We start from the raw sequence: 72,089 nt of genomic DNA, 5'->3' as shown, positions 1-72,089 counted from the left end.
TGGCTTTTAGACTGAGAGAAAGAAGTGAAGCACATACCTTAAAGATAAGATACTGTTTTTGCAGTGAAGCAAAAGGCTCTGAATACCTTCTAGGACTTGGGTGAGTTGATTAGAATCAAGCCCCTGAGGGGGTATAGGGTGTTCCTTGGGTTTTACTGTTATCTGAAGTGTTCCAGTTACTATGATTGCAAAACAAACTTATCAAATTAAAAGTAACCATGTGAGTTAGGAATTCAGACAGGACACAGCAGGGATGTCATGTTTTGTTCTGTGGTATTTGGAGTCTCATAAAGGTTAGGGGTGACTCAACATCTGAAGGTTGGAATTATCTGAAACCTTCACTCATGTCAGGTACCTGGGCTGGGGTGACTAAAGACTAGGATTGTCAACTGGACCACCTAGCCAGACCTCTCTATTTAACTTGACTTCCTTGCAACACAGCAGAGTCGAATTAATTGTACTTCTCACATGGCAAGGCTGCAAATGCATGTGATCCAATAAACAGGACAGAAGTTTCATTGTCTTTTATGACTAGCCTTGGAAGTCACCCAGTGTCACTTCTGACGTGTATTATTTGTTGAAGAAGTCACAAATCAGCCCAGATTTAAGAAGATGGAATGTTAGATCTCTCTTATAATGGGAGGAGTATCACAGAATTTTGGTCTGTGATTTCAAATTGCCTGCCACAAGATGCAAGAATTTATTTAGTTTATTTGTTCTAAATGTACTTTGCTAATATTTAAGTGAAACGGTCAACTTTATAAAAACCACAGTCTGATAAAGTTTTAATGAAGTTGGCGAGACTTAGTGAAAGAATACACTTTTTTTACTGCTTTGTTTTGTTTTTCATGATTTGGTACATTTCTCAGGACAAGCAGTGGAAAGAGCTCTGTTATCAATGCAATGTTATGGGATAAAGTTCTGCCTAGTGGGATTGGCCATACAACCAATTGCTTTCTGAGTGTTGAAGGAACTGATGGAGATAAAGCCTATCTTATGACAGAAGGATCAGATGAAAAGAAGAGTGTGAAGGTATAATATTTAGCCATTAGCAACATAATGTTCCTGAAACAATGTCCTTGCAATTTAAAAATTTTATAAGATGCCTACGTTGCTGGGGATGGAAGAACTAAAATTTATGTTTTAAAGCCATCACTAATATTTTGAATTTTCTAAAAAATTTTTGCTTCAGAGCTAAATTATTGGAAGAATAAAATCTGTCCCTTGTTTGCTTGTTTTTATGGTGCTTGGGACCAAACCCAGGACCTCATGCATCCTAGGCAAGTACTCTACCACTGAGCTATACCCTTAACCCTGTCCTTAACTTTAAATAAAAAGTAGATTAAGCATTCTAATAAAAACATTATTGAAGTGTGGTGATGCTTGTCTTCCCCTTCACCCCAACTTTAAAATATATATATATATATATATAAAGCTTGATTCTTACATTAAAAAACAAACAAATAAATGTTTATACCTGAAGTAATAGCTTCCTTTCAGGTATAAGTAGACTTTGAGTCTTGTTCTATGATAGTTTACTTATTAGTAAAAGAAACACAAGAGTAGTAGCTAATGCCTCATTGAGCACTTGCTGTCTTCCAGGCATTATTCTAAACACTTCAATATTCTAAACTCAGACCTCACCATAATTCTATCAAATAGGTGTTGTTATTATCTTATAGAACCTGTAGTGAGATTTTAGTACAGATTTACAAATCTATTAAAATGTTTACTTAAAAAAAACCTACCTAACGGTATCACCCTGGAAATTTACTTCAGCCCTCATCAAGACTATTGGACATATTTAAAATAGGTGTTTTCTTTAAAATTTGATACAAAGTCACCAAAGAACTATAGAGGTATTGTGCTGATGCCCTTTCCTTGATTTATTTACTAATTTTGTTTTAAACTCTCTATTGTATATTTAACACATATATGAAGCTATTAACTATACACATTAATTTAATTAAATTAAAGTACCTCAGAAGTTATCGAGAAATAGAAGTATTTTGGGGATTTAAATGGCAAGAAAAGGTATAGTCATTAGTTTTAAGCAGGTTTGTGTTAATAACTACCTGTTGAAGAAAATCTTTATTAAAAGAAATTTTTAATTGTTTGTTACAGGGTTGCACTACATAGCCTGGGCTGACTCATAATCCTCCTGCCACAGCCTCCTCCAGTGCTGGGATTGCAGGAATGTGCCACCATGCGTATCTGACAAATTTGTATTGATCTCTTCTGTTGCCTCCCCTTATTCTTACTGAGTGTTTAAAACTAATTAAATCTACTTTAAATAATATTTCTTTTTTCCCCCATATTACTAAGTAATATGTGTTCATTTCAGAAAATTTGGAAGATACAAATATGAAAGAACAGAGACTCATATTTCAAAAAACTAGTATCACTTTCAGGAGTTGCATAGGGTTCCATTGCTAGAGTGCCATTTCTTGGTCATTTAGAATGTTCCAAATCTTATTTTTTTAGGATTATATGAGTAAACTATTCAGGGGAATCTTTTTTTCCTATTTGATCATTTAAAAACTCAGATTTCTCAAAATTTTTCAGATGGTTTTATTTCAAAGTATTTGAAGTTCTACCATTTGTATACATTTTGCAAAAATGAGTATTTGTGGAGCTGGACATGGTGATGCTGCACACCTATAAATCCCAGCCCTTTAGGGGCTGAGGCAGAAGGATCAGGAGTTTAAGACCAACCTGGGATACACAGCAAGTACAGGCCAGCCTGGGCTCCATAGCAAGAGACCCTGTCTCAAAAAAAAAAAAAAAGAATGCTATGCAAAGTTACGGTATTTTTAGTTTTTATTGAATTTTATTACAAGTATAGTTTTCTTTTTTTTTTTTTTTCATTTTCCTTCCTGTTTTAGACAGTGAATCAGCTGGCCCATGCCCTCCATATGGACAAAGAATTGAAAGCTGGCTGTCTTGTACATGTGTTTTGGCCAAAGGCAAAGTGTGCCCTCTTGCGAGATGACCTGGTATTAGTAGACAGGTAAATTTACACATGAACTGCGTTGTCTCTGAGTGAAGGTTTCCTTAATAGAGTAATACTGCTGACTTTAGTGTATGGTATATAAAAATTTAAAACACTCAATTGCTGCTTTTCTCTTGTTTGAAATTGTTAAGGAACATTCTTTTTTTAATAGTCTAATTTTATTATTAAAAAATTTTATAGATAGCCACTTGTTTTGGTTTCTTTAGTAAAATTTTGTAGTTTGGATAAATGGTTGGTATTCAGAAATTATCCAGATACCGAGATAGATAACCTTTTATGGTACTGCCTTGCACATTCTAGGCTAACACTCTACCACTGAGCTGTATTGCTAGCCCTGGAGATACAACTATGAATAGATATTTTTCTTAACCACTAGTGACTTGGTTCTTGTGACAGAGCTTTCCAAAATAACTTTTTGGAAAGCTCCTATAGCTTTTTGTTTTTCAAGAGTTAATAGAATGTTTTTGGAATTTATTATCTTCACTTTTGATTAATCTGAATTTTTGATGTATTTTAATTTTTAAAATTTATTTTATGGTATTGGGGATTGGACCCATGGTCTGTACATGCTAGGCAAGCACTCTACCACTGAGCTAACCCTGGCCCCTATGATATGTTTTTAAATTATCCTATTATGGAAGAGTGTAGGAGGGTGAATATGGTGGAGATATTATGTACTTATGTATGTAAGTGGAAAGATGAGACCTATTGAAACTATTCCTGGAATATGGGGAGGGGAGGATAAAGGAGAATGATGTAGGGGGTGAATTCAACTATGATATATTACAAAAAAAGAACTTGTAAATGTCACAGTGTACCCCCAAATACAACAATAAAAAACAGTAAAAATAAAAATAAATAAAATCAGTCTATTATACTGGTGCTTAATAAAATATGAGCATTATCACTAATTTAAAAAATATTCTAATGATTTTTATTTTGGCATGTTCTTGCTTCAATTAAAATTTCAGTGCTTTTAAAATGGGCTTTCCTTTTAATGGGAAGAGTGTTTCAAATGATCAATAGGAATAATTCAGATGGGATAGAAGGTGCTTGTGAAATTGAAAGTTTTAAAATATAATGTTAGCTAATTACAGCCAGACTGTATTCACAACCATACTATATTCACAACCCCATCAGTCAAGATTGACAATTGCGAAATCCTTTACTTCATTTTTATCATCTAGATGATATATTTGTCACTATTGGAGGGTACTTTTTAAATTATTATTTGTGCTTATAAGTAGTTAAATCTCTGAGGTGTATTGAACATAGCAACTTACACCCTCATTTTTCATTACTTAAGCTTTTGAAAACAAAGATTTAAAAGATTGACATATTGATCATATTGTTTGCTTTGTTAAAAATTACTAGATTAAAATCTCTTAGCATAATATGGATGACTGATAAAAATACTGCTCCTTAGGCTTCAAATGATATATAAAAGTTTTTAAAAAAATATTTAGCCCAAATTTTCTTTTGAAAAATACCATATTTTTATTTTACTCCTATTAGTCCGGGCACAGATGTCACCACAGAGCTGGATAGCTGGATTGATAAATTTTGCCTAGATGCCGATGTCTTCGTTTTGGTTGCAAACTCTGAATCAACATTAATGAACACGGTAGGATTTAATCATATTAGTGTGTTTGGATTGTAGGAAATCAAATAGTGTCCATTTTAATTCCCTCATTTAATTCCTCATTTTTATGAGGGAAATTAAATCATGGATTAGAAAAAGCCTCTGAATCAGAAGCAAATGAAGCTATTTGAGTACCCATAGGACCAGAGGGCTATTTCTGGTCTTCTGTAGTGTTTCCTGGGTTTCTGTAGCAGTCTAGTGTTTGCTGGCTTTAGCTTCTGGTGAATATGAGTTAAGATGATAGGTAAGTGAATGACATTCACTTCTGGTTATTTGCCTGTCTCAGAAGGAATGGGTACCAAAATTGTAAGGTTGTTTACTTAACATCTCTTTAATTAGGTATAAACCACTCCCACTCCTACCCTCCTGCCATCTCTCAGGCAAAGATTTTTCTATTTTCAGTTTTGTCAGCCTTTTTCCTGCTTTACCTGAATATACTGTAGATTCCAGCTTATCTGTGTACATTCTAAGCTGTTTTCAAACTTATATTATTTTTCCAGAATATCTAGAGCCAGATTCATTCCAAATAAACTTTCTAGAGTTCAGATGTCTAACATGCAAAACTATAACATTTAAAAATTTGTATTCATCAAAAACATGTAAATGGGCTACAGGCATGACTCAAGTGATAGAATGCTTGCCTAGCAAGCGAGAGGTCATGAACTCAATCCTTAGTAGCGCAAAGAAAAAAAAAACATATACCTTATTGAGCAACATTATTACCTGTGTTATCAGCAAGACCTCTGTTTTGTCATTGTGTTATTGGTACCTGTATCACAAAGAGCAGACTACTGTCAGAACATTGATAATTATTTATAACCTGGTTATATGAGAAAAAAAGCATAGTTAAAAATCTGTTAGAATACCTCTGGTTATTAGATGACCAAACTTCTAATTCTAATATATAATTTTGGTGCCTTTGCTTATGCTGTTTTTTTTTTTTTTTTCTCTTTTGATACTGAGAATCAAACTCAGGGCTTCGTGCATGGTAGGCAAGCACTTTGCCACTGAAGCACACCCTCAATCCTGCTTGTGCTATTCTTGTGTGTGTGTGTGTGTGTGTGTGTGTGTGTGTGTGTGTGTGTGTGTGTGTGTTGCTAGGGATTGAACTCAGGAGGACCTTGTATATCCAAGGCAAATGCTCTGCCACTGAGCCACATCCCCATCCATGCCATTCTTTGCCTATTTGTCCGCCTCTGAAATTTTCTTCTTTCAAAAATTCCTGTGAATGGTATTTTCAAGCCCATTGTTATCACTACTTTCCTTTTTTATGGAGCTTTTCCTAATTTCAACTAGATGTGGTATCTCCTTCCTCTGAATAATTGTAGCATTTATCTGAACAATTTATGTAATACACTTTTCTCTATTGTTTGTTATAATTTATGCAGGTATCTTACATTATTAAATTAGATTATTCTTAAAAATATTCAAGAACTTTTTTGAAAACATGAATTATTATATCTAACAGCTTTTCTGTCATACCTGTAGTAGAGACTGATAAATACTAGTTAAATCTTAAAAAAGACTGTCAGGAGCAGGAAAAAAATCTTACCTTTTGCCTTCTTATATGCTAATTTTTTTATCTTTGAAAAGTTTAATGCTTAGAGAAGGTGCTTGAGAATCCTTTATCCATGGTTGCTAAAGTGTGTTTCTTGATGTTTTCCAGGAGAAACATTTTTTTCACAAGGTGAATGAGCGTCTTTCTAAACCTAATATTTTCATTCTGAATAATCGCTGGGATGCCTCTGCATCAGAGCCAGAATATATGGAAGATGTAAGTGATTTTTTTCCCTTTAAATCTTGAAATACAGTACTGTACATTGGTATCTGAGAAAATGATGTATTTGAGAAAAGAGATCATCATAAGATAGTCTTTTACTGTCTTGTGAAAAATACGTTTATAGAAAACCGGAAATGAGTTGTTGATAGGGACTGAAGTAGTAATCCACCTTAAGGGAAATTGTGTTATAAGTACTATTTAATTATTTCAGAACTTAAAACTTCTTTTTGTTTGTTTTAACTTCTTATTAAAGTATAAAATGCATAACAGAAAAATGCATACATAAATCATAAATGTCCAGCTTGGTGAATTTTACTAATTTAACGTGTTAGGATCCAGATCAAAAGCAGAACATTTCCAGCTGGTTGAAATGGTAGTCAGGCCTTTGAGCTCAGCTACTTGGAAGCAGAGGTAGGAGGATCAAGGTCCTGGGCTGGTTGGACAAAAAGTGAGACCCTGTCTGAAAAATAACCTAAAGCAAAAAGATACAGGACTGGAGGTATGGCTCAAGTGGTAGAGTGCCTGCTTGGCAAGCGTGAAGCTCTGAGTTCAAACCCCAGTCCTACCAAAAAAGGAAAAAGAAAAAAAAGGTCCGATGTGGAGGTGTGGCTCAAGTGGTAGAGTTCCTGCCTAGGCCGTACAAGGCCCTGAGTTCAAATTTCAGTACTGGGGGTGGTGGGGGAAACAACATTCTCAACACCCAGAATCTCCCTTCATGGCTCCTTCTAGCCTCTGTCTTCCCTCCTAAGAATAGCAACCTATCATAACCTCTAAAATCATAGATTACTTTTTCTGGTGGTTCATCTTTATGTGGTAGATTCATACAGTATCTGCTTCTGTGTCTGTTTTCTTTTTTTGTTGTGTACATCCATGTTGTGCATAGTTGTAGTTTGTTCTCAATATATAGTATCATATCCTGTCAGTGCACTTTAATTGACTTACTCTGCTAATGATGAACATTTGAGTAAATTTCCAATGTTTACTTACTGTCTCTAACGTTGCTGTGCGTATTTGTGTCTTGTGTGTATGCATGTGCATTTTTGTTGGATATATATTACTGTGTATAACAATGTGTCTCAGTGTGGCGGGTTGGATGATTATGATTTTTAGGACATATTTGAAAACGTTTGAAGCTATTTTTGGTTGCCATAAACTGGGATAGTGTGCTACTGACATCTAGTAGGTAGAGGCTAAAGATGCTGTTTCACACCCTATAATACAGCATAGCCACTAAAATAAAGATTAAGCTGACCCAAGTTATCACAAATGCAAAGATCAGTAAAGCATGGATATACACACACATGTAGAGTTGTTGGATTACCTGTTAAATACATATTCAATTTTAGTACTGCAACCCAAGAGTTCTCTTAAAGTGCTTATACTGTTTTATATTTCCACCAGCAGATTAAGAACTCCAGGTGATTTACATCATCTCCAACACTTGTTTTTTAAATGTGGCATTTGGTCTATGTACCTCTAATACTCTTTTTAGGTTCGCCGACAACACATGGAAAGGTGCCTGCATTTCTTGGTGGAGGAGCTCAAAGTTGTGGGTCCTTTAGAAGCACGGAATCGTATCTTCTTTGTTTCAGCAAAGGAAGTTCTTAGTGCTAGAAAGCACAAAGTACAAGGAATGCCAGAAGGTGGTAAGTATCAATTGAAGGTTTTCTTTTTAGCTATAAGTATTGGTTATAAAAATAACAGTATACCAGAAATCTTACCTTAGTATATGTAGTCATGCTACCCTCCCTCTTTTCTGCAGTTTCAGTAACTCACGATCAACTGTCATTCAAAATTTTTAAATGGAAAGTTTCAGAAATAAACAATTTGTAAGTTTTATATTGCACATTGTTCTGAGTAGTGTGATGAACTCTCTAGCCATCCCAGGTGACGTGAATCATGTTTGCTTTGCACCCATCTCCATTATTATATCAACTGCATGGTTCAAAAGTAACCCTTAGTTTACTTAATGGCTCAGTGAGCAAGAATTGTAACTGATGCTTGAAATTCAGTTATGTCAAAGAGAAGCCATAAGGTGTTTTCTTAAAGTGAGAAGGCAAAGTGCCTGACTTTATAAGGAAAGAAAAAAAACTTGTATGCTGAGGTTGCTAAGACCTATAATAAGAGCAAACATGAAATTGTGAAGAAAAAGAAAATTTGTTAGTTTTGCCATCACAGCTCCAACTTTAAAAAGTCATGGTCACAGTGCATGGTAAATAAAATAAAAAGGGCATTAAATTTGTGTACGTATGTGTAGGAGAAAACATAGTACATATAGGGTTCAATTCTGGCTGTTTTAGGCATGTGCGAGGAGCCTTCGAACATATCCCTTATGAATAAGGAGAGACTACTATACTAGATTTTAAAATCTTGTATTTTACAGGTGGAGCACTTGCTGAAGGATTTCAGGCAAGATTACAGGAGTTTCAGAATTTTGAACAAATTTTTGAGGTAGGAATTTTTGAGGTGACTGTATTGACTAGTATAAAACTCTTACATTGGTTGGAGTGATTGTAATCTTCATTTTCTTTATCTATCTTTGTCAATAACCTCTGCTGTTATTAAGTGTAGTTACTGACACAGCAAGTGAAACAAGGAAAGATTGAAGAAAGGAAGCCCCTGCAAATTGGATGATCTGTAAGAATTGAGAATTAAAGATTGTAATTTCTTCCTTATTCTTTTTCCTTATGTTTATATATAAGTGAGAAACTTTTTCAGCTTGTGTTGTGCAAGGAATGATACTCTTTCTATTCAGTAATTTGGAGCAAGAGCAAACAAATGTAATTGCTGTTGGAACAGATAATAGAGAAAAGTGAAGCTCATTCTTTTTTTTTGTACCATACTATTCATAGAGATAAATAGAACATGGTTAATATCATTTGACCAAATTTTATTACATTTCTAAGCTGCATCGCTACTTTCAGTTTTCCTCATTTTGTGCCAAATATTTGAACAAATGAATAAATACAAAAATAATTATGATTAGCTCCAGCACTTTAGGAATCTGAAGTGCATGAGTGGCTGGTGTGTGCAGCATTGGGACAGGAATATAATTTATCTTGTTGCTGTTTAGGTGTTTAGATGTTAATCTTCTAAACTCTCAAACAGTCCAATTTATCAAGTTCTGCTTAGATTCCATATTACCTTCCCACTTGTGAAAGAACACGAAGACTTCAGAATTAGAAAAACTTCCATCTGTGATTACTGTAAGTAGTAATTGCCTTCATAGGAGTGACATGAACATTGAATATACTTGGCAGGATTTTTAAAATTATAATTTTGTTTATTATTCCCCCATTTTCAATCTGTAAGAGGAAGAAATACCATTAGGCAGATGAAGACAGTGTTTAAGAGAGAAAACTCCTCCTTTGCTACCTTTGTAAGATCTCTCTACTTACTTAGGGATTCCTGGGATATCAGTAGATACCCTCTCAAGCCAAGCCATAGGATACGTGAAGTCTAGTTACTCAAAGACCATTGTTTATCTTCTTTCCCTGTTATGGTCACAAGATAATTGATAATCTATTTCTTCATCCTTGTAGAAAATAGATAGAGAGAGCATCAATTGTTTTTTACTTTGTCTTTCCTTATTTATTGAACTTTTCTTTATACGTATTTTTTGTGGATGTTTATCATTGTTTTTTTTTTTCCTACAAGTCACATACTGTTCTGCTAAACATTTAGGCCGCTTTCATAGTTCATGGTATACCTTTTGCTTTCCCAGAATATCTTTTAGAAGATGCGGGAATGAGAACAATAAAAGATGTGCTGTAGAGTATGTAGAGTGTTGGTTCCGAACCTGGTTGATCATCACAATCATAGGAGGTGCTTTGGAGAACTGCAGGCTCCTGGCCTTCCTGGCTAATCCAGTTGGGCTGGGGTTGGCCTAGAATCTTTATATTGAAAGCTCCTCAAGTGATTGCAATAATCAGACAGGAATCATTTGTTTATTTAAATTTTTTGCAATGCTGGGAATCTAACCCAGGGCCTTGTGCATACTAGGCAAGTGCTCTGTCACCGAGCTACATCTCCACCCCTAAAATGCTTTTAGAAGAAACTTGGCAGTTCATTTTTTTATTGTAATAGTTCATTTGGAAGTCTAAAAGTTATATATGAAAAAAATTGTTTATGAGCAGTGCTAAAGTAATGAAGGGTTTAGAGTTTGGGCATTTTGTTTAAAACTGTGATTATATCTAAGTGAGAATTGGCTAAAAATTATTTGAGGTTTTCTGAAATCAGCTCTGTAAAAATTTTAATCTGGATGCATTATTATGAAGGGCTAAAGAATTTTTTGGTGATTATATTTGTCAGCTTTTTCTAAAAAGCTGAGATTTGTTTCTCCTTCAATCAGTTTTGATAATTGATGATTTCCTAGAAATTGGCACATTTCTGAGAGCTTATAATTTAATAGCATAAAATTATGTTCATGTTTTAAGTCTCTTTTTCCTTCTGTATTTACATGAACTTATGCATACATACTTTTATTGGATTTGTCAATAATTTTAATTGCTTTATTTTATCCTCTAAAAATCTAGCTCCAGCCCTTGGTTACTATATCAATTGGTAAATATTATTTTTGGGGTTTTAGTCATTAAGTTCTGTATTAATCTTTAACATAGTTTCCTGGTTGAATTGATTTTTGACTCTTGTTCTTTACAAAAGGATTTAAGGATTGTGAATTTGTCTATAAATACAGCTTTGGGCATATTCTCGGAATTTTAGTATCTGGTTCAGTTTTCATTGTGTTTTAATTATGACTGATATTTCTTTATTGTTAGAAGAATTTTGAAAATTCATGTTTTTTAGGGTTTTTTTTTTTTTTGAGGGGCCTGGAGTTTGAACTCAGAGCTTTGTACTTGCAAAGCAGGCTCTCTACCACTTGAGCCACACCTCCAGTCCACTTGCTCTTCTTATTTTGGAAATAGGGTCTCTTGAACTATCTGCTTGCACAGGCTTCAAACCTCAGTCATCCCAATTTCAGCCTCCAAATAGCTAGGATTACAGGCATGAGCCACTAGCTACCAGCTAATTCTTTTTAACCAACATTTGGTTCTTAATTTCTTATCTTTTTTTAATGTATTGTGATCATATAATATAGCATCTTCTCTTTATTTTTGGAATTCATTTTTTGTAGTCTTATAAGATGATTTTTGGGGGAAAACCCAACTTTGTATCAAGTTCATCATCTTAATCTAATTTTTGCCATGGACTTCTTCAGATTCCTTTGGTTCAAAAGGGAGCTAAGTATTTTAAACATTTACAGTACCAAGTTAAACAAGGCTTGGAAGCTCAATAGAGTAAAAGCAATCAAGAAATTCAATGTTATCAATACTTTTGGGGGGGAGTAATGGAATCTGAACTCAGGACTTTGTACTTGCTGGGCAGACTTTCTACCACTGAATCACAGTTCCAGCCCTTTTTGGGTTTTGGTTGTTTTTCAGATAGGGTCTTGAACTTTTTGCCCAGGCTAGCCTGGGACTGTGAGCCTCCTATCTCTGCCTCCCAAGTTGTTGGGATTATAGACCTGAGCTACTGCACCTGGCTCTTACATTGTTTTTAACCTGCATTTGAGCAGGCATTATTCCAAAAGCAAGTTAGAAATTCAGATTTCTTTGCCCAATTGTTTCACCATTAGCTTATATATTCACCTATATTCTTAATAGGTTTGGTCATATGAAAGGGGAGCAAGGTGTAGAATAAAGGCTTCTCTAAAATACCAGTGAATTCCTTATAAAGGATACTCCTGGGATTCTTGGTAAAATTTGGACATGCACTGTGTTAGGTAGAAGTGTCCCAATGGTAAATGATCTGACTATAATTGTTTCATGATTGTATATGAAAATGTCCCTTCTTAGAAGATAAGTATTGACATGTTTTGTTTTATTTGGAGTTGGGGTCTCACTGTGATTGTTGAACTGTTAGGCTCAAGTGATCTTCCCACCTTTGCCTCCCAGATAATGGGGACTGTCCTTGCATCACCATGCTGGGTTTGTTCAGTTGATGTGTTTAGTAGTGAGGGCATGATGGTTGCAATAACCCTGAATATATAAGTATGAAGACAGGCACAGCCTTGTAGTCCCAGCTACTTGGGAGCCTGAGACAGCGAGGGTTGCTTGAGCCCATGAGTTCAAGGTTGTCATAGGCAACTTATTAAGATGCTGTTTCTTTAAAAAAAGAAACGGCCAGGCACTGGTGGTTCACGCCTATAATCCTCACTATTCAGGAGGCAGAGATCAAGGAGATTGCAGTTCAAAGCCAACCCAGGCAAATAGTTCATGAGACCCTGTCTCAAAATTACTCAACACCAAAAATGACTGACAGAGTGGCTCAAGTGGTAGAGTACCTGTTTAGCAAGCATGAGGCCCTGAGTTCAAACCCCAGTACCACCAAAAAAAGATACACACATTTTTGTATAAGTATATAAAAATGTATGCATATCTCTATGGGTGTGTGTATGTGTAGTGAGAGAGGAGAGGGAGAGAGGTAAACAAGTGAGACTGAATGTTAAATGGTAGACTGGTGTTCTTTTTTGTACTTGTAAGTTTAAAATATACTGAAATATTAAGTTATGAGTGATGACTAGCATGTTGTATTTTGAACCTTTTGGAAAATAGGAGTTCTTGATACACTGGACACTGCATATGTTCTCAGTGGGAATTCATTAGCATATTAGTGTAATAAGGAGTCTTTTTGATGGTGTCTCAATAACCAGCAGATAAATAGGAATACCAGCATGGGGTACTTTTTAATTAGGAAGATTGTCGTTTCTTCTTTTTGTATTTATTCGTTACTATGTATATATTTGAATCAGAAGGTAACATCTTGTCTAATAACTTGGAGATCTGTTTGTTTCTATCTAGTCTAGCTCTAACACTGTGCTGTTATCTACATGTTTTGATCTTCATTGCTGATACCTAGATCTACTTCATCGAGGAACATAGAAATTTCTTTAACCTTTTTTCTTTTAAAGTTATTTTATGCTTTTATTATAATTTTGTGAAGATTGGCACATTTATGAAGCACAGTTATTTAAAATAAAATCAAAGCTGTGTTTTAATCAAAAAGATAAGTAGTCTATATTTCACATGTTTACTGTTGGGTGATTATTGGAGGTTTTAAAGAATTCATCCTGGCACATGATAAAAGCGAGAGCACACAAGGGAGGGGTGAGGATAGGTAAGACACCTAAAAAATTAGCTAGCATTTGTTGCTCTTAATGCAGAGAAACTAAAGCAGATACCTTAAAAGCAATTGAGGCCAATAGGAAAAGGGGACCAGGAACTGGAGAAAAGGTTAGATCAAAAAGAATTAACCTAGAAGGTAACACACATGCACAGGAAATTAATGTGAGGCAACTCCCTGTTTGGCTATCCGTATCTCAACCAGCAAAAACACTTGTTCCTTATATTCTCTCTTCAACAAAATTAGAGATAAGGGCAAAATAGTTTCTGCTGGGTATTTAGGGGGTTGGGGGGGAGAGGGAGGGGGTGGAGTGGGTGGTAAGGGAAGGGGTGGGGGCAGGGGGGAGAAATGACACAAGCCTTGTATGCACATATGAATAATAAAACAATAAAAAAAAATAAAGAATTCATCCTGGAATATTTTGTCCTTGTTTTGGGCATGTACAAAGCAGGAATACTGTAATTTTCAATCACTAGTCTTTCAAAGATTAGTGAAAATAAGTGATATATAAGTGAGCTTCCCCATGGACAGAGTGAAGCTAGGTGATGCAAGAAAGGAATGAGCTCTGAGTTGTCTTTATGAACTATTAACTAAGTAAATTACCCTCATGTGCCCTATGCCCAAAGAAAGGAATTGTTTTCTTTTTTGTGCCTCAGACAAAATACTGAAGAGAAGAACTAAAACAGCAAAAGATTATAGATTTTCCTAGCTAAGAGAAGTACACAAATAGTTTTAGATAGAAAGTTAAATGTAGGTTATAAATAGTGTGTTTAATGTGAGCAGAAAACATACTAATGATTTCAGGATAACAAACATAGTGCTAGAGTATTAAGTGAATATCTTTTAAAGTTTGAAAGCTATTTATTTTGACAAAGGCAGAACAATAATGAGCTTGAGGAAGCAGTTACCACAATTTGTATTAGCTAAATATAAAGTTGGATTCCTGGCAGTATTGGAAAATAGGGTTATATCCCTAATTTAAAAAATTATCATAGAAAATAAATGAGCTGGGCTTGGTGGTACATGTCTATAATTCCACCTATTCAGGAGCAGATTGAGAAGATCATGGTTCAAGGCCAGCATAGGCTAAAAGTTAGGGAGACCCTTTCTTAACCAAGCTGGGTGTGGTGGTACATATCTGTAATACCAGGTATTTGGGAGGCATAGGTAAGATTGAGGCTCAAGACCTGCCTTTGGCAAAAAATGCTAGACTCTATTGGAAAGACAAAGAAAGCCAAAAATGGCTAGGGGCCTGGCTCAAATGGTAGAGCACCTGCCTAGCAAACTTCAGGCCCTGAGTTCAAACCCCAGTACCACCAAAAAAGCAAACAAAAAATGAAACAGGTCTCCTGTGTGGTTACTGATATTAATGTGACCTGAGCTAGCGTTTCTTAGATTTCTCAAAGACTATATACTGTTTTTTGTAAATGCAGTTTGTTTGCAAATGTTATATTACTGCAGAATTTAACTTTACGAAATAAAATGAAATGAAGCCAGTTGTAATATGAAAATTTTGTAAATTTTTGAGGACAAATTATAGAAAGAGATATTTAGATTATAAGTGTATTTCATATGTTGAAAATTAAAACAAATTTCACAAAATAAATGTTTCCATCATTTATATTTGATGCATTCTGATGTACTCTCTTCTAATAATAGAAGAATGCTTGTGATGAAACACTAATTGATTTGTACAACTATTAATAAGTTGAGAGCTGCAGTTAGCTTGAAGGTCGGACGTCATTCAGCCTTATGTGAACTTTAGTATAGTCTAATGATGGTGGTAGGATTATCTTTGAAATAGCTGCAGATATTTTTCTTAAATGACTTTAAATATTTTAATGGGATGTTTATTAAATATAATTTTTCAGATTATACACATTTTAAGTCATCTTTTGAGCCGTATCATCCAACTAATTTTTTCAATAAGAATCCTAACTCATAAATGAGTTATCCATTGCAAGTATAAGAAAAAGAAGATAAATGAACTAGAATTGGGATACACATGATTCAGATAGGTGATTCTAATGGAGAAACCTTTTGAACATTGAAAATGGTGCCATTTTTGTTTATTTTTTTTAAATGTCATTCAAACCATCTCACATTACTGTGAAATAATACACAAAGATTAACTTGCTGTTAAAGCCCTTTTTTCTTTTGAATCCTTCTATTTTTTTTTAAACTTTGTAATTTTAAGTTGTGTTTATTATGTCTTTTTTTTTTTTTTGTATCCTTATATTTGTTTTTGGTTTAAGTTACAATCAGCAAGTTTTGTGTTTAAATTCCTGAAAACGTTGGGATGGAATTACAGTAATGTGTTATGGCTTGGGCCCCTCGCAGGAGTGTATCTCGCAGTCAGCAGTGAAAACAAAGTTTGAACAGCACACTATCAGAGCTAAACAGATACTAGATACTGTGAAAACCATAATGGATTCAATAAACGTGGCAGCAGCAGAGAAAAGGTATGAGTTCATTTTATTGCAACATAAAAATGTTAGTTTTTTGTGTCATACTTATGATGAGACTGAGGTTTTAAATTGTATTATACTTTCCACACTAAAAATTAACATTGTGGATTTCACTGATGCCTACTTCCGTATTTTTAAGTGCATATTTGAAATTAACTCTGTAACTGTAAGCATATCACTTGCATGCTTGGATCTCAATATCCTTTGTATGAATTGATTTCATAATGTTTCTTCAAGCAGCATTTTTAGGAAGGAATCCAAATCAGGTGATCCTCTTTTGTAGTCAACCCAGGATGCACTCTAACTTGGAAATGAGTATAGGAAAGCACCAATAACATTAATGAAAGGTACACTTCTGCTGGGTATGGTGGTGCATGCCTATAATCTCAGCACTCAGGCGGCTGAGACAGGAGGATCAGGAGTTTGAGGCCAGCCTGAGTTACATACCCAGAACTGCACTCTCAAAAACAAAACAAAACAAAAACACCACAGGAATGTATAGTTTCACGAACTTGGTAAACTTGAATCAAAGATCAGCATGTTATTAAATATGAGAAAAGTAATGATGTAATGATGTTACTGCTCAGTTGGACCTTTAGTGAACTTAAGCCAGTTTAAGGAAACATATAAAGCATCAGAAATTATGTCTAAGATGAGGTAAAATTGGAATTTTAAAAGTATTTATTCTTGTTGGGAATTCCCCCTATCCCCCCCCCCACACCCTGTATTTCCAAGAAGTACACTCCTGGTACTTCTTCAGGAATGTATTGTGTACAAACAAAAGTAGAGAACTGCCAAGATACAGAACACAGCGTGGTGATCTCCAAGTCCAATCTCAGCCCTTGTACAGTACCTTTTTGTACAGCTTTTATATAATGATACTGTGTAAAAGCCCATCCCAACATGATTGCTTTATTATAGTACCCAAAATCTGGTCTACTCAATTGATTTAATTTTTTAAAATTTTAGGACATTGAACCAAATAGGGCATGATGATGTGATTTGAGGATAATTTGTATAATATAATGTCTTGAGAACTCATAGGTATAACAGTTTTCTTAAAAAGATCACCAGTGTTTTGTTTTCCTGTGTCATCAGAGAATCAACAACTTTCTATGAAGGGCTATATAGTAAATGTTCTAGGCTTTGTGGACCATCGGCCTCTTATTTCTGTAGTTTTAGAGCAAGAGCAGTCATATATAGACAGTAGGTAACTGAATGGATTCATAGTTTAACAAAAACTGGCATGTGGCTGAATTTGGCTTGCCAGGATACTTACTGTGTGCTGCCACTTGTTTATTAACTAAAGTCACTATTCAGTTCTGTTTTGACTATTCATATCTATGAAGTGTTTGAAGACTTAGAATCCTTATCAGTCCTTTATAGGATTTAGTTACCAAATGAGCAGAAAGATGGTATTTATATCAAATCATCTATATAAAGCACTTTGTAGGTAAAATACTACTTGAATCATTTCAGATGTTGAAATACAAAATTCCCCTCTCCCCCCTTAGGTCATGCTAATAGAGGGTTTAATACATAAATAAGTGTCCTTGCTTAATTGCTTTAGGACTTTAGTATACCCTGAGTATTGATCAGTCTTTTATAATATAATAGAGTTTATTCAATGGAAGAGAGGGAAGACCAGATTGATAGACTGGACTTTATCCGAAACCAGATGAACCTTTTAACACTGGATGTTAAGAAAAAAATCAAGGAGGTTACTGAAGAAGTAGCAAACAAGGTAAGAGTAGCTTTATGATCACAATATCTGGAAGTGTAACTTTTTTTGATAATACTAAAAATGCTATACTTAAAGGAGTATATTAATTTTTCTCAATTTGATTTTTTGAGTTATTGGTAATCTTTATTCATTTATTTGAGAAAGGGTCTCACTACGTAGCTCAAACTGATCTTGATTTTAATTTTTTTTAACTGATTTTATATTTACAGGTTTCATGTGCAATGACAGATGAAATTTGTCGACTCTCTATTTTGGTTGATGAATTTTGTTCTGAGTTTCATCCTACTCCAAGTGTATTGAAAGTGTATAAAAATGTAAGTTAAAGTGTAGTTAATTTATTCTGAGGCAGTTTCCTCATATGCTATACTCTTATTTAGTGGTTTGGCCATTTCAGTGTCTTCTTGGCAGTCAGTATACACCATTACATCTCATGTGTACTGGTAATCAATGTCAACTGTCTTGTAAATAAAACTGTACAGAGGGACTGGGGTATAGCTTAGTAGTAGGGAATGTGCTTAGCATGTTTGAAGCTCTGGGTTCAATATCCAGCACCAAAAAAATAAGGGTACATGAAAAATTTGTCTTCCAACAATGAGATTAAGATCATATTAGTGTTTGCTACATTTTAAAAGTCTTTATAAAATCTGCATACTTTCTGGAGAAAAAAATAATGTGAATGTTTATCATTAATAACAGGAGTTAAATAAACACATAGAAGATGGTATGGGAAGAAATTTGGCTGATCGCTGTACCAGTGAAGTCAATGCTTCAATGCTTCAGTCCCAGCAAGAGATTATTGGTAATACTATGTCTCCAAGACCATGTGTGGTTTGTTTTCTCCTTCCTTCCTTTCTTCCTCCCTCCTTCCTTTCTTTCTTTCCTTTCTTTCTTTCATTTTAAGTAAAGGGTTATCTTCCCTTGCATATTTCATAGAAGATTAAACATTAATTACTACTATTTTTAAAATAAATGTAATAATTTTGTTCTTTCTAGAAAATTTGAAACCATTACTTCCAGCGGGTATACAGAATAAACTTCATACACTGATCCCCTGCAAGAAATTTGATCTCAGTTATGATTTAAATTGCCACAAGTTATGTTCAGATTTTCAAGAGGATATTGTATTTCGTTTTTCCCTGGGCTGGTCTTCTCTTGTGCATCGATTCTTGGGCCCTACAAATGCTCAGAGGGTGCTGCTCGGATTATCAGAGCCTATCCTTCAGGTATGTATCTTTGACTGTATCAGTTGAGACTCTTCTTACTTACGACAGCAAGTTTTCTCTCGTAAAACTAGCTTTACCAAATCACATATTTGTGACTCAATATCTCTCATAAAACTAACTCCAGAATTTTCACTTAGTGTTATTGTAGATGGTTCTGCATTCCATTTTATAACATTTTCTTAAAAGGTTGTGTTTTCATACTTCAAGTAAGTTAGAATAAATGCAAGGATTTTAAAAGAAAAACTTAAAATTTGTTAGCATAAGTTTGGGGAAAATTTATGGAGCTGTAAAGCCATTGTCATAATCCAGTTTTAGAATATTTCTGTGACTCCAAAAGGATCCCTTTTGCCTACTTGTAAGGCAGTCAGTCCTACCTCTGGCCTTACCACTAATTGCCCTCTGTCAATACGGATTTGCCCTTTCTGGACATTTCCCATAAATAGAATCATTTAAGATATGGTCTTATAATGAATGGCTTATTTCACTTACCATAATCTTTTCAAGGTTTATTGTCATATTTCATTATTTTTTCCTTTTCATGGCCAAGTAATAGTATATTGCAAGTTTAACACATGTATTTATATATTCATCAGTTGATAGACATTAGGGAAGTTCATACATTTGGGCCATTATGAAAAATGCTGTGAACATGTGTATATGCTTTAATGTGGACATGTGTTCACTTCTCAGTTACATACCTAGCAGTAAAATTGCTGGGCCATATGGTCTCATCTTTAACTCGCTTTTCTTTTAAAGACTTTTTGAGACAAGATCTCACTATGTAGCCCAGACCTCCTGCCTCAGCCTCTTGAGTACATGTGCCACCATGTTCAATTTTCATGTTTCAGTTTTTGAAGAATTGCCAAACTGTTTTCCAGAGTGGTTACACCATTTTCATTCCAGTCAGCAATGTGAAGGTTCCTGTTTGTTAGCATATTTGCCAATACTTACTTTTTCTGTCTTTTGTTAAAGTTGTGTGTGAAGTTGTATTTCATGCTAGGTTTAATTTGCATTTCCCTAATGGCTAATGATTTTGAATATCTTTTCATGTACATATTAGCTAGTTACATACCTTCTTGTGTGAAAAAAACTATTCAAATGTTTCACTCATTTTTAAATATTATTTGGGTTTTGTTGAGTTTTAGATATTCTTTATCTAATCAGGATATGTCTCCTTTATCAGATATACGATTTCCACATATGTTTTTCTAGTATATAACTTGTCTAATCGTTTTTGGTATATTTTGAAGTTTAAAAGGTTTTTGTTTTGAAGCCCAACTTTTCTAGGGCATTTTGTTTGTTTTTAAAGATTATGCTTTTGACGTGAGTGTTTCAGTTTTGGTTTTGACGTTTTTGGTGTTGGGAATTGTACCTGTGTCCTTAAGTGTGCTAAGTATACACTTAACACTAATCTCCAGCTATTTTTTCCAAAAGTATGGTTTTGATTCCTAATGAGAGTTACTGTTAGAGGTAGACTCCATTGTATGTTATGAACATTTATTATTATTATTGATAACTGTGGTCCTTGTCATAGAAAATAATTTTTGTGGTGGCATACACCTGTAATTGGGATTGCTTGGGAGGATGAGGGAGGAGGATCATGAGTTTGAAGTCAGCCTGGGTTATGTAGAAAAACCTGTCTCAAAAATTTTTTTTAATCCATTTTTTGTTTTCTTCATATATTTGTGGTATATTTCATTTATAGTTGTTAAATTGTAATACTCTTTCCCTACCTCCCCCAAATTTATCAGCTTCCTAGATCTTTAGCTTCAACTCCCACTGCTCCTACCAATCCTGGAACACCGGATAATGCAGCACAAGAAGAGCTCATGATTACCTTAATAACAGCATTAGCTTCTCTAACATCTAGAACTTCTATGGGCATCATGGTTGTTGGAGGAGTGGTAAGAAACATTATTTTAAAATTGAAATTGTTGCAAAATTGCCTATTATGACCTGACTTCTATTTCCAGAATCTATAATGCAATAAATGTATTTGTAAGCTAAAAGTAGTTAATGAAAAAGAGTTCCACAGGTTTAATCTTAAATTTAATATGTAGGAAGGAAAGACACCAATAATCTGGGTATTTTTTGTTTGTTTATTTATTGGTCTTGGGGTAGTGCTGGGGACTAAACCCAGAGCCTTGCAAATGCTAAGCAGGTACTGTACCACTGTAACATTCCCAGAACTATTTGATTTTTAAAACAGTGCTTCCTGACTGTTTTCACAGCACATGAAGAAGTGATATTTGTACTTTGAAGTACAAATAGCCCCAGTGGGGCTGGGGCTATAGCTCAGTGTCAAAAAACGCTTGCCTAGAATGCATAAGGCCTTGGGTTAGATCCCCAGCTCTGAAAAACAAAAAAAGAATGGTCTGGTGTTCTGACTGGCCTCTCAGTACCAAGATGCTCTATCTTAAAATGTTAAAAGTTGTTTTTAGTATTAGTTCTTGTTAAAAAAAAAAGTTTTATATCCTCAATAGTATGTGTATGTGTGTACAGTATACACACACCCCCTATTTGTTTTGCTTTTGAAAGCTTCCAACTTAAAAAAAGTTTACATCATTTTTTTTGAGATACATTGAATCAATTTAAATCTGGCAAGTTTTGAAAAGGTCATCCTGATTTTTATGTGCTGATCCTTTTCCACCTGGTTGATTTCCAGTAACTTCTGATTTTCTCATGGAGAAGGTATAATTTTTAGAAAATAGGTCAGACTCAAAAGATCTGTAGACAGCCACAATGCTTTTTAATGTACTCTCCCAAGTGGAATTTTTCCTTCTCAGCATAAGCTGTGTCTTTATCTGTGCAGATTTGGAAAACCGTAGGTTGGAAACTCATATCTGTTTCATTGAGCATGTATGGAGCTTTGTATCTTTACGAAAGGCTGACCTGGACCACCCGAGCCAAGGAGAGAGCCTTTAAACAGCAGTTTGTGAACTATGCAACTGAAAAACTGCAGATGATTGTTAGCTTCACAAGTGCAAACTGCAGTCACCAAGTACAGCAGTAAGTTGAAAGATGCATCTTTTTTGTTCATTAAAGTATAACCCATATGCAGAGAGTGGACACATTTTGTATTCTCCACCAAGGTGAAACGTTAGAAAATTCCAAACTTCATTTTGCCCTCTCAATCACTATTCTCCTGAAAGATTAGATTTGAACATTTGGAAACTGGTGTAGAAAAATTTGCAAGAGTTCTGGAGGGCTTTCAAAAGATAGTTCTTCAGAAGATCTATTTTAAGTTTATGTTTCTGTCATCAAGATTATTATGGCTTCTTCATTATGAAGACTGAATAATTTCTTAGCATTTAATAAGAAGGCTTAGTGGCGAGGAAACCCCTGATTTTTATGATGAATGGAATTTGCTTTTACTCTTCACACTCCAAACTTTGTACAAGTCTAAAGGAATTAGTATTTAGATCTCAAAAGAATTTAATTATAATAAATACCTAGACCCATCCACTTTCCACTTTTATACACCTTAAGTACTTGTTTCATTGATTTATTAAAAAATGTATTGAACCTCACTGAAGACACAATAATCTGTATTTGGCTGCAGTTGAGAGCAGAATTAATGGCTCAGGATGATTGCAGTTTAATGAAAATGGTAACAGGCAAATAATAACAGTATGATATAAAAATGACCTGCAGTAAAAAAGATATCTTTTGAAGTGTAGGACATCAGCAGTTACTTAAAGCATGAAAGACAATGGATTAAAAAGGTTTTATACAGGAAAGGTGGCATGAGATTTGAACAAGCAAAATAGGAAGACCACAGAGAATAGTGCAAACCAAATGTCAGGGAAGGAGGAAAGGAATATGTTTAAGAAGATGAGGGGAAAATTTCAGTGTGGGAGATGTGTATGTAAGGGGGATACATTTTAGTATAAACCTAACATTTGGGGGCCCTATTATTATGTATAGATATTAGGGCTTGGAATCTTGCGAGTAATGGCATCAGCGAATTAGCTCTAAATAAATAATTTTGTGTGATGTAGTATATGGGATGATTTAGACTAAAGAGACGGTAATTGCAGAAAGGTTAAACTGTTTTCAGACACAACACCAATTTAAACTGCAAGGAGACACAAAGATTTGAGAAACATTAATAATCAAATACTTTTTGAGTTCCTGTTTTATATAGTAGTTTTATTTTTGTTAAGAAAGATATTTTCTCTAATGAAGATATGTGAACTTCCAGAAGAAATCAACTGAGGTTTATACAAGTAAAAACAAGGTAGCTTTCCATTTTTCTGATCTGCAGACATTAATTGCCTCCCTTGTGATGAATTATGGGAAATAAAAAGCTATTGATAACTTGATCCTCTTTCTTAGAGAACTTTACATTCTCATGGAGGCAACCTCAAGTAATTACTCACTTATACTGTACTAGGTATAATAATTAAAAGAATAAAGAATGCTTTGTCATTATTGGGACTTATTAGAGCAGAGAAATGAAGATTCAAAAAGGTCTGGGAAGGAGGTAGATGCACAGGAGAATAGTTGCAGAGAAAAATGTCTTTTAAGTTCATGTACTGTTTTCTGGAAGTGTACACATACCAGATGTGCTCCTGGTCATAAAAGTACAAACATTATGTTTCCCAAAGCCAATATATTAACTAGCACTCAAATTAGATATAACCCTTTGGTTCTGAAAACATGATTAAATTTTGCTGTGATTTAAAGTAATTTTGTCTACTTCCAAAAGTTCATAGGATGTTTTTTCTTTCCTATTCTTAACAGTTTGTTGCTTTGAGCCAACCTCCAGCCCATTTTCCTCTGGTTATTTTAGAGATGGAGTCTCCTGAACTGTTTGCCAGGACTGGCCTCAAACCACAGTTCTCTTCCAGTCTCAGCTTCCCAATTAGCTAGGATAACAGGTGTGAGCCACCAACTCGGCTCAGTTTTTTATTTTGATCAGGCAAGGGAGAAGAGTTAAGGTTTGTTGTGCTTCTGCCTTTTTATAGGTTATTTGTATTCACAAGCATATAGCAGCGGTAACACTGTCTCTTGCATTTATTTGTCATTAGACTAGATGAAGAATACAGCTATATTAAGTTTACAAGTGCTGTGACTTCCCTCATATCATTCTTAGCAGTGTTCTTTGATTCTTTATGATTTAAACATTTAAAACTTTACTTTTTTTTTTTTAAAACATTTTCTTTTGAGACAGGGTTTTGCAGCTACCTTTGCCTGGATTGCCCTTAAACTTGAGTCCCTCCTGCCTACTCTTCCTGAGGAGCTGTGATTACAGGCATGTGCTGTCACTCCCACCATGCCTGACTAGCTTTTCTCCTTTTTATAAAAGCTTTATATTGAAGCTCATTCATGATTGTTAATCAGGTTTTGTTTTGTTTTGTTTTAAGAGAAATGGCTTCCACTTTTGCCCGCCTGTGCCAACAAGTTGATATTACTCAAAAACATTTGGAAGAAGAAATTGCTAGGTTATCCAAAGAAATAGATCAGTTGGAGAAAATACAAAACAATTCAAAGTTCTTAAGGTATTTAAACCTTTTTTCTCAATAATATGAACATTTACTGGTCTTATAACCAAAATGTAATTATGTAAAATCACTAATGAATTTGTACTAAAACTTTTAGCTATTCATGTTGATTTAAAATAAGATCTTCCATTTAATTCTTTGTTTTACAATTTAACTGAAAGCCAACTTCAACAAGAAAATTAAAAGGATTTGATAGACCTAAACTTAGTTTGTTAGTCTAAATTAGTTTCCTTTCAGAATAGAAGCTCTATAATTAAAAGTGAGTTTTTAGTCTTGTCTGTCAAAAGACCATTGATTAACTTCTGTTCTCATTCTGTCTCATTGAGGACTATTGAGTATACTTAAATTTGAAGCAATAAAAAGAAAGAAGATTTCCTGATAAAATATGGACTTCTAGTTTACTATGATTTATTTTGGATTATTTCAGCTCTAATAAAATTGGTTTTAGGGACAAGACTAGAAATGCCATCCTCAGGTCTATACTTGGCATTTCTTACTTTTAGTTTTCTTACCCAGTAACCAGCTTGCCAGCATATCTGGGAAAATCATTAAGCACCATCTAATCATTACTACTACATAAAATTGTCTGTTAAAGAGAAGCTCAGCAGTCAGTGTTTGCAAATTGGAGCTATCTTTGTAATTTGCAACCTGAATTTTAGGGCCATATATTTGTCATGCGCCACAGAATGTGTTTTGGTCAACAATGAACTGCATCTGTTATGATGATTCCAAAAGATTATAATGAAGTTGAAAAATTCCTATCAGTAATATAGCCATCATAAATCATAGTGTAGTACATTAGTTACATGTTTATTTCAATACACAAATATTCAGCATGGTGTTACAATTGCCTACAGTATTCAGTACAATAACAGGCTATACAGGTGTTTAATGTAGGAGCAATAGGGTATGTCACATAGCCTAGGTGTGCAGTAAGCTGTAACCTCAAGGTTTATGTAAGTACATTCCATTATGTTCACACAATGGTGAGATCAACTAATGACACATGGTACACTTCTTAGCAAGGTGCAACTGTGTTTGGAATCTCCACTGTTACTAGATTAAGCTCAGCCACTTGGGTAGAGTTTTAACTTTTCTAATTCTTCAGGAGCATTGCCTGAAGAAATATATACAGTGGAGTTCATAGCATCAGTACATTTAACATACAACCTCAACCATATAATGTTCAGAAACAAAACGGGACCCTCTTTCCACTCTCCAAACAGAACAAGAGAGAGCAAGTGAGCCCTGCCTGGCTATAGTATGAGAATGGGAGACAACACATCTGTGTCTGTGATATTTAGTTCATGCTTTTGTTTTTCCAAATTGTAGGCAATTTGACTACATCAAATAGGACTTGTTGAACAGTAATTTTGGTATACAATGACCCTTTAACATCTACCAGCTTCTTTGTGTATACACAAAACAATTTATTCAGTATTTTATGTTTTAAAGGTGTTTTTCAAAGACAGTTATGACTGTTTGCAACCTAAGATATAATTCCCATGTAAGATGACATTACTCCACTGTCTATTATGCTTTAATTCTTTTTTTATCATTATTAAGGTTTTTGTCTTTTATCTTAGTATAATTGCTTTAAGGTCCTTAACACTGAGGTCTGTTTACTGCATAGCTGTAGTGACACGTACAGTGAATGCTCTGGAAGGATTGGTGATAGTCACATGTACTCATATTTGTTCGAAGGAAAGTAGCAGCAGCTGGCTAGCAAGTTTTTATTTTTTAAGACTAGATAGAATGCATTTTTCTTATTGTCCTTTATGATAATTAGATTGGTGTTTTATTCATTTTTTTATTAGAAATAAAGCCGTTCAACTTGAAAATGAGCTGGAGAATTTTACTAAGCAGTTTCTACATTCAAGCAATGAAGAATCTTAACAATAGAGATTTCTTTGGTGACCACCATAGGAGGGAAAAGAACCTGGAAGATTGGGAGAGTTATTTTTATGAAATGACTTCAGTATGGATTATACTAACAACTAAATAGCAAATCTCTGTGTAGATTCTGGTAATGATCTATCTCAAGATGTTTGCACTTTTTGAAGAGTGTTATGATATGTTCTTAGTTCTAATTTGGGATAAGGAAAAGATTAAGTTGTTTGTGTTAAATAATGAATTAGTTAAAAGCAAGAGAATCAACTATGTGACCCCTGAGGGGTGGGTCCTTGAGCTCTTAATATTAGGGCTGTCTTTATTTTTGATTCTGAAAAACTCTGCTTCCTGGCATCCAGGAGTTAGAGAATGATCCTTTCATCTTCTTTCTCAAAACCAGTTTTTGATGACCTCTTTAATGGGAATAGGTAGTTTTTTGTTTTGTTATGAGCATTGCTCTAACCACCAAAGGAGTGTGGAATGTTCTTGAGTGTACTATTTATGCAAGTTACAATCACATTTGCCATCATGGCAAGTATGTAAACCACTACTAATATGCTGTTTTTACCCCTTTTATTCCCATTAAAACTGATGTAAAACAGTATAAAGATTTGTTGTTATACTCACTTATAAAAATATGTGGGTTTTGTTAGTTTCCTGATCTGTTTCTTAAGAAACATTTCAGCTTTGCTCTAGTTGAGAGTCCAGCAAGGAAAGCTTTTCTATCTCAAGTTTGGGGCTTTTTTTTTTTTTTTGCAGCACTGGGGCTTGAACTCAGGACCTCATGCTTGCCAGGCAGGTGCTCTACCACTTGAGCCACTTTGCCAGCTCTACAGTTTGAGCAAAGTTTGAAGGGGAGGCTGCATTGTGGGTATAACAGTAATGTATACGAGCTGTTCTTCAGCAGGCACCTGACTAAGCGCCTGCACATTGTCCCCACTGGAGGCTTCTTCTTTTAGGTAAATAAATTTACCAGGGCTCCACTAAAAATTACTACTGTACTTTTTACTTTAATGGGTCAGAGTATCATGTCTGCTTCTGTATTAAAAAACTGATTGAAACTTGTATGAAAATATTAAAAAATGACATAATTTGCAGATCTTCCACCAATCAGCATCACCTAGACACTTGTTAAAATTCACAATCCCAGGGGCACAGTGCATTTGGCCAAGTATAGTTTGTGATTCTTCATGAGAGTAACAAAATAGTAGGCTTCTTTTCTTTTTTTAATACTTAGCATTTCCTTTTTTGTGCCTTTTAAGGCTCCTGCTAGTTGGTATTTCTTATAGCAGTGCATCTTTTTCAAGATATTTGAAGGAAATAACAGTATTTAGGCCATAGAAGCCTTGCAAAAATACTTAATTTTTACGCACATCAGATATTAGGATGAAGTATTCAAATTTAAATACAAATGATGGAGTTTTTAGTTTTTATTGCTAATTTATAATTCCCAAAATGGTACAGGCTACCAGTAGGGTAGGTGACAAGTATCACAAGAAGCAGATGTCTAAAATTGGGTATTGCTAATTTAGGTTACAAAGTTATATGAAAGTACTTGAACTTTTAGTATCACCTCAGAGTACAATGCAGTACTTGAAGTGGTTCTTGAAGTTTGGTCCCTGGATTAACATCACTTTTGAACTTGTAAGAATTGCAGGTTCTCGATGGTAGAACACTGTAGCAAGCACAAAGGCTCTGAGTTCAAACTCCAGTACTGCCAAAAATGCAGATTCTCAGGTCTCAACGCAGACCTATAGAATCAGACACACCAGGTTTGGGGCCCAGTGATGAAGTTTTAATAAGCCCTACAGGTGATCCTGATGCACACTTAAGTTTGAGAACTTCTGGTACAATGTTTTTGGTATAGGAAGTTTTCTATCACTAGTTTGTAGCTGATCAAGTTAAAATAAGTCAGTGTTGGGAATGGAACACTAAAATAACGAAAACCAACTCTTATGCCTGGTCATAAGCACACATGGCTAGACCTGTGAATGATACAGAAATTATGTAATTATGACTGATATAGTTCAAATTCATATACTTGATTATTACTATGTGTGTTTGCAGGATTATTTATAAACTTTGTATAATCTCAAAATTTTTAAGAACATTTTTTATAAGTATGCAACTTTGCAAGGTGAAAATAAACCTGTTTGCCTGATAGTTGATAAATGCAGCATTTTTACTCACTATATTTTAGTGAGTTTTAATCTTTCATTCTTAATCATCTTAAATGGTAGGCATGTAAAGCCATCTTGAATTGACTGGCTCTTAGGATTACTATTGTTTAGTTCCGCTGACCAAGTATCAAAAGAGTAAAGATGCCGAATACCACCATCAGGGGAGCATATTTTGAGAGATTTTGCACTTTAGAAATGCAATTTATAAGTACTAATCCATTACCCTTCCCTTGACAGAACATTAATCTTAAGCTTGTGATGAGATGAAAGAAAAACATTTAGAAAAAAAAAAAAAGCAAAACTAGCTGGACGCCAGTGGCTCACACCTGTAATCCTAGCTATTCAGGAGGCAGCGATTAGGAGAATCATGGTTTGAAGCCAGTGCTGGGCAAATAGTTCCTGAGACCCTATCTCGAAAAACCCATCACAAAACAAGATTGACGCAATAGGTCAAGTGGTAGAGCTTCTGCCTAGCAAGTGTGAGGCCTGAGTTAACACCCCGGTACCACCAAAAGAAAAATTACACAAAAGAGAAGGAAGTTATCCTAAGGGAAATGATCCTAATGGCGCTACAGGGGAAGAATGAGTTTGCTTTTATAATGAAAATCTGTGGCCTTTTAACAAGCTAGAAGGTAACTTAGGTAAACACTAATCATTTCCTTGTTTCTGCAACCCATTTTTCATGGAAAAGTTTAGATAAAGGAATTAGGGCTGAGAAGGAAATACTGGACTTGGGAATTCTAAGACTTCATTTTAAAAATAAATTCTGTTAAAAATTGACTTAAAACATGCTACAAGGAGCTCTGGTTAAAAGCACTTTATTGATTACAGTATCAATTCACAGCAACATTTCACAGAGCAGCTGTACAAATAAAGGAATGAATCACTAAATGAAAGATCTATGAATACTGGTAAAATCATGGCACATCCACAGTTTATAAGGTTTAAACTTTTGTAAGAGGTTTTTGGGGAGAGGTTTTTTTTTTTTTGTCTTTTCTTTTTTGGTGCTGGGATCGAACCCAGGGCCTCACGCATGCTAGGCAAGCGCTGTACCACCGAGCTACATCCCAGCCCTTGTAAGAGGTTTTAACCTAACATGTTTACTTCTGTAATTAGATACACCACTGACAGTTATAGTTGGCCACAATTGTGTAGAAACTAGTCTAGGTGAAGAAAAACATTTTCAATGACTTAACAGAAAAATATTTTAACCAATTTTAAGGACACTGAGATGTGGGTGCCTTTGGATAAGAAAATGCAAATGTTCAGATGCGTCTTAGAAAACAATAGGATAGAGCACCATTGTGTAACAGACAGAAGAGGCTTGAAATGTGTCCTACCAACTATCACTAGGATTCTGTTAACTAAAAAATAAATGCTTTATGATATTTAAAGTTTTGTTGGGCACATTTAACACCAAACAACAGTCTGCCCACCCCACCTCCCAGTAATGCTGCATTCTCATAGTTGTGTTTATAAAATCAGCCACTGGACTTTAAGAAGAAGGCTGTTAGAAAATTTTATCAACATGCAAAACATTTATTAAATACAAGGTATACTATCATCATTCCTAGAGTAATAAATTTTTACAACTGCTAGCTTAGACATTCTATAAACCATTTTAATGAGTACCTATTGTAACCAATAAAATATGTCAATGAATTTGAGGCTACTCAAGACAAACAGCAAAACAATCTGAAGTGTACTTCATACTGCACCTAGTTCAATTTAAGATATCAGCTACTCATTGTGTTACCTTTCTCATAACAAAGGTAATCTTACCTATGGATGGCTTTAAAAATTCTAACAGAAGTTAAGAAATACTTTTAAATTAGAAAGAGAAGCTGAACATAGTTCTTAATTTAAAAAATTTTTAAAGCCCGACAAAGTATTTTAAAAAGAATATTCATTGCTAGTGATGACAGGCCTATCTGGGGGATTGTTTAATCAGTTTTTGTGAGTTAAACTTAACAATAAACAAGTATTGTATTACAATTTAAAATCTTAGACATTCACATCAAAGCCTAAAGTTCCCTGAACAAGTTCACTCTTAAGACACTTAAATTCTTATTAAATCCAAGACATAAACAGAGTTACAATAGTTCAGTAAAAACAGCACAGCATTTTTTAGTGATATAAATTATTATTGTCTCTTAGAGAAATCAAGATCATTTCTCTTCTAATAGATTAAAATTCCTTGACATCCCAGAAGCATTTACATCCATTATCTGATGGAGACTAGTTTACTATCACTAGTAATCAGCTCATCCAAATTGAAAATGGAAGTTGCTTACTAGGTTCTCTTGCTGTTGAAATAGAAAGTTCAAATCAACATGAGACAGGGAGGAAGCCTTGGGTATTAATAGCACAAATGCCCAAAATGAAGCTTTGTCCAAATTGAAGATGGCCTGGCTGATACCAAAAACTTCTGTCTTGAGTAGGGCTTTGGGTGATTTATTAAACCACATGGTTATCATATTCTTTTGGAAAAGAATATGTGCCTTTAAAATATTCTTGCCAGAGGTGTCTGTGCTGGTATATCCCAGCTTCTCAGGAGGCTGAGGTAGGAGGACTGTTTGAGGCCAGCATAAGCTACAAAGCAAGATATGTCTTTTAAAAAAAAAAAAGCCAAATTTCAAGAACTTTTATTTCATGTGATATAAAGAGTCCACACATCAACCTGCTGAGGCACATTATGTTTAAATGTTTCTTAAGTGGTTAAAAAAAATTAGCATGTACTAGATAACTGTAATGCTCTTGATGCAAATTTTTTCAGTCCAAGCTATACAATGTATCTACAAATTATACATTCTTACTCATTTCAGAAAGTCTTGTGCACAACCGAATTAGAAACAATCAGCTGAACTCAAATAGCAAGCAAACACAAATACATTTAGCAACTGGAACCCCCATCACTAGAAAGGATGGGTTTAACCAGTAAAGTAATATTGTGGTAATGAGATTACTTAGTCACCAATTGTCCCTGGGTACAATTAGCCATAAATGTGTTTGTTAGTGGTTAGTTTTCAGTTGCCTAGAACATAGGAGAATTGCTTGGAATTCCTCTCTACACAAATTTATGACATGAAAATGTCACTTTAAGTGCTCAGTGGTACAGCACTTGCCCAGCATCTCTATTTTGCCTCTCTGACTAAAATATTACTATGATAACATTCAAGCAGAAGAGATACTCATGTAGTTTTTTTTTAATATGTGATAGAAATGCTTTCCTGAAAGGGAGCTTGGAATGAATTACTGACCTACATGGTAAACTTCCATACACTTGCACTGCTTTTGGGGAATGAATACATTGCTTATCTCAGGCTAGAGGTGTAGTAGCTCAGTGGTAGAGTGCTTTCCTAGTATAGCATGCACAAGGCCCTAGGTTTGATCCCCAGCACTACAAAAATAAAATAAAAAAGTGCCTATCCCAAAGAGCTGTTCTTTATGAAGTGATACAAATAGTTCACAAGTAAACATTAATAGCAAAAAGTTCATAGAAATCTTAACAAAACACAAGTATACATTCACACTTGCCACTTACAATACTGTAATTTGTTCCTGTATCTTAATTTGCCTCTATTCTCTTTCTAATATCAACTGATCTTAAACAAAATTGACACTGATGTAAATTACACTTGATGCATATACCAACACATTCATAATTTAAAAATGAAAATTCATAGGTATAATTTGGGAGTTTCTAGGTAAGGGTTACATGTGATCAAAAGTTAACAGAACTATCTTAACAGTAACTTACAGTTTACTAAGTTACAAAACACAATGCACTTTTATTTATCAAAATAACCCGTGACCAGCATCAAGCAAGACTAACAATCTTCTGTTGTCAATTATTTATATTTATTTCTAAGAGAAAACCAAAGAGGAAAAGTTGGGGTGGAGGGCATTTAGTAGGTAGATACATTATTATAACATTGACAAGTAAAATAACTGCTTGCTTGTAGCCTTCTGATGCCTCTGAAAATGGCCCTAGGAATTTTTTGGCTTTACAGTGGGGTCACTTAGATCTAGACATTCTCTGAAGCAAAACCACTTAAAAACTATTATTTTGTGTTAAAGAGAGAAATATTACAGGAGAACAAAAAGCATTCATTTTAAGAAATCTGAGGGGCTGGGGGCGTAGCTCAGTGGTAGAACATCTGCCCATCACTCATACCATGGTGAGGCCCTGGATTCCATTCCCAGCACCATCATAAAGAAATTTTAGAGCACAATAGTGTACATTAGTTCAGATTTTATATTACATAAAACTCATAAAGCCACTTTGTTATGACTGTAAATCAGTGCTAGTGAATGGTTAAACTGTATGCATCCCTCAAAGATGTTCGTGTGGGGATGAGCACTGGAGAGCACACTGGGAAAGACTCCAGATGGAGGAAGAGTCCAAATTCTATCAAACTTCTGAAATATGAGTGCACTTTACAAACTTAGTTCCACAATATGAAATAAATAGCGAAGTCCAACTGTTCAGAGGGCTACTCAAAGTGTCAGGTGATCATTACTGGCATTTTGTGTGTGTATGTGTGCCACAGTTTGAACTCAGGGCCTCATACTTGCTAGGTAGGAGCTCTGCCACTCCTACCACCCTGTCATGACCAGCCTTTTAAAATAAGAATTATATGCTAGTATCTACTTTTTACTGATACAATAAATTACAATGAAGTTTCTAAGGAATATCCAAAATGTCTAAATGAAACCTATGGGCTTCATGTCATCTGCCCCCATCAATGGACTGCAATGAGAACTCAGATTTCTAGCAAAGGACACATGATAAACTAATGACTTGCCTCAGAGGTACCTTGCCTATCAATACTCTTAAATGTTGACCAACCGGGATCTCTTTTAGAATAAAAAGCAATGGCAGAATTCAAGGGAACTTCCTTCAAACACAGTAAACACACATATATAGGATCTCTTCCATCTGTTACTGTGCCTGTTTCTTCAATTTTACAAAACTCAAAAATGTGACATTCCTTATGTATACAAAGATTAAAATGTAGTTCTTAACAAAATGAAAACACAACAATCATCTGCTATAAAGTGTACATTCTATTCTACACAGAGAAATAATTACTCAGTACAAGCCAAACTCTGTCAGGGTTAAATTAACCCAACTACTCAAATTAATACATTGGTCCTTTTGATCTCAATAAGTACCTTTGACTTGTTGGGTATATTTTTCCCCACTTTTTTTTTTTTTTTGTAGTTTACTGAAATCTTCTTTTTGTATATAATAATCTCAATAGAAAAATCTTCACTTGCAAATGTAAGGTAGAATTTGTTTTTCACAGCTCTAGGCTGTAGCATTGATTTCTCCAGATATCAATGGAGAACAAAACATATGTATGACACAGTTAATTCCAGATTCTCAGAAAACTGTCCCAAGACCCTGTTGCCACAGCCATGCCATCATCAGTTACACCTAAACAGCTGACACGGTTGTCATGACCCGCAAGGACACCTAAAAAGAAAGTTGAGTGCAAAGTTAATAACTGTAGTTTTAGAAACAAAAACATATGTACATTAAGATCTAGAAGGGCCTGGTGGCTCACACTGTAATCCCAACTGGTCAGGAGGTGAGATCAGGAGGATCATGGTTTGAGGCCAGCCCAGGGAAAAAAAGCAAGACTCCATCTCAACCGATAAGCTGGATGTGGTGTTACATGCCTGTTAGCCATTTCACAAGAGCCATATATAGGAGGATCATGATCTGAGGCCAAAGCAGACTCTACCCAAAATAAAATTAAGCAAAGGGGCTTGGGGGCAGGGGGTGGCTCAAGTAGTAGAGCACCTGTGTAGCAAATGAAAGCCCTGGAGTTCAAACCCCAGAACTGCTAAAGGGGGAAAGGGGAGAAACATCAACAACTGTATAGGACATAAACCCACAAGGACAGTGAGAAGATGAGAGCAGGCAACAACAACAAAATTTTGTAAACTAGATGGTAACAAGTACTTCAAAATGAAGTGCCCTAGTAAGCCAAGAAACAAAACTACACTTCAGTGCCTCCAAAAGGGTTCACAGTATGGAATCCTGGTATCTCTGGAACCATGTAGGGCAAACAGGGCAAAATGAAGTTGCACTGAAAGTATTCAGAATCAGGAAGACCCCCAATGTTCTTCACACAACAGAATCAGGTGGCTGCTCACCCTGCACTTGGCATAAGACTTGAGATTTACTCCTGGGAGAGGGGAAAACAGAGTCTCCTGACTGGCAGAAAACAGACACATCTGAGACTGGTGAAACTGCTGAAAATGGAGAATCAAACTGGCTTACCTAGAGCTTATGCCTTCCAGGTAAAAAGTGGAGGACCTATCTCAGGGGAACATGGCTAGCCCAAAGGAAAAAAAAAGTGCAAGGCTGGCCTCATCCTCCTCAGTGACCAGACTGCCAACACAGCCAACTAGGTGCCCAGGCTTCAAAGTGCCTTATCCTTAAGAATGAATAAAAAGGCTAAGAAACAACAGACTTCAGGAAATATTCTAAAAATAAGGCCAGGGAACTAAGAAATAAGGAAAGGAGTGGGAAAAACAACTTGGAAACACAAAAGACAAAAAGAAATCTTCAAAAAAAAATCCCTTTCACTAACAACCTCAGAGAAACAAAGGACATCATTCATGAAAAAACAACATGGATACCATAAAAGAGGCCAAAATAGCTCTCAAATTAAAAAGATAGAGCTAAAACTTAAGAGAAGGGTGAAAGAATATGTGAGGATTTCTCTCAGAACACAAAGGGAAAAAAAAGAGAGAAAACAGAAGAAAATATAATTTAAAAAAAAAAAGACCACAGGCATCATGATGCCTACTTGTGATCTCGGCACTTGGGAGGCTGAGGTAGGAATATCTCAACTTCTAGGCAAGCCTGGGTACACAGCAAGAAACTGCCCTCTCACCTCCCTAAAAAAAGCCAAAGGATCAACCCAGGATTTTCAACATCAACATAACAGAAATTTCAGAAAAGAAAACAATGGAGAAGAAATACAATCAGATAAATCTTGCCAAATTTCCCAGTGTTACAGGGTAGGGCTTTATGGGTCAGAAAAGTCTACAAAGGGCTGGAGATGCAGCTCAGTGACAAAGCACTTGCCTAGCATGATCAAGGCCTTGGGTTCCATGTGCAAAAACAAAACAAAAAGTTCACTGATTACTCAGCACACTGGATGAAAATGGATCCAAAGACAAAACTGGTAGAAAGTTTTAAGGATTCACTGGTGAGAACTAGTGAAACAGAACTAAGTCAAAAAATTTAAGAATAAAAAAAAACATAAGCTGTATAGCAAAAGAAGTCATAGTATTCCTCATCGCTCAGCAGTAAATAGTTCATAAAAAGCTGTAATTATGTAAACACTGAATGTTCTTGTTTGTACGTAACAAAAGTTAGTATGCAGGAAAAACTGGAGGATGGGAAGGATATGGCTGTTGTGGGAGGTAAACCCTTGTTATCCATGATGATAGTAATGCCTAAAAGTTTAAAGAAAAAAAAAATCAAGTGACAGCAGAAAGGCATGTTCTTTAAAGATATGAAAGGAAGTCACTAAAAGCTCTTAAAGTAGTACTTTGAGAAGCAGAAAATAGGGGTTCGGATCAAAAGGACTGTTGTGTTTTGGTAATGAACTATATAGAACCACTTGATTCCTAAAGTATAATTTTAAAATATAATTTTGATTTTTTTTAAAAAAATTAAAACCTCTGTGTTTTAACTTGGTCCCAGTATGGTTTAATGTATATTTTAATATCATGGAACCAACAGGGTTGGAACCAAGGATGAGGCTAAGGGAAGGCAATGGGTCTATGTCCTGTCCCTTATAAGATCTGTTCCAGAAAGGCAACCCCCAGCAACTACCAACACCTGTTCTAAGAAAACTGTGATTTACAAAGGACCACACTGAGTCAGATTCATTATTTATCTTCATACCACATATGAAAACATTATAAGGACTTAAATGTCTCTCTTCAGAAATAAAGGCGCACACTGTGCACTGTCATTGCACTCTAAGGGTAACAAGAGTGAGCATGAACGAGAACCTCCATGTTACCACTTTGTGCAGCTCCAGGCTGTGTGCAGGGACCTTGAAAACTATTGATGAACCTTTTCAGGCTTGCTAAAACTCAGAACCTCGTTCACACTTATTTACTAACCTGCACGATCGCCTTTCAGCGTGTCCCACACGTTACAATTAAAGTCATCATAACCAGCTAGCAGGAGGCGCCCACTTTTTGAAAAGGCTACAGAAGTGATTCCACAGATGATATTGTCATGAGAATACAGTAATAATTCTTGGTCTGCACGGAGGTCAAACAGCCGGCAAGTAGCATCATCAGAGCCAGTGGCAAAGGCATATCCATTTGGGAAAAACTAGAACGAAAGCAATGAATGCTTTTTCCACAGATGTATACAAAAATCACAGAAGGCAGTGTAATTAATTATACAGAGACTGGCAAGGCAGATCTAGATTACCAATTTTACCACTTACCTTATGAGTGGTCACAGGGTACTAAATTATTTTTCCTTTGTTGAGGCTGGGTCTCCCTATATAATGCAGGGTAGCCTCAAACTGATGCTTTTACTTCTGCTATATAACTCAGGTTGGTCTCAAGCTGGTGATCCTTCTACCTCTGCCTCCCAAGTACTGGTGGTATAGGTGTGTACCACCACGCCTAAGATTTTTAATATTCTGGACTTTAGTTTTAGTTTCAGAGTTTGGACTTAATGAAATAATTTGCAAAGTACACAGCCCATTGTTCAGCACATAGCAAGTGTTAATAAATATTGGCTCTCGCCCTCCACATGTTCTGTTAAAACATTTAAGGCAAGTATTACTATTTAACAGAACATGTGTCTATGTATGTCTGTCTGTGTTCCTAAAGAAATAATTCCAAAATCCTACTATGAGAAATAAATAGGAAAGATTTAACAAAAAACACAAAACATCCCAATTATACAAGGTAAGCAACCAATAAAGAAACTTATGCATTCGTTTTGAATAGTATTTCTCAGGTATTGGCACAACATTGATTTTTTTTTCAGAGAAAAATCACATTTTTTATACATGTATTGGCCAACTGCACTGCTTTTGTGAGTTCATTACTCATGCCCTTTGTACATTTTCTTCCACTGGGCTGTTAGCATTATGGCTGCAATTGTCCCTTTGTTTGAATAATGTTAATATTAGTCTGTTTTATTTGTTTACTGCAACTTCACAGTTTATCATTTGTCTTGTAATACTGTTTACTTTTAAAAAATAAAACTTGAATAATCAAGTTTATCTTTTCTTTTGAGATTTCCTTCATTGCTTTATGAATAAAGTCCTTCCCAGGTTATTAACTGATAGATGTTGTACTTTCTTCTAATTCCATTTTTACATTTTAATTTTATTCATCTAGAACTTATATGACAAACAGCACTCAGTACAATGATCTAACTTAATTTTCTTATCAGTTAAGCCATTGTCCCAGTGTGAATTAACTTCTCTACTGACTTGCTGCTACATCATTTGCTACTAAATTTCTGGCAACAATCTTGGTTTGTTTTTTTTTTGCATACTTGGAATTGACTCAGGTCCTTGCACATGGTCGGTAAATGTTCTACCACTGAGCTACATCCTAGCCTTAGGGTTTTAAGGTAAGTTTGAGGGATAAATAGTTGGATCAATGGAATGTAGTTCCAGTTACTAAATACAAATATTTACTAGCAGTGTTTATGATTCTCTTCATGAAGAACTGTACATTTGGGGGCAAATTTATTTTTATTTTGTAATTCTTGTTGTTTTCAATAGGATTTTTCTTCCTTTCTATTTTCTAACAAGTTATTATTGGTACAGTAAAGCCACTGGTTTTTAAAAGTTTTTATAATCCAGAAAATACACCAAACTTTTTTGGGGGGATTTCTAGGTAATGAAATGTGCCATCTGCCAATGTTTTTTCTGCTTCCTAGTGGTATCTACTGGCTAGAAGTTTCAGAGCAATGGTGACAGTGGTATTTGCTGTCTTAGAATGCCTAGGTTGAATTTCACTAAGTCCTTCGGGTGCTAATGACAGTGTTAATAGGCTCTTGGAAATGCAAACACTTATACCTCTAATGCTATTTAGGATGGTTAAGACTGGTCCCAGTGGAGACTCTCCACACCAAATGAGGGCATGCTCTTCCTTTTCAAATTCTCCATATTGCGAACCTCTAGCTAGAAAGTCTTCCTTCCACCTACCAAAGCATCCAATTCAGTCATTCCTGGCTTAAGAAGGCCCTGTGTAAACTTTACCAACCCTTGTCTGCTCATACACTAGTGCTTCTGACCATTCCCTTCCATTTTAACAACCAGTAAACACTCTCTCGGTTGTTCTTTTGCAGGAAATTCAACAGCATCATCTACACTCAATTTTAACAGAACCCATTTGTTCTCTATGGCAGCAGAGAAGGAGAAACCTACAATGCAGCACAAAATACCCAGTCCAGAAGATCTTAGAGCCTGTGGGGTGGAGCATGCAAGCACTCTGCTCAAGGGGTGGATGACCTCACACCCTTCCACATTTCACTTCCTCAGCCACAAGTGGATCTACTATGGTTTGACTTCTGAACATAACATTCTAAACAGTGTGAGAAATTTCACTGTTAAATTAAAATCACTGCTGCTTACAATTTAAAAGTGAAATATAATAATGGTGGTTCTAATTCCACCTGAGGGGGGGAAAAGGGAAACACACACAAGATATTTTTTTGAACCATTTGATTCCAAAAGGAAGTTTCGGTGTATACTAATATTTTAATAAATATGGTACTGATGTCTTGGACAAACAAACAAACAAAAAACAATGCAGAGGGAAAAAATTAATCACTGTAAATTCACTATTTTAAGAGATTGAAAAAGAAAAACCATAGGAGCACTTGCCTAGCATGTGTGAGGCCCTGGGATCAATGCTCAGTACCATAGAAGCAGAAACAATACTGTTTATCTCAACAGATAGAGAAAAAGCACTGATAAAACTGAATACTCATTTCTGCTTTAAAAATTTAGTAATTTAAGGCTGTGTGTGGTGGTGCATGCCTGTAATTCCAGGTATCTGGGAGGCAGAGAAAGGAGGATCCTGGTTTGAGGCAAGCCCAGGCAAAAGCTAATGAGACTCAACCTTAAAAACAAGCCAGGTGTAGTGGTGCAGTCCTGTGGTCCCAGCTACTTAGGAGGCAGAATAGGAGGATCACCGTCTGAGGCACACCTAGGCAAAGTTAGTGTGCAAACCCTAATATGAAAAACTAAAAACAAAAGGATTTGGGGCTAGACTCAAGTGAGAGAGCACTTTCCACATTGGGAAGAGTGATGGGGTGAGAGCTGAGGAGGCAGGTTTGCCTGTTCTAAAACTCTATTATTCTAACCAGGCTGAGGTAGAGAGGGGAAATGAAACATTTACTTTCTCTGATGTTGTCTACAATCATATAAAAGCAGCTTTCAACATGTGAGTAACAAAAACTTACAAATTTTCTACAAAAAAATCTTCTAGTCAAACGGGAATATATTGCACACCTATCATTGTCAATTATGGTAGTTTTGGAAAAATCTAGTCTTATCGACAGACTTTGGCATCTGATTTACACAGGGCCATTTACCTGTAAGTAGTGTCTTCCATTCTCCTAACACTGCTCCAATTCTCACCATTTGATTGCCATCCAAAATGCCATTTTTTCTTTACTTATAGACATGTGACTAGTCAACCCTCATATATATGCTGAGTGGCTTAATCCCGTGGTTATCTGTTTGGGTTTTTAAAATTCAAGGTAGGTAGCTTAAACAATTTACATTATTTACTAAACATCTAATACCTGTCATTTAGTCTCCACCGCTGTGTGATGCAGGTAGCATATTATCCTGGTATGAAAAACTCAGGAAAGTGGCTCACAAAGATCGAGTGTCTGAACTAGTCTCAAGACAGCTGGCAACTGGCACTATTCGATCTTGAGTTTGGCTAACCTCAAAAACGTTAGTCTCTTTATACTGAATAGCTCCCTGTTCCTTCCTTACTGGTCTCTCTGAGTTGCTGTTCTCTGAGGCCCTAGACATATAGGACATTTTTCTCATCTAATACCTGGTGAACATCCATGAACTGCCTGTCTGCTCAAGATAACCTAGCGCTCTAATTTTGGAAATAAACTTTTATTTCCCCTGCAAATAAAGACCTAGACCTACGGATTAAACTTTTTAACATCAAACCCTATCATTTGAGGAATTCAGTGTTAAAATAGCACATTATAAGAATCCTTGAAAGCAATTTGTTTTCAAAATCATACCAGAGAATTCAGCACTTTAAATTCATAACACATTTTCTTTGAAAAAAAATGCAATTCACTTACACTGACAGCATTAATATCTGAGATGTGTCCTGTGAAAGACTGTCTACACATTCCATCTCGGATATCCCATAATTTGGAAGAGGCATCGCAAGCACCAGAAACAAAAGTCCGCATGTCAGGACTCAGGGAAAGACTCATCACATCCCCAGAATGCCCAGTGAACGTGGTGGTTTGCTGGGCAGTTTCGATGTCCCACAAAGCGCTACAGTTAAAAATAAACAAAAATATGTCATGACCCTATCTCTTCTTATGTTAGTTCCTAGTAAATGCACCCCAAGATCAGTGTTCTGGAATAAACTTACCAAGTTGTGTCTCCTGAACTTGTAACAATTTGGCTGTCATCTAAAAAGCGACAGCAGGATAAGTAGCCTACAGCATAGAAAATAGCAAATTTTAGGTTATCATTGATCAAATTACTGTTACCATATGAAATATTATTTTAAAAAATATATCTGGACAATAAGTGTCAGTATGATCTACAATTCTGCTTTTAATAACTTGTAATTCTCCACTGACTGTAACTAAACTTTGTCAGCAAATTCTTCTAAGGTTGGTAACATATCAACAGTGTACTGGCCACTCTGAAAATGACAAAGTTGAGTAAGCCATGGCCCCATCACTTGAGACGGTTACCTATGGAAGGAGCATGCTACTGTACACAACTGCAATCCATGGCAGACTGTGCTAACCACTTCGGAGAAAAACCTTAAAAAGTACTGTGAGAAATTAGAACCTCATCAAGGAAAGGTTTCTGAAATGTGCCATTTGAATACTTAACATTCATCGATGTTTCAAAATATGGAAATGCAGAGAAACACCTTTCTAAATATTTTATAAACGTATAATTAAATAGTAGTGCAAAAATGTAGCTGGGTAGAAAGCAGATGGGTGGCAATAAATTCCTAATTTGTTGAATTATGGTGTTTATACTGGCAAATAAAGCAGTACCCTATCACACAGTGAAAACTATTCAATAATGTATCCCAATGCACGCTTTCAATTACATAATTGAGTACACATGCCACAATCCCATCATTTTTCACAAGGGATTGTATTTGCTTTCTTGTGTTTTTTTCATTGTTTGGGCTTTTTTTTTTTTAATAGCAAATTCTATTTTTACAAAGACAATAGCAAGATCCCATCTGAAAAATAAACACTGAAAGAAAAATAAAATTATGGGGGCTGAGAGTGCATTTCCATGGTGGAGCATATGCTTAGCATGCGAGGGTCTTAGGTTCAAGTCCCAACACCAAAATAAGATATTAAAATAACAAAATTATGGTTATCACATGTATGACTTACATGTTATTATTTTCCTAATTCATAGTAATTTCTACTTTCCTCCAATTGACACTGATCCTTTAGGCCAGCCTGGCACGATTTGTCCTGCGTCCTTGATCAGGGCATTCTAGAGAAGAACTGGCAGGAAAGGAGGCTGGAGAGGAAAGATGCTCACCCGTGTGACCTGGCAACTCCCGGCTCACTCTCACATTTCCCTCTCTGGTTTTTAAGTTGTATATAGAGCAGATGTTGTCCAGGCCACCACAGGCAACGTAGTTACCCGAAGGAGCATAGGCACAGGTCATCACCCAGGAGGACCTCAGCGGAATGGCATGCATCTGTGACACAAACAAGCACGCAGAAACTACTACTGAGGAAAGTGACAAGAGCAGCCAGCTAGTTCTTAAACCTATTTACGATGAAGCGAATGTTACTGAAAATTAAGCCTATCTAAGAAAAATAAACCAAACAAAAACATAATGGCTTGAGAAAGTAAACAATGAGAATTAAAATACCAAACTGAAAATGTCTATTTTTTGTGCATTTTCAAGTCAGAGTTAAGAAGTGTTCTTTAGAAATAATTCTTTTAATAGAAGCGAGGCTGTAAGGATGTTTTAATGCTAATACAGTCATTTGAAAAATTAAGTGTAAAATGCTAGAAGACACTTTTAGTAAGATTCTTTTGTTTTTGCAGTCATGCTCAAAAGGGGAATTTCCTCCAACATAACACTGAACAATAAAGATGGGTAACAAGTATTAGAGTCAATTAAAATGGTTCTTCTATGAATGACAACACTAGGATCTCATTTGAATAATGGTGACAGTTTTGCATTGATCTAGTCACATCTGTCTGGTGCCTTGTTACCCTAACACCAATCCTTTGCAGGTCACATGGAAAGATTTACAGTATATGGGTTCACCAAGGCAGGGTATCAACATACTACTATGCTCTCACTTAAACTAAAATAATATTTTAGAGGGCATAATTTTTTGCTTTAGGAATATATGGTTGAAAGAGACACATTTAATTTCAATTAATACAGAAAAACTGTTATATCACATAATTATATTAGCTGGCTTTAAAATCACAGTCAGGCTGGGGGTGTAGCTCAATGGTAGAACATTGACTCCTAGCATGTGGGGGAGCCTGGGTTCTATGTCCAGATTGAAAGAAAAAAACAGGCTGAAATTATTATGTCACAAAATATTATTTTCAAATGTTTAATGAAATACTGCTATGAACCCAGAGTATAAAGGTATTTGACTTGTGAAAGTATTACTGAAGCTTTTCCACTACTACTCAACTTTAAGTCACGGATTCCTTCTAGTGGACATATTAAGAGAATCCATGATCTTGCACCACTAAGAGATCTAAACAAGCTGTAATTTGCCCCCAAACAAATGCCTGGCCTGGGCCAAAGGAAGGCTTACACTAGCCATCTAGCATGCCTGCCACTAGGCATAAAAACCTCAGGGTCATTTCAGATTAGGGGATGGAAATATTTCTTTTAGCATTCATGATCAAGTAAAGGATATGGAAATATTTTTAAATTTTCATTTATACATAAAAATGATATCTTCTTTAAAATTCAAATATGAAATATGAGATTCAAGTAAAACAGACTGAATAATGTTCCTGTACTTTGTACCTGGAAATAAAGAGACTAAATAGTAAAAACAAACACTAAGCCCAAAGAGATGATCCAGACTAAAATTAACTGAATAAATTTATTTTAGAAGGCAATTAAAGTTTGAAGTAAGAATAAAAAAAAGAACTGGTAGATAGCAAACCAAATACAAAATTATTTAAAAGAATGGTTTAAAAAATCCTACCTTATTTGTTGTATAGCTATCCCAAATAATTAATTTTCCATCTTGGGAAGCACTGACTAGTAGCCTAGAGGAAGAAATACAAAAATAATTTGACACTTAGAGGAAAAAGAGAGTTTAAATTAGGTTTGCACTGCATTAATACAGGATAGTTCAGAGAAGAAAAACAATTTTTGTAATAAACACTTGATACCAGAAAATGTTCTTCCAACTTTTAAAAAATGTATGCTGGATGCCAAAAATTTTGGGCATAAATCATAAAATTAGCTAGTGACTAAAAATATCTCTGGCTATGATTCAATTTTTCCATGGTGACATTTTAGTTATTATTCAAGGTTTTGGTAGATATTAGCAGACTGGATTCTTATTCTGATTTATTTAAATTTAATGACACAGGTTAAGAACAGGTTTACCAACCAAACCTCGTACAATCTAAAACCATCAACTGAGAGTCTGTGAACGCATGGCAGTGTTAACAGGCACAAGGCAGGATATACCTTCTGCTCGGTGTCCTCCTACCATCTGGTGGAAACAAGACTTTTATGTACATTTATGATGAATCAAGTAAGTAAAAAGTGTTAGAAGAGTGTTATAAAAATATCATAGAAGAATGAAAGAGGAAAAATAACTGCTAGGACAAGTCATCAAAAGGATGCATCTTGAAACTGGAATTTTAAGAACTAAAGATAGAGAAAAGTCTATATTCTAGGAGGAGGGTAAATATGATCCATGACAACAGCAGGAAAAATACACTGTTATCCCAGGAATTGATGGTTGATGAGAAACAGGAAAAATAAGCTGAGAAAAGTAGACTGGACTCAAAATGCAGAAAGCTTTTGTTTGCTAGGCTAAGGGGTGTGAATGCTTGAGTAAGTGATTATCACTTATTGAATTTTTAGTTCTGTTCTGGAATTTTATTTTTCACCATGGTAAAAAAACACAAAAAGTGTATAGCAAAAAACAACAACAACAACAACAAAAAACCACTCTGTTTCCTTCCCTGTAGGTAAATAACAACATCATGTAAATTTAACTTTGTTTTTACAAAAGGGAAGATCTGATAGTAGGGTGTAGGATAAACCTAAAGAAATTTCTCCAAAAATAAACTGACATCAGCATATGAGTTGAGAACATTTAGAGAATGAGTCAATAATCAGAATGGATGGGAAGACAATGTCAGATGGGTTTGTTTCTGGGTGATATTTTGGTTTTGAGAAAAATTTTAAGGAAAAGAAGAATCAGAATCACTAACATTATTTCAAGTGCTTGCATTTGGGTTAAAAGTTTGCTGTATCAACAAGGCAACATATTTTATTTTTTTTTCTTTTATTATTCATATGTGTATACAAGGCTTGGGTCATTTCTCCCCCCCTGCCCCCCACCCCCTCCCTTACCACCCACTCCGCCCCCTCCCTCTCCCCCCACCCCCTCAATACCCAGCAGAAACTATTTTGCCCTTATCTCTAATTTTGTTGAAGAGAGAGTATAAGCTATAATAGGAAGGAACAAGGGTTTTTGCTGGTTGAGATAAGGATAGCTATACAGGGAGTTGACTCACATTAATTTCCTGTGTGTGTGTGTGTTACCTTCTAGGTTAATTCTTTTTGATCTCACCTTTTCTCTAGTTCCTGGTCCCCTTTTCCTATTGGCCTCAGTTGCTTTTAAGGTATCTGCTTTAGTTTCTCTGCGTTAAGGACAACAAATGCTAGCTAGTTTTTTAGGTGTCTTACCTATCCTCACCCCTCCCTTGTGAAGGCAACATACTTTAATCTTAAAAATGAGAATAAAACATTCACCCCAGCTTTACGTCAGTTGTCAATTTCAATTATACAATCTTATCTATCCTCTCCTGAGAAGCACATTCTTGAGTATCTTGTTTATTGTCTGAGAGCAACAAGGAGGCTTCCTCTATGTATACTTTTAGTGTCTTCCAGAAGAAGAGAATGCATCTGCAACTTCTAAAAAATGTCTTGACCCAGTACAATAATAAAATATATACATATATATATAAACAAAACCAAATGTTACCCCATTAATATATAAAATGTTTATGTTTTTACATATCGGTTAAAAAATAAATGTAATTTATTATGGGGCTTTTTTTGGTGGTACTAGGGCTTGAACTCAGGACCTAATGCTTGCTAAGCAGGTGCTCTACCACCTGAACTACTCCACCAGCTTTAAGTGAAATTTAAAAAGGAAAAAAATCATAATGTCTTAAGCCAGCCACTGGTGGTTCCTTCCTACTCAGGAAATAGCAATCAGGAGGATTGCAGCTAGAACCCAGCCTGAGTAAATAAAACCCATCACAAAAAGGACTAGCAGAGTGGCTCAAGTGGTAAGAGCACCTGCCTTACAAGTGTTGAGGCCCTGAGTTCAAATCCCAATACCACCAAAAAAAGACATGTCTCCTTTTGGATTTTACCCACCAACATGAGTCAATTGCTGAGGCAACAGGCAGACCTGCTACTGCCAGACATGCTGGGAAAAGCAGAGTCTGCACTGCAACCCTAGGAACACAGTGAACAGTGGTGAGCAGGACATCTAAATTGCAAGCCCAAGGTGCTCAGTAATGTAATGCAATCCTTTGTGAATTTAGGTAATAAGAAACTAGAGCAATATCCACTAACTTGCACATGAAAGGTGTTTAACAAACATTTGCTTCTTTTTTTAAAAAAACTTGTTTGTACTGAATCATTTACAAAAATTTATCTCAGAGGCATTTTTAAATAAAAAGTTGGCATTCATACACATAAATTATACTAGTATGAACTTAAAATTCATCATATTTTTCATTTTTTAGCTTGATCTTCTCGTAAATCTTTAGCTTCATTGATTTTGGCTGCTACATAAGGAGATCCTCCTTTGATGATTTAAGAGCATAATTTGTCGATAAGCATCTCTAATTTTTCCTTTATTGGCAGTAGGGCTTACACCTAGTAGTAATGCTGCTTCTCGTTTTGTCATTTTGGGTTCAAACCCACCTCTTAATAGCCACCACTGAAGGCAGATTTTGGTAGACTTTGAAAAACTTGTTTTACTTGAGGCTTCATATGATTCATGGCTTCTAAGACATATTGGCCTGAAAATCCTGCAGCAGAAATGCTCAGTCCAACTGCAACCACTGTGCTGGCCATGGCTCATGCTCAGCTCCCCTGTCCCCACCCGGAGCGCGGTTCATCCCAGTCCAGGCACCACAGCTACCAACTATGCGCCTTTACCAGAAAGCGATGCAGCCACAGCCAGCGAGCACAAGCTCCCAAACACTGGAGCCTTACGAAAACATTTGCTTACTAACTCAAATTTCAAGGTTAATATACAAAAATTGCTTTGGGGCCACATGTGGGTAATACATGTTTATAATCCATCACTTGCGTTTTCTTTGGCTATCTACAGTTATTTATTTTAATTTTTGCACCCAAAATATTGTTTTTTGGTTTTTTTATTTGTTTATTCATATGTGCATATGTGCATACACTGTTTGGGTCATTTCTCCACGCTCCCGCTCTCCCCCCCCCCCCACTCCCTCACTTCCAGGCAGAATAGGTTCAGAAGTTGCTTTTGGCTTAAAAAAAAAGCATAATACCCCAAGGCAAAGAAATCATTTCCCTTCACAGTTTTCCCAGATCACTTGACAAAGATTTTTTGACAGATAAATTTATTTCCCATATTAAAAGTTTTTAAACTCCAGGCTAGGGGTAAAGCTCAGTAGTAGAGCTCTTGCCTACCATGAATAAGCCCCTGGATTGCTCCTCAGCACCACAAAAAAAAAAAAAGAAGAGAAAGAGTTTTTAGATGGGCATGATGGTATACACCTATAATCCCAACTATTCCGAGGTGTAGGTCAGAGGACGGCTTTGAGCAAAAAGCACAAATCCTGATCTGAAAAATAACTAAAGCAAAAAAAACACTGAGGGTATAGCTCAAGTGACAGAATACCTGTCTAGCAAGCACAAGATCCCTAAGTTCAAACCCCATGCCACCAAAAAAGTCTCTCAACTTTTCAAGTGTCAATGAATACTCTTAGTGAAAGCCAAGTGTTCATATGGGATGCATTTTCTGCAAACACTTCAAATTACGATTTGTTTTTAAACAAAAAATTCTAACAATTCTTAAAACCAATTCTGCTGACAGTTTCAAAATGACAGGCACAAACCTTGAATCATATCCCCAGTGCATGGCATAGATTTTAGCTAGGTGGCCTCGCAACGTCCGCCTTGTTCTCATTTGTATTCGACCCACGGAGTCCGTATTTGATGTGATCTTTAGAAAGCAACAAAAATGTTACTATTTACCTTAGACATAGTTCAGGAGATAAACTAGAAACAACAAGTTAAAAAAAAGCAGACACAAGATTTATAGTAAAGGTAATTTAATACAAATAATTCCACACATCATTATGGAATCAAGTACTGTTTATAAAAACTATGATTAACTTAAAATAATCCTATGCACTATTAAAGATACGAAGACTTTCTCACACTACTAACTAAAAAGAAGAGAAAAACTCCTAAATCTTAGTAAACACTGCACACTAAAGACTAGGAAAGGTAAAGGGGGATAGAGGGAGACTGGGCATCGGGTCTCACAGTGCAAGTCATATAGGAAGAGCAAGTTCTTCTACAGCAGAGTAGAGTGACTATAGTTTACAACAGCCTATTATGCATTTCATACAGAACTAGAAGAGAGGAGCTCAGAGCTTCCCAAACACAAAGCAACAATAAATGTTTAAGGAAAGGGAAATGATAATTACCCTGATTTGATCATTACACACTATATACGTGTATCAAATTTTCACACTGCATGCATAAATACTAAGAAAATACCAGCCACAAATAAAAATCTGTAAGTAGATGATCAAAGATTTAAACATTTATAATTTTATCTATAAGAAAGCCAGTTTTATATGTGTATAGAACAAAAAATATTTCCTTAGTAAAAGTGACGGATATTAATTAAAGTAATGAAACCTTCATACATTTCCACAAGGAAAAACAGGCTTCATCAGGGTATACCAAAAAATATCAGAAATTTGCAAAAAATCAGAAACTACTTAAAAGCAAGCACAAAGTAGATGAGTGTACGTATTTTATAGCATATATTTTTCCATAGACTTCTATTTTAACAGCATTATTTTAAAAACACTTGTGCTGCATAGCATTTCACATAGAGATTTGATTTATTTTCAGTTGGGTACCAACAAAACTAACCTGAATGTCATTTGCATTAGTGTCGGGTTATCTCACATAAATTACTAAAAAAATGAGGAAAAAACAGTTTACCTGAACAAGCGTAGCATCATTACATGCTTTCCTGGCATCCTAGAGTAAAGAAAGATGATTAAAATACACTGAGATGTGGAAACTTCTAAATATGAATAAAATAACATGTTAATGAAAATACAGAAAATACAAATAAACTTTTTTTTGTCCCAAATGATCTTCATTTAAAGCAAAATTTGAGACAAAATTCACATAACATAATTTACTTTTAGGTACGTAATCCAGTGATTTTCACCATATTCACAATGTTGTGTAAACAGCACTGCTATCCAATTTTGAAAGATTTCTATCACTCCCAATAAAAAACTCTATGGTCCATTCTGATTCCCCTCTCACTATCCCTCAACAATCATTAATTTACTCTTTCTATGGCTTTGCCTACTTTTGGACATTTCATACAAATAGTCATATAGTATGTGACTTTCGTGTCTTTCCTTTAGTCTGTGCTCAAGGTTCGGGTACTAATCAGTACCTTGTTCCTTTTATGGCTGAATGATATCTCATTGTATGAATATACCACAATTTGTTTATCCATAATTAAAATTGATAAACAGAGTTGCTTTTACTTTTTGACAAATAATGGTGCTATGAACATTCACACACAAATTTTTGTGTGTACTTTTGTTTTTAACTCTTTTGGTAATGTATTACCTAAGGGTGGAAAAGGTGGGTGATATGGTAACTCTCTACCTGTCAAATTGCTTTTTCACAGCAGCTCACCATTTTACATTCCCAACAGCAGCATATGAGGGTTCTAATTTCTCAGTTTCATCATATCCTCACCAATACTTATTATTGTCAATTCTGCTTTTAAATTATAGCCATCTTGCGGGTATGACGTGGTGTCTCACTGTGGTTTGATTTGTATTTTTTTCCCTAATGACTAATGATGCTAGCGTCTATGCATGCATGCACTTATTGGGCATAATATATCTTCTATGGAGGACTAGCTCTTCAAAGACTTTGGCAATTATTTAAATTAGGTTGTCTTCTTGTTGTCCAATTATAGGAGTTCTTCACATATATTCTGGATTGCTCTCGTTCTGTTACAGCTGCTTTTTTTTTCTTCTTGATAGAGTCATTTGACACACAAGTTTTTAATTTTGATGTCTGAGTTATCTATTTTTTTCTTTTGTGGTTTGTCCTTTTCTTTTTTCCAGTCATGGGTGTTAAATTCAGGGCCTTGGCATGCTAGACAAATGATCTACCACTGAACTATACCCAGTCCTTGTGTTTGTACTTTTGATGTCATATTTAATTATTGTCTAATCCAAGGCCACAAAGATTTATAACTATGTTTACTTCTAAGAATTTTACATTTTTAAACACTCACAGATCCCATTTTGAGTTATTTTTTGTTCATGGTGTGAGGCAGGAGGGCTAAATTCCTTTTTCTGCAGGTGGTTATCCAATTGTCCCAAAACTGTTTATCAAAGACTATTCTTTTCCTGTTGAATGATCTTGTTACTCTTATTGAAAATCAATAGATCACAGATATATGTACTTAAATCTCACATCACTCCACAAATATATTTTTTAATAATTATTTAAAAAAATGTATCCCCCTAATTAAAAATTATCTAGGTTGATTTAATAGGCTCATAGTATTTATAGTTATATATTTTTTTCAGTACTGGGATTTGCACTCAGAGCTTTGAGTCACTCCAGCAGCCCTTTGTAGTGATGGGTTTTTTCAAGATTGGGTCTCAGGAACTATTTGCCTGGAGCTGGCAATCTTCCTGATCTCTGCTTCCTGAGTAGCTAAGGATTACAGATGTGAGCCACTGGTGTCTGGCTTCAGAGTTGTATTTGTTACTAAGTTTCAGCAGAAAACTGAAACTTTTGTTTTACACATATGCCTTACACAGGCAACTGTTAATTGTTGACATTAGAAGGAAATATTTTAAATCCAATATGCAAAAAAAAAATTTGGTGCTGGGGATCAAACCAGCACTTGCTGTACAACTGAGCTATATTTTCAAGCACAAGAAAATACTTTTTATGTAACAGGAAACAATTTACACTGAGTGACAGCTATTATATATGGGTTTTTTTTTCTGGTGATACTGAGAATTGAACTCAAGGCCTTGTGGCAAGTGCTTTACCACGTGATCCATGCCCCCAAGCCCAGCATCTATATTCTTATTTAAAACAAATTCCCTACAAGTAAATAAAGAGAGCTTAAGTTTTTACATAAACTGAGGGAAGATAATGAAACAGAAATCAATGTAGCAAAATAAGAAAGGCAACAAATAATGTATTCAATAATCAACAAAACATTGTTTTTCTTTCATTTAGGTGTTGGGGATTGAACCCAGGACACCTCATGCATACTAAACAGTATGTTCAACCACTTATCTATACTCCCAATACCAACAAAACATTTGAAACCAAATATATCAGTTAATACCAAATTTAGAGAATTTAGATAAATGCTAGACTTTAAACAATTTTTCCCCTCAAAGGTTAGTGTAGCACCCTCTTTGCCTACAGTGCTTAGTATATTCCTAGGTAAAGAAAAGGCATACAATATTTGTTGAATAAAATGCCTGCCTCAGTTGGCAGTAAAGACTGGATGGAAGATATGATATTTTTGGCTGCTCTTCCAGTCTGTTGATAAACACTTAGACTATCTACATACGGGTGCTCACAGTAGCTGCACAAAAACATGATCTGATTCTCTCATTCTTAGCCAAATTGTGGGTTTAGAGACCTCACCGGGGAAGAAATAATTTAGCCCACTTTCCTGCAATGAAAATAATTTCTAGAAACGAAAGGCCTGATCTATGTTTTAAAATTGTGAACTTGAAGACTAAATTCTAAGAAAAATGGTTCTCTGGAATAAAGTTTTATGAAACTGAACATCATAGGCCATCTTTTTCAATTTAGTCATCTGATAAAAAAATCGGTTAAATAAAAAGATTATTTTAAAAAGGGCTGATGGAGTGGCTCAAGTGGTACAGTGCCTGCCTAGCAAGCCTGAGGCCCTGAGTTCAAACCCCAGTGCCACCAAAAAGAAAATTATTAAAAACTTGGTTGAACACAACATCTCAGGCGTCATTCTATGAACTCCACAGCATAATGAACAAGTAAGAGTCCCTGGCCTCACAGAGCCTACATTAGTATTAAGAATACAATTTTAAAACTATGAATTCAAACTACTGAACTATGGCAAAAATCAGTATCGAAAATTAAATCATGTTGCAATACAAGAATTTTACCAATATCTTAGCAATAGTTACTTGCAAACTTACATTATTCAAATAACTTACTCAGATCAAGAATTTTTATGACTATATCCATCAGAAAACCAAATATAAAAGAATTCTATACTGTTCACCATAACAAAAAAATACAAGATCTGATATTAATGTGTTTGTACAAAAGAAAAAGGTGACATTATTTCTCATTCTAAATCAAAGATGTAACCTTTACAAAAAAGAAAACAAAAATTTGCTTTTTCTATTTGTGTTCTTTTGAGTTTAAAATTAATCATCTAGGATACTAAATAGCATACATTTCCATTATGCCATGCATTTATACCATCTAGTATATTATATTTTAGGTAAAAGTATAGTTAGCTTATATTTCTGGAAGGGAGGGGGAAAAGGACAAAAGGAAGGTAGGGTCTTCAAATGTTGTGTTACACTCCTACTGAGGAGAAGAGTCCATTGTGTTTTAACATACATGTGGCTACCGGAAATTACAGAAGAAGATTATCCCTCAAACACCTGTGCCCATGACATTGTGCTTGGGATGTTACTCAGATGGCGAGATGATTCCATTAAAGTAAAGTGGTAGGGGTACTTGTGCACAAGGAACTAAAATATAAGGCAGATTATGATCAGCTCTGTCACAGAAGTCTGATGTGCTACATGAGTAAGGAACTGCACTCATGGCATTAGCTTAAGTCTTTCATGGATTATTTAATTATCTGTACAAACTTACAAAGTAGGCCACAGTATTCTTGCTTCCTGGCAAAGAGAATGAGCGTGAAGAAAGTTAAAAAACTTGACCATGGCAATGGTTTAATGCTGTCTTCTAATAAAACAAAGTGAGTAAATCCAGGTGGAGAACTTTCATAAGGCTTTTAGAGGAGGATTAGAATTCAACAGCTAGGATTTTAAACAGCAAAATTGGACCAGCATTAGTATAACTCCAAGCAAAGGAAGTAATTTGATAAAAGGCAATCAAGTAGGAAAGAGCAATGCATGTTCAAGGAATAGTGAAACGACAGCCAGGCTAGTACAGCCACAGCACAGGTGGTAGGGAAGAATGTTAAATGTGGCTGGGAGGCAGTGCTCCCCAGTGCAAGAGAGCACAGGCTTTGGAGTCAAAGCATACCAGGCCTGAATCCTGGATCTACCTCTTCTACTTATGTTCTTTAGCAAGTTATTTAACCTCACTGAGCCTCCATTTCCTCAACTACAAGATGAAGTAATCCCAGGTACTAGAATTACATAAACTGGGCATGTGGCCAGCCACCAGTCGCTCCTGCTCAGCATCAGAAGTAAGTGACACAAAGAAGAGATAGAGAATTCATTCTGGTGGGACTGGGGATTTAGCTCAGTGGTGAAGTGTTTGCCTACTATGCACAAGGTTCCAGGTTCAATCCCCAGCAATGTAAAAAATAAATAAAATAAGGGCTAGTAGAGTGGTTCAAGTGGTAGAGTGCATATCTAGCAAGCATGAGGCCTTGAGTTCAAACTCCAATACCACCAAAAAAGATAAAATAAGCATTCTAGTGGTAGTAATAAAGCCTGAGTATCCCTAGTCTGAAAATCCAAACCCTGAAATGCTCCAGAATCTGAAACTTTTTGAGCACCATCATGATGTCACATGTAGAAAATTCTACACCTGGCCTTATGTGACAGGTGGCACACTAAACATATTGTACAAAGTCACTTTCAGCTATATGCATATGGTATATATGAAACATAAATGAATTTTGTGTCGAGACTTTGTTCCTATCCCCAGGATATCTCATTACATATATGCAATGATTCCAAAGTGCAAAAGATATGATATCCTAACCACATCTGGTCCCAAGTGCTTTGGATAAGGAATACTGAATTGTAACATCTACTTCAGAGATTAGTGAAGTCTTCTGTGTTTACCTCGGCCGAAAATAAAACCTTCCTTTGTTTTGACAACTTTGTTTAAATAAGAAAGATAACAAAACTCAGAGTTTTGTTGTTGTTTGCAGTGCTAGGGACTGAACCCAGGGCCTTGTGTATGCTAAGCAAACACTCTACCACTGAGCTACACTCCCAGCCCTCTCAGTTGATATTCACATCTAAATCATTAATTTCCTTGAATTTCTGGCAATAACTCTGGTTATGACTTTACTTCATTGAGATCAACACTTTGCTGGGGAGTGTTCTTCACCCATCCCTTGTATTTTTCTCCTTTCTTTTCTTTAATATCTCTATATAGATTTTATTCATTTTATTTATTTATTTATTCATTTATTTATTTACTTTCCTGGTGGTACTGGAGTTTCAACTCAGAGACTTATACTTGGCTAGGCAGCCACTCTACCACTAAGCCATGGCCCTATCCCTTTTTTTGCTTTAGCTTTTTTTCAGATAAGATCTAGAGTTTTTACATAGCTAGCTTGCGATCCCTCTACCTACACCTCCCACATAGCTATACCTGCCACCATACCTGGCTTATTTTGTTGAGTTGGGTCTTACTAACTTTGGCCCAGTCTGGTCTTGAACCATTATCCTCTGGATTTCTGCCTCCTGAATAGTTGGGATGACAGGCGTGAGCCACCATGCCCAGCCTTATTCTTCACTTTTAGATTATACAAGTTCTTCTGAAATAACTATTGCAAAAGATTCATATTGGGAAGGGACATAACTGTGCTCCAAGTTTTCAGAGATTTGCCCTGCTTTATGCTAAAGTTCTTCATTTATATTCGTAAGTTGTTTTTCCCTGTGAAAGGAAGCAGCCAGCTGCCAGACTACTTACAAACTTGGTCTTTTTCCTTCACCCTCTCATAGTTGGCAGCATTAACTATAACATTTCATTCTTCTGCTTTCTTTGATATTCCTCAGTGCCAACAAGTCCAAGCAAGCATCTGCTTCATAATTTTGAAGAAGGGATTGGAAGGTTTGTCCCTTAGTGAGCACCCCTCCTCTGTGGAGACTGACAGCTTCAGGTGATCCTGTCCAAATTCTGAGAGTTGCATTTGGCAACTCTCCCCATCGTAGTATGCTCTGAAGTTCTAAGTGTCTTTCTTTTGTTTGGTGGCACTGGAGTTTGAACTCAGGGCCTCACGCTTGCTAGGCAGGTGCTCTACTACTTAGGCCATGCTCCCAGTTTTTTTCTTTAGTTATTTTTCAGGTAAGAGCTTGAGTTTTTTTCTCAGGTAGGCTTTAGAGTGCAATCCTCCTATTTATACCTCTGGCATAGCTGGGACCACAGATGCTCACCACTATGCCCACTTAATAATTGAGATGAGGGTCTCACTAATGTTTTGCCCAGGCTGTCTCAAACTGCAACACTCCCAAGTAGCTGGAATTACAGGGATGAGCCACTGTGCCCAGCCTCTAAGTGTTTTTCAATTTCATTAAAGCCAGAGCTTGTACTTGGTCCTTACTTTCTTTTCTGTTTTGAGTTGATTTCCAAGACTAAAATACACCAGACATGTCTTGATTCTATATCATAATTATTGTTTCTGCAATCTAATATTTTAGAGATTGATATTTTCCTAGTATATTACAATGTGATTTATCTGCCTCATTGTATTACACTAAAAATCTGATTCTAGGTGTACAAATAAGAAGAGAATTATGTTTGTCTTTCAGCTGGGGTTAACTTCTCAGGGGCACAGAAGCCATTTGTCTGCACAGGTACTTGTTAGGAATGATTTTAAGAGGCGTGATAAAATCAAATTTATCATTTCTAGTCATAAATTATTTAATATATGTAGTCTAATAAAACTAATACAATTTATACATTGCTGTTACTAAATAAAAGTGTTAAGACTTCAAAATACAAAGTTCTTACCTGGATCTGATTCCTCAGTTGTTCTGCTTCCTGCCTCAACTGTTCCAGTTCACTCATCTTGTGGATCTGTTTCCTTCAGGAATTACCAAGCAAAAACAGCTGTTAAAAACAGAGAGAGACTGAGATTCAGTTTTTCATTTGTATCTCAGTTTACTTTTAAAACACTGATACATAACTTCTTTTTAGTCAAATGCTTAGTAAATGAAGATCCAGATTATTTATTGAAGTGTTCTGTGGACCAATGTGACATGAAAGTTGTTGGTATCAAAATGGAGTCACCTCTGTTAAACCCTAGCAAAATGGAGTCAGAAGCCAAGAAGGAGGAACCTTTACACACACCTGCCTGTTAAGGAACTATTCAAGGAATTCCTCAAAACCACAGTGTTCTAGATAAGCAGCTGACACACAGATACCTGCCTAACAACTGCTGTCTCCTGCAATGAGCCAACACCAATTCCTGCATCAAGCTCCTTCAGACAATGGTCTTTGTCTCAAAACAGCTTATGTGACCTTCTCCCATTTTCCATTTTCTTTCCTCCCTTCTCCTTTTCTTCTTTTCATTTTTTCCCTTTTTCTTACTCTTGTCCCAACCTCTTGAGATACACATATGGTCCCCCACATCATACACACCCCAGAAAGCAATCCCTTATTATTCTAGAAATAATAATTAGGTTAACAGTGATCAGAAGACTGAAGAAAAATCTTGAGTTGTAGTAGTTACCAAATTATAGGGAATTTGTCCTAGACAGGAGTCTAATGAAAAATACTTTAAAAACATCTCCACTTGGGTGTATTTACATGTTCCTTAAGTTAATACTTCAGAACTTAACCCCATTCAACCTCCAAGTCTTCCTCATCTTCGTAAATGGTAATTCCATCCTTTCAACTGTTCAGGCTAAAAACCTGGGAATCATCCTTAATTTCTGTTTCTCTCATACCCTTCCCCATCTAATGCATTAGGAAATCCTGTCAGTTACTCCTTTTAAAAATTATCCAGGATCTGACCCAATTGTGATTACCTCCATTTCCACTACCTAGGTCCAAGCCACCATCATCTCTCACCTGGTCTCTTTTCTATGCCCTTGACTACTCTCCAGTCAAGTCTAAACACACAAGTAGTGATCCTTTGAAAAAAAAATACAAGTTACTCTTTAGCTTTAAATCCTTCAGCGGTACTCAGAGAAAAGGCAAACTTTTTACCTTGACCTCCAGAGCCCTGCATAATCTCTCTCTGAATCTCTTACTCCCTCCCTTTCCCTCTCTTATATTCACAAGCACATCTCCTCTTTCCTCTTCCCTCCCTCCTGTGTGTCCTCCAGCTGCTTAAAAGCTTTCTTGATGCTCCTTAAACACACTAAGTATCCTCCAGCCTCATGTCTCTCATTCACTCTTCCCTCTGCCTGACCCACTCTTGTCCCTGTCATTTTCATTGCTTGCACCCTTCACTCTGCTCAAATGTAACCCTCTCAGAGGGACCTTTGCTGATGCACCCATGTGCCCAACCACTCTCCCTTTCTAGGCCACTTGTCCTGTCTTATTTTTTACTAAAGACTCACATTATTTAGAATGTATTTACTTATTTGTAGTCTGTTTCCTCCTGATAAAATATAAGCTCCTTGAATCAGGATCTGTTTGTTTTATACTTTGCCACAGCACCTGAGACACTTTGGTCTCCAGTAAATAAGCTAACCTGAAATAGCTCAGAAAATCTATTCTAAGGAATGAGAATAAATCACAGAATCAAAAATCAGGAATATTACTATCTCAGGAAGAGACTAGACTCTTCTGCCAATGTCTTTTTACATCTTATTTGTTCAAATCAGAAACCAATTAAAGATTAAACTTTTGGTTATTAAGACTCTTTTATCTACAAGTATACAACTTTTGCTTTTTTTCCCCCTCCTATGATATTGACTGAGCCACTTGTTCTTAGAATAACCTATGTTTTGATACTTCCTTATGTTACCATTTAACCTGTTCCTTTGTCCTCACCACTGTCTATAAACTGGAAGTTAGGTTCATAGGCTAGAATATATTTGGGTTTGATATATGTATCTGGCAAGAATCCTTCTAAGTGATCTATACACTTCATACTAAGTTACATCAGAATGAACATAATGTTTATGTCACTATTAGTGGCATTAAGATTGGTGAATGTGTTTGGGTGCTCCTCGTATAGGTTATCTATCTACTACAAAGTTGTAGCCTCCCACTTTGACCCAGCAAATAATCTGTAGGGATTATTTGCTTTGACTTTCAACTGGATATATACTATCAGCAGTTAAACATGCCCAGTCTCTCTTTTAAAGGAAAAAGAAAACAAGAAAAGAGAGAGAAGGCAGTCAGAGGCTACAGCAACTACGGTTCAAGTAGGCACAGGTGTAGCTCACACAGGTGGTAAAACTTGGTATTGTCCACAGTAAGCTGGTCTGCTGGTATGCAGACTATGAGTTAAGGGGTCATGGCAGCTTCCACCAAGATTTCAAAGGAAAACCTGGGTGGCCAGGTAGTGTGTGAGGTCAGAGGCCCTGTAAAAGGTACACCAGAGGGTGATGCATAATGGAGATGTGGGAGTGAGGGTGAGGTTTCAGTGGAGACACAGGGAAGGTAAAGATGCCAGAAATGTGTAATGTTTGTCAGGGAAAGCCATAGGCAATAGGCAAAGCTAGCCCAAGATAGGGCCATGTGAGCTGCAACCAGCAAGGCTGTAAGAATGGGGGTGCTCAAACCCTCAAGGGCCCATACCCTGCCACAGTGATGGGGAGCTTTAGGATTTAATGTCTGCCCTACTGGGGTTTGGCCTGGGCTCTAGGATGACCCCTTACTATTTTCTCGTTCTTCCCTTTTGGAATAAGAATGTTTGCCCTGTGCCTGTCTCACCATTGTGTCTTGGATATAACTTCCTTTTTGATTTTTACTGAGGCTCACAGTTCAGTTTACCTAGAGTCTTTGAGCAGACTTTTCAGCAATGCTGGAATAGTTAAGACTTTGGGGGCTCATGAGGATGGACTGAATGCATTTGCATTATGAGATGGACATGAATCTTTGGGAGCCAGAGCTGGAATGCTTTGATGTGGATGTGTCTCCCAAAGGTCTGTGTGTTAAAGTCTTGGTTCCCACGGTGCTGCTATTGAGAAGTAATGAAATCTTTAGGAGGTAGGGTTTTATGGAGGCCCTTAGGTCCCCGGGGCATGCCCTTGAAAGGACTGTGGGATCCCAGCCTGTCTTCTCCCCTCTTTGCCTCCCATCTGATAAAGTGAGTGGTTTGCTCTACCATAGTCCAGCCATGGTGTGGTCCCTTGCCAGAACCCCAAAGAAATGGGACCAATTAATCATGGACTAGGAACCTCCAAATCCGTGACCCAATATAAACCCTTTCTCTGTTTAAAAAAAAAAAAATTCCTTGACTGCACATTTCACCGTCACTTAAGATAGTCTTTCTTTTCTTCATTGAGAACTTTTAAAGAAAACCAACAATACATAACCCTATTTCCCACGTGGAATTCTGAGTTCTTGAGCCTCAATCATGTCCAACAGATTTCAACTGAACTTCGCAGGCATGATGGAAAGGGATCAGGCAGTTACAAGGCAAGAGGCTGTCTGAACAATGTTTTAAGTTGCAAAACCAGAGCCCTGTGATTCTTGTGTGGGACAATGGCAAACTTTCTTTGGATGATGCTGTGTCTCTCCCATGCTCTGCCCTTTCCTCCTGTGCTGAAAGATGAGCTTTTTATTCCTTAAAAAATGATTAGTTTTGTCACTTAGGAGAGAGAATATATTGATGACACCTATTTCCTGTATTAATCTTTTCTTCTCATCCAACAATCACTGGATTCTTGAGAGTACCTACAAAGTGTGACTATAACATAAACTCGCTGATAAACTATTCCCAGACAAGCCCAGAGGCTATCTAAGGTAAAATGAGGCCATAAAATATCTCAGGTAAAACATAATATGATTAAGTCCTAGTAAATTATGTTTTGAAGGTAACGATCCAAAGAAACAGGCAAAGATTGTGGCATGCATTTATATAATTTGACTGTAGGAGTTTAGGACTCTTGGGAATGATATTTTTTGCTTCAGGTTTAGTTTACTAAGCAGTTCCCCTACTGTACACTGAAAGCATGCTCCAGCTCTGAGAGGTGACGTCCTCAGAAACACTTCTCTTGACCAAGAGAAAACACAGTCATCTTCTACCTGTCCTCCTGAAGTCCCTTTATGCCCACAATTTTAAAAAGAACAGAAAACTCAGAAATAGCAAAGTATTTTCTAAAACGTTGCATTCCCAATGTGGGAAAAAGGAAAATATGGACAGCAAGGTATGGAAGAGGGCTGCGATAAATACAAATTATCATCCTCTACTGAAGAAGTCCTTCATCAGGGCCTCACCAGACAGACTACTGTCACATACATCAGCTGGGTTTTTCTTATTTAAAGCTTTAAATTACCAAGATCTCAACCAAGATGGTAGTAAACCAAAACCAACCTCTCATTGGCCAGACTTTTCCCTAAATTTGTGACAAGGGAAGCAATTATACACAGAAATTAATCTTTTCCATCTTCACTGCTATAGGCATAACAGAAAACTATGTGTGATGTCTCCCAAGGACCAAGATCTGATATATGGACCCCAATGCTAAAGACACAGATGCACTGAGCATGCAGTTTAAAAAAACTAACACATAGGAGCAGAATCTCCCTAAAGGTTTACTAACAGCTTCATGATCAGCATCACTCCCCCATACACACCTACTGCTGCTGCTGATTTTAAAAAATTATTCCTAAATACAAGATGACTGGAGAAAGGAGAAAAGGTCAAGTATAAGAGCTAGCAGCTTCCGCTGGGTAAATACAGTTTATTATGATGAGAAGAGAGTTTCTCCTCTACCCTTAAGAAGGGGAAAAAAAGAAAAAATGTGAAATCAAAAAAAGAAGTTTCAGACTGGGAAAAGATCACTGTGAAGTAAAATTCCAATGAAGGACAGTCACCTAGAATTTTAAAAGAAATTCCTTCAAACTGACAACAAAAATGACTAACACTCCAACCGGAAAATGTGCAAAGATACAAATTGATAACCCACAGCAGGAGAAACTGCAGAGGCCAGTATACACATAAAATGATACTCAAACTTATAAATTTGGGAAATGCTAATTAAAATAAGAAACAGCTTCATACCTGTTAGAGTAACCAGTTTAAAAAAAAAAAAAAAAAACAAAAAAACCTCAAACAGGATTGTCAAGTTTGTAGAAAAACAGAAACTCATGTTCTGGTGAGACAACTCTCTGGAAAGCAATCTGAGTATCTTTTAACCTGACCATTCAATTGCACTGCTGGATATAAACCCTGAAAGATTCTCCAGTGCCTGTACTCAAGAGTTGGGCCTAACTGTTCACAGTACTAGTGGAAATAATAATAAACTAAACACCAATGCCCACTGACAGAATGGATAACAGCATGTTCACAGATAATTATTACACAGCAATGAAAACAAATGAACTACAGTTATATGCAATATAGTTGAACCATAAAAATAATGTTGATAGAAAAACAAGTCTCGATATAATATTCCTTTCACAAAACTCAAAAACTAAAAGTAAATAATATATTGTTTATAATGTGTAAACATGTAATACAGATTATTTTAGGCAAAGAAATGACAGAACAGTATAAGGAGGAACACACAGCAGTTGCAAGTAATTTTTAATGTTCCAATTCTTGAGTTGAGTACTTGCTTTACATGTGTTTATATATTATTAATAATCAAGCAAATATATGAAAATGAGTGATACACAGACGAAAGAGGAGTATATTTGTAATTAACTCAACTCTTGTACCTTAAGTCCTGTGGAATAGAATAAAAGAAAAGAAAAAGGAAAATGAAGCTTAGATAGTTCAAAAGCTTGCTTAGTAATAGAGGAAGATCTGGGAATTGAACCCAAGCACAAATGACTCTGAAACCCAGGCTCTTATCTACTCTGCCAATGTTGCCTCTTTCAAAGGGCATCTTAATCAGTTTGCTGGGTCTGAGTGTTGAGGTTTTTTCTATCTCAGCTTTATTCCTATGGCTTCAAGACCCCACTCTTCCCTCATCCTGTTTGTACTTAACTATCCATTGTCTTTGCAGGACCATTCATTTCTCAAATATTTACGTTTCCCAGGATTCTATCTTTAGCCAGCTGATTAAGAAATTTTCCTCCTGGGAGAAAGAAAAGATAAAAAGGAATTTTATACATATATATATACATATATATATATATATATGTATATATATATATAATTATAGTAATTATTATATATAATATAAAATATATATGCCATTCCTACCTTCCTTCAAAATAAATCGGAAGGGTACAGTCAAGGGAATTTCTCCAGTGGTGAGTTTTGCTCAAGATCAAATCAGAGGTGTTCATTCACAATCACTGAATTGACACTGAAACTGCTAAAGCAATTTTAAACTAGTAATTTAACAGAAATTATTTGATAAGCCCAGTTCTCTTTTCAATTACTACAACTTCTTGACTAAATTTATTTTCAAAATGAATACTGGACTCATTTAACACATTTTAAATAACTCTATCATATAGTGAAAGCATTGTTGAATACAAAGCAGCATATCATTTGTCTTTAAAAAGTTCAGCTGCACCAGTAACAAACATCAAAAGATACCAATGAGTCATTGTATCCAAGCCAATTTGTTAAATAAAATGGAAAAAAAATGCAGCTGCATAATTCAAATGGCCTTCTCACTCCACATCTTAACATATCCACAGAATTTTTACTGAAGCAAGTCATTATGCAGTCTGTACAATTATACTTCTGTATTAGTGAACAGCTATTTTAATCTACATCAGACAAGGAAATATAAGTACTTCTTAGCTACTAATAATTTTCACACTGACCACAAAAGCTCATATAAGGCATGAAAGAATGTTTAAAACTGCACTTAAAAATTTAAACACAGCCGGGTACCAGTGGCTCATGCCTGTAATACTAGCTACTCAGAAAGCAGAGATCAGGAAGATTATAGTTCGAAGCCAGGTGGGGCAAATAGATTGAGAGACCCTATCATGGAAAAAAAAACCACTATCACAAAAAATTGGGCTGGTGGTGTGGCTTGAGGTGAAGGCCCTGAGTTCAAGCCCCTGCACCACAAAAAAAAGGAAAATTTAAACATAAACTACTTTTGCTTCCTAAAAGTCTACATCAGAAAAGTGAATTTCAAGTTTGTTATTATAATTAAATTTTCTAATAGTCTACTTTTCTCTTTGCAATGAAGATTTGTATTTCCTATATTTTACAAAATAAAATTTTACAAATAATAATGAATCAGGCAAGGTATTTAAAGCTTTCTCTCTCGTTACCTGGAGCAGTTTTAAGAGTTGTTTTACTCTGGGGGGGTACTTAAAAATACTCAAGGTAATGAGTGATGTGGTTGCAGAATAAAAACAAACACTACAATTTATGCTACAATCTCAGCATCTCCAGCTTCTCTTTTCCTCCCTTACCCACTTGTCCCATACAGCTCTAGGCTTCTGCATAAATTCTTGAGAGAGATTAAAATAGTTGGCCTCAGTCTGTTTTGTGTTCCAGGAAATAAAGAAGACGTTGCTCTCCAGTCTGTTTCCCTTCACCTAGCTGTAACTTTCTGCTACAGTTTATTCTCTCACCAAACATTTACTGAATGTGCCAGGAATCATGGCTCATGTGAATACAACTTAGGCCCAGGTCTCCAGGAATATACAGTCCAAAAAGGAAGACAAACATATATGTGTATACACAAACAAGGCCATAACTCTTTGCCTTAAACCTTAGAGCCAAATATATCTCAGAATTTCAAAGTTTTCAGGCTTTAAAAAAATGTGTTCATCATATACAGTTAAACACCCCCACTGGACCCTGGGTCTGCATTCTGCACAATCCAGAAGGAACATTTCTGCAGCAAAATGGAAGTAAGACAGGAAGTAAAGCAGGAACAAACAAGACTAGCTGGGTCTGTGAGACCCAGAGATTATTTGCTCTTTGAGCCTTAGGGACCATTCTGCTCAGCAGTGTCCCTCCCAAAGCAGTATTCTCACTTATTTCAGCAATAGAGAAATTAGTAGAATTGTTACCAAAAGCACTTCCCTACCATGTTCCAGGCCGTGCATAGCAAAATAAACAAATAAATAAATAAAAAGAAAATCACTTGGTGTGATTTCCACTTCAAAACAGATCAAACAACATATATGCTAGACAAATCTGGAAGAAAGACTCTCAATAATGCATATTGGAAACACAGTCACATGCTGTGAACTTACCAAGCACTTTTTGTTCACAGCTATTGTACCACAGTTATTTCTTTGGTACCTGTTCACCCCGCAGGACATTAGCAGGGAGGTGGCTGTGAAGCACAATGACTAAGAGCTCTGTCTCTAGCACTCAACAGTTGGGGTTTAACGTCTGCTTCTCAAATTACAGTGTTGTCCCATAGGTGGTATGGTCAATAAAGGTTAACTGAAATTAACACAACACTGAGGAAACGAGGCCCTTGAATTAAACGTGGAAAATTAAGTATACATAAACAGGTATTACTTTTAAGTAGTCAAAATACTTGAATGCATTCATTTTATTTTTTTCATCCTAAGCCATATGGCTCTTCAAATCCAATTATTACCCATTTTCTTTTTTGTCCTTTCTGTCCATATTGTGATTAATGTGGAGGCTCACCTAAAATTAAAATTTTCATATTGGTTTTTTTTTTTAAGTTAATTACACAATTTGCTATCCAGGTTTTCCCATTCCTTCCTATTGACCCAGTCTACTCAGTTGCTGCTTATTAGCATTCGTCCACCAGAGGGCACACAAAAGAAAGGTGAGATGGGAAACTGCAAGTTGGTCACTGGCTCCAGAGGAGCTTTAGCTCCTCCACCAAAATGCCTTAAATAACACTAATGCTATAGGATTCTCTGGAAACTGCTTTGCCCACTTGAAATAGCTGCAGCTAAAATCCAGAAAAAGAGCTGGAATGTACTAATTTTTGCATTCATTCATTCAACAAGTATCTGAGTTCCAACCACATGCTGGGCATATTCCAGGCTCTGAAGATTCAGTAGCAAAAAAAACCACACAGGTTTCCATCATTGTGGCAGATACATTATCCTGTATCTGATTCGGAGATAGCAAAGCACGTAAACAAATCACATGATTTAAGTACAGATAAGTACGCTGAAAGAAAAAAAGTTGTAAAGAGGTTAGATCACAGGTGACTAGGGAGACTATTTTTAAATAAAGTAATCTAAGTAAAGTTGAATGAAATAAGGAAATGAGCCATACCTTAAAAGGGAAAAAGAATTCTAGGCAGAAAAACAGTAAATGCAAAGACTCTGGAGGCAGAAAGTAACCTGGCAAGTCAGATCAACAACAGGAAGATGGTGATGCTGAAGGACAATGAACAAGGTGGAGAGGGGCGGAAAATGAGATTAGGGACATGGGTAGGGTACAATCCATGCTCATTTAGACCTCTCATAGATGTAGGGATTTTTCTTTTATTCAATGAGTTATGTTTCTATCATCATTCATTTTCATGATCAAATTCTTCCAGATTTGGCCATTGAGTGTTCCTTCAAGTTAGTCCTATGTCCTTTTGACATGCCACTTACTTTGTGATACAAAATACTCAAGGCTCACCTGAATATCCCAGTTCTACAATTAGCCATTTTGACAGGGCATTAGTTGTGTTCACTGTTACCTGTATGTTACTGCTCCCAGGCCCTTCCACCAGACATGTACGTACATCTGTATATGTATATATTCTTATCATGAGCTCATATTCGTGCCACTAATCCCAATCTGACGCCAGAGACTTCAATGCCTTCTTCCATTCCATATTTAAAACTCTAGCTCCCCAAATATCAATGGCCTTATTCATTTGGCCAATCTTCCAAAGGTATCACTATACCTTTACCATACAAGTAATAGCCTGCTACACAGAGTTCAAGCTCTTTCCTCCCCAGTTCTTTTTATATTTAGATTAAGGGCATATAGTAAAAGTCCTGTGTTCAAAACTTACTTGAATTCATGTTTTTCTTCTGATCATTTATTTACTGAAATACAGTTAATTCATTTGTTGCTGTTTGAATTTAATTGGCGTTTTAAGAAGATTTTTAAAAAACAGTAAATTTTGGAGTCCCCATCCATCTTGCTAATTTTAGTGTTTGGACATGTACAAGATTAACAAGTTTCTAAAACTCAAAACTGCACAAAAAGGTGTGTTCGTCAAAGTAGAACCATTCCCTCGTCCTCTCCCACTTCACTCAGTTCCCACCCGCTTCCTGGAAGTAAGTGGTTTATGGTTATCTCCCCTGCATTTATTTTTGTTCTGTCAAAAAATTAGGATTTCTTGAGGTGAAACTGAGAAACGGGGCAGTCACTGAAGTAGATCATTGGCTCAAGAAATGATTTATTTTAAGGTGGGAGGCATAGCAATGTTTATATAATAATGTAAGTGATTCCATAGAAACGGACAAATTGAGTACGTAGGGGACATGGGATTACTCCAACAGGACATATATACCCACAATAGATTGTGAGCCTGGTTTTTGTTTGTTAATTTGTTTTGAGATGGGATCTTGCTATGTAGCCCAGGCTGGCCCCAAACTCACAATCCTCCTCCCTAAGCCTCTGGAGTAGTGGGATTACAGGTGTGGATTACCACACCTGGGGTCACCATCTTGTTTGTCACCTTCCAAATGAGTCATATTTATGTCTGTAGAGAACCCCCATTACTGTGTGGTTTTTATTTTGGAAGAATGATTAATCACTACCTAATAATGTCAATAGGATAATTCTGTGCTAGCAAAATGGAGGTTATCAACATTTGATCAAGGCAATTAGAATTGAGGTGAGAGGAGAATGGCTGATGTGAGGATCTGTGTATTACCATGGATGGGTAGTACCAATCATGCTGGGAAAACAAGGACAACATCTCTGGTACGTGCTGGAAATTTTACAAATATGCTAATGAGTAATTAAGGATTAATCCTAATGCCCTGAACTGTCAGGGACAGGAATCTTGCCCTGGACCCTAGTTATTTATCAGCTACGTGGTCGCTAGCGAGTGACCTAACATCTCACGGGCACAGCTTCCTTACTGTACAAGTGGATAATGTTCCCTTTGCCAGGTTACTGAAAGGTAAATAGAGTAATACGTAGGACTGCCTTTTGTCCAAGACAAGTTGCTTGGCAAATAATCTGTACAATAAATGCAGATTAAACTAGTCAGCAAGGTAAAGAACCTGGTAACACAACCACTCGACTTCAATAACAAACCTGAAAGAAATCAGAGAAATCACACCATTTCAGGAAGTGTTTGGAAAGGGCAGAAAAACGTCCAATGCTTAGTTCCATTTCTTAATTCTGAAAGTACCCAGCATCTATTTTTAAGGTATAAAAATATGTGCTGACCATACTTAAGCACTGATGATTTAAAAGAAACAATTCTACAGGTTAACAAAGATCAACAACTCAAAATAATTTCCTCGATTATGTCTACGGGCTCACAGAGATGTACCTTAATGTATCACAAGGCATAATTTTCAGTTTCAAATTAATACATAAACTCAAATGAGACATGAAAAAAATTTTAAATATTTAACCAAATACTGAAATATGCAAGAAACTTTCAGAGTCCAGGATATGTGACAAACCAAAAGGTCCACATAGAATACTATTAAATTTACAATAGTCTCAAAGTACACCATTTGAAATGTACCAAATCTGTCCACTAGAAATGACTTTCCTCTCCTCTTACATAAGTAGAGTGCACTCTGTGTCTTCTAGAAGATGCACTTAAAGATCGCAGTCTCAGTTTGCAGCATGGAGATGGACCAGCAATCAAATTCCCAGCATCTTAAGAAAACTTCTTGATGGGGCGCTAATACACATAAGGACTATTTTGTCAGTGACTGAGCAGAAAGATACATCTTCATCCTTTACTGAGAAAGAAATGAGAGAGAAATGGGGGAGGGGAGAGAGAGAAGGGGGAGAGGGGGACAGGAAAAATAACAAAGATACATCTTTATCCTTTACTGAGAGAGAAGTGGAGTGTGGGGAGAGTCAGGCAAAATAACAAAGATGCATCCTCATCCCTTACTAAGAGAGAAGTAGAAAGCTTGGGAAAGGAAGAGAAGGAGAGAAGGAAAGGGGGAGAGAGAGGGAGAGGAGGGAGGGGGAGAGAGCGAGAGGAGGGGGGGGAGAGAGAGGGAAAGAAGGGGAGAGAGAATGAATAACAAAGCGCTGCTATAAACAAACTAAGCCTGCTTTAAACTTTTGGAAATCCAATCTTCCCTTCTTTCCTTACTGAATAACAATAAATGTCAAAGTAAAAGGCAATCATTTGTGTTCTGAAGCAGGAACGGATGTGAAGAGAGAAGGAAAACACTCTCTTAAAAACCGAACTTACAAGTATTCAAAATCCATTATCAACAATCCACCTCCTCCCCACCCCGAAGGCACTGGGCACCGAATCATTTCAAAGACGGACTGGGCACGGGAGTACCGGGCTCGCTTCAGCACCGGCGGAGAAGTTAGCAGCGCTCCCCGCGCTCTCCATCTCCACCGCAGCCGTCCGGGGCAGCCCCGAGCAGCAGCGGACTTGCAGCGAGAGCGGCGGTCTGGAACACGGCGGAGGCCTCGGGACTGAACCCGGGTCCGCCCGCCCTCTCTGCTTTCGCAGACCAGCGGTGGTCCGAGGCGCCCAGGACGCGCCCGCGACGGCGGCCAGCGCAGCCAGGGCGCGCCGCGCGGTCTCCGCCGTGTCTGTCGTCCCCAGTCCCAGGGTCAGGAGGGACCCGGCCGCCACGCGCCATCCCCCAGGCCGGGTCCCGCAAGGGCGGCCCGTGGAGCCTCACGGCCCCAGCGGGAAGCCGGGGACTGCTCCCCCGCCCCCGCCAGGCGGGGCGCACCGACGAGCCGCAGCTCGCGCGCTCGCCACCCACCTGGAGGGCGCTTGGCCCGCTTCGACCGGCCAGCCAGGCGCCGCCTGGGTCCTCAGGGCGGTCAATTGCCCCTGGAGCGCGAAGCCGGCGTGCGGGGCACACACAACGCACCGCCGAGACCCGAGCCGCCAGCCACACCCAGCCCGCCCAGCAGCCAACTCTGCTGCGCGCGGGGCCGGGGCGGGGACGTGGCGCGAGGCGCGCGGAGGGCGGTGGGGGCGCGCGGCGGGCGCGCGCAGGTCCTGGAGCGCGCGTGGCCCGGGCGCGGGCCGGGGTCTAGGGAAGCGGGCGCCGCGCGCAGCTTCTGCTTCCTATTTTCTCTCTCGTTCCCTGCTAGACGGAGAAGAAAAACATTAATTCCAGGGCAGTTTCGGTTTCTTGATGTGGCGCCTGGACGCCGGAGCACTCAGAAGAGCAGCGCCCGTCTAAGTGGTGTGGTCAGTTTCCTTCCTGACACTGCCCAGGCGTCCGTTTGCTGCGGAAGGACAGGAGAGGGGTTGAGCGAGAAAATCCCAAGAGCCTTGTGTGGGTTTCACATTCTGGAGCTCCAAAAAGTGAAGCCCAGAGTCATACAAAATCGCTTTACAATCCCAGGCCTTCGATCAGTGGCTGTGCGGCCACCTGCCCTCTCCAAACCTAAGTTTCATCCTCGGCAAAATAAGGATAGTAATAATACCTGTCTCATGAAAGTGCTGGAAATACCAAATGAAGTACTGTTTGCACAAAGCCTGCACCTAAATGATCAGTTCTTGGAAGTTGCTGTTACTGTTGTCACTGATGAATCTGGAAGGCCTTGCTGATAGCCTTGCCAAGGCGCTCTTTTCTGCGTGACTTAAACACCACATGCATCTAAATTGACTTTTCCCCCCCACATTTCTCTGGCTGTTTTATGTTCAAAATGTCATAAAATAAATGCCTCCCTCCAATTTGCTTCCTCTGAAGTCAGTACCGCCTGGGAACATTTTTCCTCTCCCCACCCCCATCTTTCTTTTGAGTTAATTCCAGTTTGACAGACTGTTGCTATAGCATTCCTTCTCTGACGTCAAACAATTTAAAGAAACAGCCACGGCTAACAAAAACTGCAGAGGAGTTCTTTGTGGAGTTCCTGTGCTGGAGAAAGGTTTGAACAATATCAGAAGAGAATTTTAACACCCCCGCAGCCTTCCATTCCCTCTGCTTTAGCTGCTTCCCACTATCACCTGGAATAAATCTATTCGCACCTGAAGAGATGATGCCAAGAGAAGCACAAGCTGATAGCAACTGTGGAGAAAACGACTTTTTTTTTTTCTCCCCCCAAGACGGGGTCTCATTATGTAGCTCAGGCTGGCCTCCAACTTGAGAGCCTACTGCCTCTGCCTCCCTAGTGCTGGAATTACAGGCGTGTAACTCCATGCCCAGATGGAAAATGGCCATTTTGTATAAAATTGAGATCACGGCAGAAACAGTCGTGGTACTAGGATGATGAAATTATAGAGCCCGCCCCCGTTTTGTTTTTCTTACTGTTGGATACTGTTTTCCATTAAGAAGGAAAAGGAGAAATGTCAAATCGTCTACAATATCAGAATATCGTCAAAATTGGTTGGGACCTGAATAGTCTGCGCCTTTCACTCGTTTATGTATTTTGACGACTAAGTCCTTAGCTTTATCATTGTTTTTAGAGGAAGCAAAGAGAAGTTGTTACTGAGTGCTTATAATTATAAGGTTCTCTGCTTTCTTAACTTGTATCTAATCCTCATGACCTATTTGCATTTTATCTTCGTTTCACAGATAAGCAAATTAAGGCTCACATAAGATGAAGTATTTTACCTGGAGTCATACAGGAAGTGGCAGTGATCTTACACAGCACATGACCAACTCCAAAGCCCATTTTCTTTCTTGTGTTTTTTTCCTGTGTTCCTGTGCACTGGCACTTACCAGATATTGTAGAAGTTTGAGAAGTGCTGACTTTAGGATTATGTGTTGAAAAACAAATAGTTAGGAAAACACAGTGAGAAGCATTGAAAAATTCTATTCCATAAAAGATTAGGGGGAATACAAATCACACAGAACATAAAACCTGAAAAGATGTCACAAGAATTTTACTGGTCTTTGAAGATTTGTGAATAAATGAAAACTTCAACCTTTTTGAAAATTTAATGTGCATAGAGATATTAGCAAAAGAATAAAGTGCAAGTACCAAAAAGGAAACTTTAATTAGTATCAAAACTAATCCATTTCTAAGAATATTATATTTCTGTTTTACCATATCTGTTGCATATTTTTCTGAAAAAAAACACTTACTTGTTAAAGCCAAGCCCATACTGCAAATCTGAAAATGGAGCTTTGTTCATTACCAGGAACAATTTCCTAAGAGCACAATAATGTATCTAAGTGATTCTGCAATTCATAACTTTCTCAATGATAATGAAATCCAGAGAGAGAGAGAGGCTATTAACATTTTTGACTCTGCTGATTGTGTAGACAATTGAAGAGAGGTATCCCACTTCTAAAGATTAAGCTCAGTGATGTTTTGTTTAGGTGCTACTAGTAGATATTTAGACTTCTGACTCACTAGGCCAGGTTCTCAAATCTTACTCTGTTAACAAATGATGATGAGAACCTTTGAAGACAAAAATCCCTGTCTTTTTCATCCTTGTATTCCCCCTCCCCATAGTGTTTAACAGAATAACTTGCATTTACTAGGTACTCCAGGAACAAATAAATGAATGAAGATGCTT

The 72,089-nt window shown here is 36.6% G+C and overlaps 3 protein-coding genes across 9 annotated transcripts in view; 1 reads left to right on the top strand and 2 right to left on the bottom strand.

Moving 5' to 3' along the window:
- Mfn1 (mitofusin 1) overlaps positions 1–28,612 on the top strand; it is a 35,461-nt gene extending 6,849 nt beyond the window's left edge. For all 3 annotated transcript variants that reach the window (XM_020168610.2, XM_020168613.2, XM_020168611.2), the window contains exons 4-18: positions 870–1,032; positions 2,886–3,010; positions 4,529–4,637; positions 6,322–6,429; positions 7,928–8,081; positions 8,819–8,886; positions 15,958–16,079; positions 17,703–17,829; positions 18,039–18,143; positions 18,526–18,628; positions 18,823–19,052; positions 20,804–20,956; positions 21,865–22,061; positions 24,422–24,556; positions 26,377–28,612. In XM_020168610.2, coding sequence (XP_020024199.1) covers positions 870–1,032; positions 2,886–3,010; positions 4,529–4,637; positions 6,322–6,429; positions 7,928–8,081; positions 8,819–8,886; positions 15,958–16,079; positions 17,703–17,829; positions 18,039–18,143; positions 18,526–18,628; positions 18,823–19,052; positions 20,804–20,956; positions 21,865–22,061; positions 24,422–24,556; positions 26,377–26,455 — 1,978 coding nt within the window. In that variant the 3' untranslated portion in view covers positions 26,456–28,612. The remainder of the gene's footprint in view (positions 1–869; positions 1,033–2,885; positions 3,011–4,528; positions 4,638–6,321; positions 6,430–7,927; positions 8,082–8,818; positions 8,887–15,957; positions 16,080–17,702; positions 17,830–18,038; positions 18,144–18,525; positions 18,629–18,822; positions 19,053–20,803; positions 20,957–21,864; positions 22,062–24,421; positions 24,557–26,376) is intronic.
- An 819-nt stretch (positions 28,613–29,431) lies between these two features.
- Positions 29,432–70,070, bottom strand: Gnb4 (G protein subunit beta 4). Of its 5 annotated transcripts, none has more exons than XM_074073718.1 (10): positions 70,049–70,070; positions 56,398–56,496; positions 49,381–49,419; positions 48,255–48,361; positions 44,102–44,165; positions 42,444–42,606; positions 41,290–41,356; positions 40,988–41,189; positions 36,790–37,006; positions 29,432–34,111 (listed from the first exon to the last, which is right to left on the bottom strand). In XM_074073718.1, the coding sequence occupies exons 2-10, from the start codon at positions 56,452–56,454 to the stop codon at positions 34,005–34,007; spliced, it is 1,023 nt and encodes a 340-aa protein (XP_073929819.1). In that variant the 5' UTR covers positions 56,455–56,496; positions 70,049–70,070; the 3' UTR covers positions 29,432–34,004. The 5 variants fall into 5 exon arrangements, with proteins under 5 accessions (XP_073929819.1, XP_020024203.1, XP_020024204.1 ...); XM_020168614.2 differs by lacking the exon at positions 70,049–70,070 and adding an exon at positions 69,373–69,553; XM_020168615.2 differs by lacking the exon at positions 70,049–70,070 and adding an exon at positions 69,373–69,553 and having other exon boundaries at positions 56,398–56,470.
- On the bottom strand, positions 45,542–47,595 carry LOC109689668 (mitochondrial import inner membrane translocase subunit TIM14). Its single transcript, XM_074073719.1, is given in 3 exon segments — positions 45,542–46,966; positions 46,968–47,088; positions 47,091–47,595. Coding segments are annotated over 3 exon segments (342 nt in total). The 5' UTR covers positions 47,236–47,595; the 3' UTR covers positions 45,542–46,890.
- Positions 70,071–72,089: the final 2,019 nt, after the last annotated feature.

The sequence above is a fragment of the Castor canadensis genome, chromosome 5 (genome assembly GCF_047511655.1).
Source record: "Castor canadensis chromosome 5, mCasCan1.hap1v2, whole genome shotgun sequence".
NCBI classification, from domain to species: Eukaryota; Metazoa; Chordata; class Mammalia; order Rodentia; family Castoridae; genus Castor; species Castor canadensis.
This window is presented reverse-complemented; position numbering and strand designations above follow the sequence as displayed.

What these genes read in the sequence shown, in the direction of transcription:
- Gnb4 (XM_074073718.1), bottom strand. Translation starts at nt 56,454, where the DNA reads ATGAGTGAACTGGAACAGTTGAGGCAGGAAGCAGAACAACTGAGGAAT. An exon ending in ATGATGCTACGCTTGTTCAG is followed by an intron (nt 48,362 to 49,380) that starts GTAAACTGTTTT and finishes TGCTTTCTAAAG; the next exon opens with ATCACATCAAATACGGACTC. An exon ending in CACTGGGGATATGATTCAAG is followed by an intron (nt 44,166 to 48,254) that starts GTTTGTGCCTGT and finishes TTCTTCCTCTAG; the next exon opens with GCTACTAGTCAGTGCTTCCC.